This window comes from Lactuca saligna, chromosome 8 (genome assembly GCF_052625555.1).
Source record: "Lactuca saligna cultivar CGN05327 chromosome 8, ASM5262555v1, whole genome shotgun sequence".
Classification (NCBI taxonomy): Eukaryota; Viridiplantae; Streptophyta; class Magnoliopsida; order Asterales; family Asteraceae; genus Lactuca; species Lactuca saligna.
In genome coordinates this window covers 98,527,357-98,599,445 of record NC_136424.1, presented here as the reverse complement: position 1 = coordinate 98,599,445, position 72,089 = coordinate 98,527,357, and the positions used below count along the sequence as shown (strand labels likewise).

The 72,089-nt window shown below is 35.1% G+C and overlaps 4 protein-coding genes and 1 long non-coding RNA gene across 5 annotated transcripts; 3 read left to right on the top strand and 2 right to left on the bottom strand.

Moving 5' to 3' along the window:
- The first annotated feature begins 25,950 nt into the window (after positions 1 to 25,950).
- LOC145013349 (transcription factor bHLH35-like) lies at positions 25,951 to 32,333 on the top strand. The gene is made up of 5 exons (XM_078972144.1): positions 25,951 to 26,126; positions 26,211 to 26,376; positions 26,608 to 26,841; positions 26,926 to 27,096; positions 32,026 to 32,333. The coding sequence occupies exons 1-5, from the start codon at positions 26,062 to 26,064 to the stop codon at positions 32,113 to 32,115; spliced, it is 726 nt and encodes a 241-aa protein (XP_078828270.1). The 5' UTR covers positions 25,951 to 26,061; the 3' UTR covers positions 32,116 to 32,333.
- Positions 32,334 to 34,884: 2,551 nt separating this feature from the next.
- ATLIG4 (DNA ligase IV) lies at positions 34,885 to 41,181 on the bottom strand. Its single transcript, XM_078967697.1, has 26 exons — positions 40,750 to 41,181; positions 40,424 to 40,515; positions 40,260 to 40,345; positions 40,021 to 40,157; positions 39,695 to 39,769; positions 39,520 to 39,611; positions 39,351 to 39,422; positions 39,196 to 39,275; positions 39,066 to 39,110; positions 38,819 to 38,974; positions 38,662 to 38,737; positions 38,468 to 38,592; positions 38,336 to 38,370; positions 38,154 to 38,212; positions 37,957 to 38,040; positions 37,758 to 37,853; positions 37,638 to 37,686; positions 37,430 to 37,517; positions 37,130 to 37,318; positions 36,925 to 37,050; positions 36,750 to 36,849; positions 36,464 to 36,569; positions 36,249 to 36,379; positions 36,006 to 36,167; positions 35,747 to 35,899; positions 34,885 to 35,671 (listed from the first exon to the last, which is right to left on the bottom strand). The coding sequence occupies exons 1-26, from the start codon at positions 41,080 to 41,082 to the stop codon at positions 35,056 to 35,058; spliced, it is 3,363 nt and encodes a 1,120-aa protein (XP_078823823.1). The 5' UTR covers positions 41,083 to 41,181; the 3' UTR covers positions 34,885 to 35,055.
- Positions 41,182 to 47,816: 6,635 nt separating this feature from the next.
- Positions 47,817 to 52,862, top strand: LOC145009038 (uncharacterized). The gene is made up of 4 exons (XR_013663724.1): positions 47,817 to 47,986; positions 51,866 to 51,921; positions 52,354 to 52,407; positions 52,560 to 52,862. It is a non-coding gene; the product is annotated as an uncharacterized LOC145009038 (long non-coding RNA).
- Positions 52,863 to 54,297: 1,435 nt separating this feature from the next.
- On the top strand, positions 54,298 to 57,066 carry LOC145008692 (Pentatricopeptide repeat (PPR) superfamily protein). Its single transcript, XM_078967289.1, has one exon. It carries the CDS (start codon positions 55,100 to 55,102, stop codon positions 56,948 to 56,950), a length of 1,851 nt encoding a protein of 616 aa, XP_078823415.1. The 5' UTR covers positions 54,298 to 55,099; the 3' UTR covers positions 56,951 to 57,066.
- LOC145008693 (RNA-binding KH domain-containing protein PEPPER-like) lies at positions 57,004 to 59,209 on the bottom strand. The gene is made up of 6 exons (XM_078967290.1): positions 58,784 to 59,209; positions 58,341 to 58,587; positions 58,097 to 58,248; positions 57,764 to 58,015; positions 57,485 to 57,679; positions 57,004 to 57,354 (listed from the first exon to the last, which is right to left on the bottom strand). Exons 1-6 carry the CDS (start codon positions 59,105 to 59,107, stop codon positions 57,145 to 57,147), a joined length of 1,380 nt encoding a protein of 459 aa, XP_078823416.1. The 5' UTR covers positions 59,108 to 59,209; the 3' UTR covers positions 57,004 to 57,144.
- Between the last annotated feature and the right edge of the window lie 12,880 nt (positions 59,210 to 72,089).

The following is a 72,089-nucleotide window of genomic DNA, read 5'->3' as shown; positions in this document are numbered from 1 at the left end:
ATTTTCCCAGAAGATCTTCCAGGAATTCCACCGGAACGTCAAGTCGAATTCAGAATCGACTTAATCCCCGGAGCGACCCCAGTAGCAAAGTCACCATACCGTTTAGCTCCAGCCGAGATGCAGGAACTGTCCAGTCAATTGAACGAGCTGTTGAGCAAGGGATTCATCATACCAAGCTTCTCACCATGGGGAGCACCAGTCCTGTTCGTGAAAAAGAAGGACGGGTCTTTTCGTATGTGCATCGATTATCGAGAGCTAAAAAAACTGACAATCAAGAACCGATATCCCCTTCCACGCATAGACGATCTGTTCGACCAACTACAGGGAGCGAGCTACTTCTCAAAGATCGACCTAAGATCTGGTTATCACCAACTACGAGTACTGGAAGGAGACATCCCCAAAACGGCTTTCCGAACACGATATGGTCACTACGAGTTTGTAGTAATGCCCTTCGGATTGACAAACGCTCCAGCAGTGTTCATGGATTTGATGAACCAAGTATGTCGTCCCTTCCTAGACAAATTCGTGATCGTGTTCATAGATGATATACTCATCTATTCTAGAAGCCAGGAAGAACACGGCCAACATCTCCGCCAGATTTTGGAAACACTGAGGACAGAGAAACTGTATGCAAAATTTTCAAAGTGCGAATTTTGGATTCGGGAGGTGGATTTCCTAGGACACGTAGTAAGCGAGGAGGGAATACATGTGGATCCCTTGAAGATCAAGGCAATAGAGAGTTGGACGATTCCAAGAACCCGTACAGAGATCCGACAATTTTTGGGACTCGTCGGGTATTACCGAAGGTTCATACAAAATTTCTCCAAGATTGCCAAGCCACTCACCACACTAACTCAGAAGAATGTGACCTTCGACTGGGGAGAAAAACAAGACGCCGCATTTCAAACGCTAAAACGAGCATTATGTAGTGCGCCCATCCTAACCCTGCCAGAAGGGACGGAGGACTTCGTGGTCTATTGTGATGCATCAAACCAAGGACTCGGGTGTGTCCTGATGCAACGAGGGAAGGTCATCGCCTATGCCTCAAGACAACTAAAGACGCATGAAGTGAACCACACAATGCACGATCTTGAGCTAGGAGCAGTCGTCTTCGCTCTAAAGATATGGAGACACTACCTCTACGGCACGAAATGTACGATCTTCACTGACCATAAAAGCCTTCAACATATCCTCAACCAGAAAGAACTCAACATGATACAAAGACGGTGGGTAGAACTACTAAGTGATTACGAATGCGAAATTCGATATCACCCCGGAAAGGCTAATGTAGTGGCTGATGCACTCAGTCGGAAGGAGTACTCAGGTTGCCGAGTGAAGTCTCTAACTATGACGATCTATTCACACCTGTCCACGCAAATCAAGGAAGCCCAAATAGAAGCCTTGAAATCCGAAAATGTGGCAGGAGAAGCCTAAGAGAAATGGATAAGAACCTTGAAACCAAGAGCGACGGAGTTCGTTATTTCATGGATCGAATATGGACACCGAAGTTTGGTGGATTCAGAGAAATCGTCATGGACGAAGCCCATAAAACACGATACTCCATACATCCCGGCTCCGACAAGATGTATCTCGACCTCAAGAAGTTGTACTGGTGGCCGAACATGAAAGCCGAAATTGCTACCTACGTGAGTAAATGTCTGACGTGCGCTAAGGTCAAAATAGAATACCAAAAGCCTTCGGGTTTATTACAACAACCAGAAATACCCGAATGGAAGTGGGAGCGAATAACCATGGATTTCATAACCAAGTTACCCAAAACGACAAGCAGACTCGACACCATTTAGGTAATTGTCGATAGGTTAACTAAATCAGCACATTTCCTACGGATCAAAGAGACGGATAAATTGGAGAAGTTAACAAGGACATACCTCGGAGAAATTGTACGATTGCATGGTGTGCCCGTATCCATTATCTCGGACTGAGATAGTAGATTTACCACAAGGTTCTGGCAGTCGCTACAAAAAGTTTGGGGACAAGACTAGACATGAGTACCGCTTATCACCCACAAACCGACGGCTAGAGCGAGAGAACCATACAAACCCTGGAAGACATGCTGAGAGCTTGCGTAATCGATTTTGGCAAAGCATGGGACACACATCTACCCTTGGTCGAGTTCTCGTACAACAATAGCTACCACACCAGTATCAAAGCTGCCCCGTTCGAAGCCCTCTATGGCCACAAGTGTAGGTCACCTTTATGCTGGGCCGAAGTGGGGGACACACAACTAGCAAAAGGACAAGCAATTGACAACACACTCACTAGACCAGAAATCATAAGGGAAACTACGGAGAAGATTGTTCAAATTCAAGAACATCTAAAGGCATCAAGGGATAGACAAAAGAGTTATGCAGATAAGAGACGAAAACCCTTGGAATTCCAAGTTGGAGACCGTGTCCTACCAAAAGTCTCACCTTGGAAAGGATTAATACGCTTCAGAAAATGTGGGAAACTGAACCCCAGATACATCGGACCATTCGAGATCCTTGCCAGGATCGGTCCAGTGGCTTACAAACTTAGACTACCTCAGGAACTCCACAACGTACACCCTACCTTTCACGTATCAAACCTAAAGAAGTGCTTATCCGATGAGACCCTTGTCGTCCCTCTAGACGAAATTGCAATAAATGAAAACCTCCAATTTGTAGAGGAACCAGTAGAGATCATGGATCGGGAAGTCAAAAGGACTAAACAAAGCCGCATACCTATCGTAAAGGTCCGCTGGAACGCCAAGCGAGGACCTGAATACACCTGGGAATGAGAGGATCAGATGAAACAAAAGTACCCGCATCTTTTTCCTAAATTGTAAACTCTATCATAGATTAAATTTCGGGACGAAATTCCCTGAACAGGGGGATGATGTGACAACCCTATATTTCCAAAAGCATTGTAACGCTCACAAGTCAAATACAACTAAATTAACCTTGAAAATAAAGTGTTCAAATATCTAAGTTGGGATGCCTCAAATATTAGATAACCTGTCAAGGTTTCCGAAAACATAAAGAACGCTCAAAACCAGGTTATATTGAAGGAATTATAACCACTCGTATATTTACAACACGGCATTAAAACATTATCTGACGTAAAAAGTAAAATCTCAATAATGTGCATTTTAGCCTTAAGTATCTAAACAAAAATCATAGATCTCGTTGAAAGGTGAGCGTGCATAAAAAGATCGCCCAAATTGGACCTCGTAGGAAGAAGTTACAAATTTTCAAAGTTTCGTAACAATAGTAGAGGGCTAAAAACTCGAATTGAAGATCGAGTGTAAATTAGCTAACGCAATCTAAATGAGAGTTGAAGATCCCCACAATAGGATGACAGGCCAGATTATGGCCCGCGTACTAGACCCAGAGTCGAGTCCCATCGGCCTGCCCACTCTACGCTTAGCTAGCCAGGAGTCGTAATCCATGACGCATTGTTACGCCCTGCGTAACCGAGGTACGCCCCGCGTACTTCGGAGGTACGCGCCGCGTACAAAGGTTTCCATCCCTATAAATAGAAGGCATAAGCTCGAGTTTTTGCACACCATTCACAAGTCCTCGTTCATTCTCTCATACTTCTAAGCTCCAGAGACCCTCCCCTCACCTCGGTTTCCGCACTCGAACCCCCGATGAAAGATTTACGCTGCAGAGATCCCCGAAGAGCCCGACGACGCAATTATCCCCGATCGAAGTTCTACTTAACTCTAGCCTCTCTCTTCAAACTTAACGAGTGAGTTCATACCCCTACTTTTCAATTCTTTTTCATGTTTTTGGGGGGGGGGGGGAAATACAAGTACATTACACGTTAAAGTATCGTTTTATAAACATAAATGAAATTTCTATCTTCGAATATCGATACAAACAACTTATGTATATAAGCGCTATTATGTCATTAAGTTATTTCTAGTAAATGGAACATACTATCGGAAAAACTATAATGGGTATAGTTAACAAGTCAGTCCTACATTTTACATATACATCTCGAAAAACGAAACACTTTCAAAAGAAGTAAGGTCATTTCCTTGTAAATCTACTTATACTAGGCAATGTGAGATATTCAAACTTCAACGTACATTTTTGTATGCATTTCAAGTCCTGTATTATATACCATAATCTCTTGGAGGGAGAGCGTGATACTTGTGTATAGATCTATACGGGATTGACAATCCCGCACCTAAACTACTAGCTATAGTTAGACCGGCAGGTCTGGGGTGATAAATGTCATAACACTGCAACACCTGAAGAATGTTGTTACAGGCCGTCAGTGTCAATAGCATGGTTATAAAACTCACATAAAAGTATAAAACAAGATTGATTTACGAGATTCATATGTGCATTGCAGCTTTCTATATTAGTTTTCATACAAAGTTGTTTTTAATCATTCAAGTATAAAAGATACCAACACCTTCCAACTTTGGAAACTTTTTGAATCACTTACAAGAAAATATTGGATTTTCTGAAAACCTTGTTTACCAATTTACTACCAAAAAGGATATACTTTTCAACTCGAAACACTCATGAACTCACCAACTTAATTGTTGACACTTTTCAAAACCACTTGTATTTCTTAGGAAATCAGTGATACAGGTAACTACCAGCTTTTGGGAGAAGGAACACTAAGGATGTTGTTATTATTGAACATTTAACATCATATTGTAATATTCTTTTGATAACATGTATAACGCAACAATATACGTTTTCATTTTATATATACGATGGTTGTGTTACTTTCTTTACAATATTCAATTGTTGTGATACTACGTGAAGTCATCCACCCCCGAATGTTTCCGCCATTTTGGTTTGGGGGTGTGACATACATGGTTCTTTTATAGGTTTTGGTTATGTATGTAGTGGAATGATTAGGCTTAATGTAAATTTATCCTGGTTATGATAATTTTGTTTACATAGCTTCTTCTAGTTATAGAAATACTTTTGACAAATCTGATTTATGGCATGCTAGACTAAGACACATTCATTACAAAAGATTAAAAGACATGTCAAAAATGAGTTTAATTCCTGCTTTTGATATAAATTAAGGAAAATGTAAAACATGTATGTTAACTAAAATCAAAAGACAACTTTTCAAGGATGTTGTTAGGGAAAGCAAGGTGATGGAACTTATACATAGTGATTTATGTGATTTCCATGCAACACCTTCCCTTGGAAACAAAAAACTTGTTGTTACTTTTATTGATGGTGCATCTATATATTGTTATGCCTATTAGATACATTCAAAAGATGAAGCGTTGGTTGAATTTAAAGGTTATAAACAAGAGGTTGAACTTCATAAATATTAATCAATAAAAATTTATGTATCGATAAAGGTGGTGAGTATTACTATCCAGTTTATTTTGAATCAACTGGAATAATACATCAAACCACAACTCCTTGTTCACCACAGTAAAATGGTGTTGCTAAAAAGAAAAACAGGACTTTGAAAGAAATGGTTAATTCCATTTTGTCCTATTTAAGTGAAGGTTTCTAGTGTAAATCAATGTTGACAACATGTTATATTTTGAATAGAACTCTAAACAAAAGAAGTAAGAATACTCTTTATGAACTTTGGTATAAAAAGGTACCAAATTTGAGTTACCTCAAAGTTTGGAGCCGTAGAGCAATTGTAAGGCCCACTGAACCCGAACGGAAAACATTAGGTAAAAGAGGTATAGATTGTATATTCATTGGATATGTTGACCATTCCAAAGCTTATAGATTCTATGTTTTAGAATCTAATAACTCTATGTTTGTAAACAATGTTATAGAGTCTAGATATGTTATCTTTGATGAACAGAGATTTACATCTATTCTGAGACCAAGGAACATGATTCAACAATCTTCCAACAAGAGTACAACTCGATTTGAAGATGTTTCTGGTGGTATAATTTTTGTGCCAGAACCCAGAAGGAGTATTAGAGCTAGAAAAGCTAAATATTTTGGATTTGAATTTTAACTATACTTAGTTTAAGGAACAAGGGATGAGATTGTGTCTCAACATCAATATTGTTTTAATATTGAGGAGGATCCAAAGACTTTCAGTAAAGCTATGCCTTTTAGAGATGTTCATTTCTGGAAAGAGGCCATTCAGGATGAGATTGATTCTATCATGCATAACAATACTTAGGAGTTGTCTAATTTTCCTCTTGGTTGCAAGGCATTAGGATTTAAATGGATCCTAAAAAGGAACATGAAGGTGAATGGTTCGATTGATAATTATAAATCCAGATTGGTTATCCAAGGCTTTAGGCAGAAGGAAGGGATTGATTTCTTTGATACTTAGGCTCATGTTGCCAAAATTTCCACTATCAAATTAATGTTAGCCCTTGCAGCTATACATAATCTTGTGATTCACCAAATGAATGTGAAAACTGCATTCTTGAATGATGACTTGGATGATGAAATTCATATGAAACAACCTGAAGGGTATGTGATGCCAGGAAATGAACACAAAGTGTGCAAATTAAATAAATCATTATATAGTTTGAAACAAGCACCAAAACAATGGCATCAAAAGTTTGATGATGTTGTCTTGTCTAATGGTTTTGCATTAAACCAAGCTGACAAGTGTGTATTAATCAAATCTGATGCTTCTGGTAAAGGACTTATAATTTGTTTATATATGGATGATATGTTAATTTTTTGTACTAATTTGGAAGAAGTTAACAAAACCAAGAAATTCTTATCATTTAGTTTTGAAATGAAAGACATGGGGAGGCAGAGGTAATTTTTGGTATAAGAATTAAACAAGGAAACAATGGATTTCAATTTTTCAATCTCATTACATTGAGAGAATTTTAAAAGAGTTAATTTTGAGAATTGTTCTCCTGTTAGCACTCCTATTGATCCTAGTCTTAAGCTTCTACAAAATAAATGATCTCCAGTGTCTCAACTTGAGTACTCAAGAGCTATTGGTTGTCTCATGTAGGCCATAATTAACACTAGGCTTAATATAGCATATGTTGTAGGAAGGCTCAGTAGATATACTAGTAATCCTAGTTCACATCATTGGCAAGCTGTAAGTAGGGTATCTAAGTACTTAAAAGGAACCATGGATTATGGTTTAACTTATAGTAGATATCCTTTTGTTTTGGAAGTATATTCTGATGCCAGCTGGATTAACAACTTAGAGGACCATTCCTCTACAAGTGGTTGGGTGTTTCTTCTTGGAGGAGGAGCCATTTCTTGGGCATCCAAGAAACAGACATGTATTACCAACTCAACCATATAATATGAGTTTGTATCTTTATGTGTTGTTAGTAAAGAAGCTGGGTGGCTAAGGAATTTGATTTATGAAATTCCATTATGGCTCATACCGATATTTACCATTTCTATCAGATATGATAGTGTTGCAAACTTGGCTAAGGCTTATAGTCAAGTGTATAATGGGAAGTCTAGACATCTAGGTGTTATACATAGCATGATTCGTGAGCTCATCATGACTGGTGTGATACTTGTTGAGTTTGTGAGAACTCAGTTAAATTTAGCCGATCATCTAACCAAAGGGTTAGCAAGAGATCGTGTACACAAGGCGGCTGTAGGGATGTGTTTAAAGTTAATTTAAATTCTTTTATATTGAGATACCCAATACACATATAATGTAATATTAGATGTTGAATTAAATGTGGAAAACTTAATATTTATAGATTGGAACACATTATTGTCATCATCCCAAGATATGTGTTCAGTACTGTAAGTAAAGGTGGTTGAAATTTTATTTCTTAACAGTTCTTTGTAAAATTGCATTTGCAGGCACAAGAACTACCTATATAAGCATGAAGTTTAGCTGCTTCAAGAAATTGGCACTTGACTTTGATATGCTTATTGAAGGATGGGTCACAAGCTAGTAAAATGTAGTTTCAAGTTAAAATTTAAGAGAATGTAAACTGTGGTGCGTATTATCTTCATGTATTCACATAGATAGAAAAGGTTCAATCCTTAGTGACTCCCTGATATTCGAATATTGGAATGAATAAAATACTAATGTGAAATTCAATCGTTATGATATTTCATTTATGCATTAGTTTGTTGTCGTTATGTTTGGGTTTTTAAGTTAATCAAGATTACACTTAAATATGGGAGGTTTGTTGGTGAATTGTTTCACTAAGTGTATTTAAGTGTAATAGATTGACTTGTCGACCAAAATTAATCTTGTTGAATATTAAACAAGTAAGGAAGGTGTAGCGTACACACCTGTTTAAGTTTATTCTTGATTTTAAGGGCCAAATTAATTTCAGAATTGGTTTGAAGTCAGAAAAAATAGTTTCAGAATTAGTAAATGTTGGATCGAAACTGATTTCAGAGTACAGTTGATTTCAGACCAATACTGAGTTTGTAATTTGAAGTGATGTTAATGTCATTAGAGACGAATGAGATGTGATTGTGATCAAATGCGAATTTAACTCCGGAATACTGGATGTGAGTGCTCTTTTGCAACGATCGTATGTTGTTGTTCAATTACAATTGATCACAACTAGTTGTAATACAACATATTGGAACTTTTGCATCGAGTTGGATGGTAGTGTTCATTTTGCATCAGAATAATCATTGATGGTTCACATCAGTATGCCCCATATATGATCACATCGCAACGATTCATAGGAACAATTGCAACGAACTTGTTGTCATAACCATGAATCGTAACAAGCTTGCGTCAAAACACGTGTTGGTCAGTATTATATCGAACAGTTAAAATGATTGTTTTGTGTCAGTTTGACTAATTGGTGGATATTCATCAGTTAAATACATTGTCCAATGGTTAAAATCCCATTTTGTGTTAGTTTTTTAACGTTGCCATTGTCCTGTGATGGTTTTCAACCAATTGACAAATTCAAACATTTTTTTGGTAAAACTCAATATGGATGATACTTTACGTTGAAGAACTCAATGAACAAAACAAAACTTCTCATCCTCTTTCTTGTTCTCAAACTTCAGAGTATTATCCAATTGAGGATTTAGAAGTACCACCAAAATACTTCAATTTGAAAGTATAAATCACGATCTCAGAATTTCCAAGTGCTTTAATCCCAAATCACCAACATAAATAAAAACATATTTCTAACACATAATACTTTATGTGAATTATCCCACTATTAATAAATCATCATCAACAATAGACAAAAATGGTCACAAACTGATACATGAAATTGATATGTGCATTTTACGCACCTATTTTGCATGTCTAATTTCTATATTTTCATTGCATTTTACTTCATAATTCTTGCATTTAGTTAATTATTTGGGCACTTGCATGTTTTATTCAGAATGCCTGGTATTTCATTATTTTTGATTTATTTTATAGGAATTATGGAGCTTGGATCATGGAGCATGGAGCTTGGAACTTGGAGCTTGGAGCATTGGAGCATGAAGAGAAAATGGACCAGTCATGCCATGGAAGAAAACATGAAGACATAACCCGAGTCATTGCATATCATCCTAGCAAAGGACCACATTTGAAACACGGTTCATATCACACTGACACGGGTCGTGTTTGTCATTTTTCATCTATATATATGCAGCACGACTCGGTGTGAAGCTAGACTGAAGAAGGAGCCAACTATGAAGACTTATTGGACTTTTAACAAAAAGCACGGGCCATGCTAAAATCACATGGTCAGGAGACATGTCCACGCTAAAAACACATGTGGAAAAAGGCATGGCCATGCTAAAAATACATGGCCTTGAGTTAGGCATGTGAGTAGTTACTAAAAAAGAGGAAGTTGTCATTTTTCAACACATACGGTTTTTGGAGAAACAGAGGGTGATTTTTGGGAGAATTTTTGGAGCTCTTGAAGATTATTAATCATTGCAAACACTTTTGATTTCCATTTGGTAATCATTAAACATTTCAATTCTATCTTTATTCTTGTTTGATTTGTTCATAGCCATGTGTGGTTAAGAAACCCTTGTTTCTAGTTCTTATTAAATCATGTTGATTATTTGACTTGAAGCATGTGATTTGATGTTTGATTTATGATTCTATTCTAGTGATTATGTTTTTTGTTTAAACTAGAACCCTTGAATTTGTGTTTGATTGGCTACTTTCATGAATTGAATTTTTGTGTAGTTAGTTAAATTTCAGGGAACCTAAGTGTTCTATTAAGTTAATAATTGGTAACAAGCAATAGGTTTTCTTATTATAGAACATATATCACATGTTTTCACACTTCCGAGCGTATAAGAAGAAAAGAACATTGTTAGGAAGCTTACATAAAACTTAATGCAATTTTTTAATACAATTTAAGTGTATGTTGAGGTTGAATTAGTAAAGTTGGGTCTAGACAAAGAGCATGTTTTAGTTAGATAATTTGGCAAGCAAGAGGTATTAGAGCATGTTAATATCTTTCAATACCAATATAGAATAGTAATCATGAATTACATTAAATCATAATCAAGTTAAATGTCAACATTGAGAACTAGAACTGGAACCATTTCAAAAACCTGTTTACAAGTTTATTTCATTTTCTACATGTTCCCATAGTATATTGTTATTTTCATTACTAGACTTTTGCAAACAAAACCTTTTTTTGTGATTGATGTACCTTGTGCAAAGAGCTATAGACTGATTGTCATGTGCCTTTAAGGATCGACCTTGTTTGCCTTGCACTACTTTTTAGTGCATTAAAACAATGTATTTGAAGTCTATTGTACCCTTATCATTTGTTGGGTTTGACACGCCTAACAGAATTCCTTTAGCAACATATGAATGATGAAATATCTATGTTGGAGAAATAAGCCTTGTTGAGCCTTTAGAGACAAACTTCTAAAATTGATGGATGTTTTATTGTTAATTCGCCAAATAATTGGAAAACTATTGATTACAACAAAATATTGTGACAAGAAAATAAGGGCATGTCATGTCCCTAAAAGTGGCGGATCTGTCATTTGTTACGTCGTTTAAGTTAGTTGCAAGAATGATTATGTACGACAATAAAATATATCATTAATCTCCATATATGTAGCTAAAATTAAGTTTTGTTTGGATCTATGGTATTAGTCAATGAAGATTGGGGTAGGGGGATTTATAACACATAACAAAAAGAGCTAGATGATTTACTATTTGAAATAAATTAAAATTGATTAAAAGAGTTGTTTTGAGAAGCATTGTATAGATGATGAGCAAAGACTACTTGATTATGTCATTACTAGAGTGTTGAAAGAATGTATGTTTCACACTTGTTATATTTTACCTTTAATTATGACCACAATATGAAACACTTAGTGTCTTAAGGCTAAATGGTGAAATTTAGACTTAATATGTGAAGATAAATTTATATACCATTCATGTGGTTTATTAAAGGTCATAATATTAACCCATGTTAATTTTTTTTAAAGAATATAGTTATCGTGGTTGTTCTAAAAGTTTTATGATTGGTCCATAAACCACATGAAAAAATTGATATATATTTTTTAATTATTTTTCGTCTTTTTTTAATTAATTACAATTTAAAATAAAAGAAAATATATACCAAATTGTTTCGTCCTACTCTACTAAACCCTATAAAGTATTGTTTATATTCTTTTTCCTTTTTTAAAATATAATTTAGGTTAAAAGAAAAGGTATAAAAAAATAAAAAGAATATAATAATCATTTTTTATGGTACAAGTCCAATATGCAAGTTTTAGAAATCATGAAAAAAAAACAAAAAAACATTGTGAATTTGATAAACCTTAAGGACTATTTATATAATTTTGTCATATGAAAATGATAAGTTCAACCATGGTTGTCTTGGTTATTCTTTATCCCTTCCTCCTTACTTTATAGGTGATTAGGAGCATGATGTTGGACTTAATGTCTTGTATAGCTAAATGATAAATTTTGGACTTAAAGTTAAATGGTAAATTTCAACTTTATAAGTGATTAAATATTGCTTTAGGGACTATTTTTGTAACACTTGAATCCTAGAAAGTTTATCTTTTCCTTTGCATTATTTCATTAATCCATTTTAGTCTTTGTGTTGTACATGGGGCGTACCACATGGTACGCTTGGCTTACAAGCTGTAAAGCGAGTACACGAGGTGTACCACATGCTACCCTTAGCGTACTCATGCGAGGCGGGATTGGGACTCTGGACACGTATGCTGGGCATACATGTATGTATGTGCGGCGTACATGGGTCATTTAGAAACCCTAATTCTCGGGGTTGGACATTATATAAACATCATTATGGACCATGAAACCCTCATTTATCAGCCTCCTCTGTCCTCCTAGCCCTATAATCGAAACCATAAGCCTCTCTCGTGTATTTTGAGCTTATAGTGTTCATTTTGGTGTATTTTGATCCATTTTCAAGAAAGAGAAGATTGGTGCAAGGTGGTGGATCAAGGAAGAGCTTGTGGATCTGGATTATTTGCTATATTTCTAGTTAGTTTAAGGTATAAAGCTTTTATCTTGTTCTTTAGAAGCTTAGATCATCCTTGTTTAAGTTTTGGACCCTTCTTGGTCACATAGATGAGATTTAGTCGTTTGATACCACTCTAAGAGCTTAAAGTTGCTACACTTTGTGTTTCTATTGTCCTAGATTCATAAAGTTGACACCTTTGGGGCTTAGAATCCCTCATGCGTGAGTTTGAGTTCATTTAATGGAAGTAGAATGCTAAATTTCAATGTTGGGACTTTTTGGGGCATGCAACGTCACTAAGTCAATGACTTTATTGTTCTAGACACTTTTTGGGACTCACCTCTGTGGTTTGGACCTTTGGACATAACCATTAAGAGCTTAATGGAAAAGTTGGCTTACTGGATGATTATGTTGGGCGTATAAGTCAATACACGCAACATACAAGCCAAGTAGCAAGTATGCTTAGCGTACAGCTGAGTACGCCTCGCGTACTCAGTCTGTTGGGCTTCGCAGTTTATGGGATTCGGTTGGGCCGTTCCTTTGGACCTTAGCGGGCCATCTGAAATCAAGCATTGGGCTAAGATTTTGGGCTACAAATATTGTTGAGCTTTAGGGTAAGGTACATATAGTGTTTGGGCCCAATTCGGAAAATTGGGCCTTAAGTGGGCCTTGGAGTATCATTTGGTTTTGGGCCTTTTTGGTTTGTGAGTTTGGGATTTAGTCTTGGTTCAAACTAGGTCAGAGGCAAAATGGTCGTTTTACCCCAAGTGTGAATTATTGGATATGGATTGGAACCTAAGTGTTAATTGGGTGCTATTTTGCATTCTTAACTTGCGGATTCATCAGGACAGCATCTAGTGATTTTCAATGAGTTTCAGTAGTGAGGTGAGTTTCCTAACCGCTTATAGCGGGTCGAAGGCACCAATGCCAGCCGATGATTTGATATGTCAGAATACTCATTTTCTATGTGACGCTAGTATGTGTATGTTCTTGTATGCTTACTGGGCGGGGCCCAATGATTATCTTGTATGAAATTATTTAACATGATTTATATGTGGGTGGGGCCCATTATACTTATTGGGTGGGGCTCTTTATGCGAGTTAGGGCGGGGTCTATTATGTGTTTTATGTTTGGTATGCGGTATCTTGGGGAACTCAGTAAGCTTTGTGCTTACGGTTTTTAGTTTATGTTTTAGGTACTTCAGGTTCCAAAGGGAAGAGCTCGGGATGACTGCATCGCACACAACACATGGTTTCCCCTTTTGACATATTACTCTAATTGATATGGTGTTTGATACATTTATTTTCCTTTGGGATGTATAGATAATTTCGGATACTATTTTATTAAATTAAAAATGAAATTTTTGGATCGTATTTTTTGGATGTTACAAGTTGGTATCAGAGCCATGGTTTGAGGGATTTGGTAAAGTTTTTCAAAAATAAATATATTTAAAAAAAAGGGTTTTATAACATAAGACGGGGTGTGGTGTATGCAATCAGCCGAGCTCAAGTAAGTTTTCCCAAAATACTTATACAAGTTATATGTTATGCTTTAATCTGTGAATCTGTGAATCCCATGCTAGTTAGGGCTAAGGATCTACTCAAGTAAGTTTTCCCAAAATAACTCTTCTGCCGACTCTGCGCAGTCTGCAGTCTACGACGAACCTGCTGGATCAACTCTGTCGTCTTGAGCACCACTTCGGTGCTCCCAATGACACGTTGACCGACCTCGCCCCAACAAATCGGGGTCCTGCACTTCCTCCCGTACAGCATCTCGAATGGAGGGCGGTCAATACTCGCATGATAACTATTGTTATATGAAAATTCCGCTAACGGAAGATACATATCCCAATTGTCACCGAAATCTAGGACACATTCCCGGAGCATGTCCTCAAGAGTCTGGATCGTCCTCTCGCTCTGCCTGTCCGTCTGAGGGTGGAAAGCGGTGCTGAAATAGAGACGAGTACCCATCTCGTCATGAAACCACTTCCAGAATCTGGAAGTAAAACGGACATCTCGATCTAACACCACTGAAACACGCACCCCATGACGTGCCACAACCTCTTGCACATAAATATCGGCTAGCTATAAAATGAGCACTCTTTGTCAACCGATCCACTATAACCCAAATCGAATCCACTCCACGTGCGGTCCCGAGGAGCTTATGACAAAATCCATGGTGATGTATTCCCATTTCCACACTGGAATGTCTAATGGCTGCATCTTACCGTGAGGCCTTTGGTGCTTCGCCTTAACCTTCCTGCAGGTCAGGCACCTCTCCACATACTAGGCGACATCCTGCTTCATGCATGGCCACCAATAGTCGGGTTGAAGATCCCTATACATCTTCATAGCCCCTGGATGGATGGAAAATCGAGACTTATGAGCCTCGTCCATCACCACTTGCCGTACTCCGCCCCAGTACGGTACCCAAACTCTCCCATAAATGGTCAACAATCCTCGACTATCATAGTCGAAGGAAGCTACTCGGCCCACAATCCTCTCACACTTCTGCATTTCCTCCTTGAGGCCCTCGACCTGAGCCTCTCTGGTCTGCTCTAACAATGGAGTAATTACTATCATCCTCAAACATATGTCCCTGATCGGGGCAGCTGTCGCCTTACGGCTCAGGGCGTCGGCCACTACATTGGCCTTCCCTGGGTGATAAAGGATCTCACAATCATAATCCTTTACCACATCTAACCATCGACGATGCCTCATGTTAAGATTCGGCTGATCCATGAGATACCTCAGACTCTTATGATCCGTGTAGATGGTACAACAGACCCCATAAAGGTAATGCCTCCAAATCTTGAGAGCAAACACCACTGCCCCCAGCTTTAAATCATGCGTAGGATAATTAGCGTCGTAAGGTTTCAACTGTCTCGAGGCGTAAGCTATCACACGGCCTTGCTGCATCAACACTGCTCCCATACCTGTGATCGAAGCATCACATTAGACTACAAAATCCTCTACTCCCTCTGGCAGGGTAAGGATCGGTGCCTCATACAATCTCTACCTGAGGGTCTCGAATGCTGCATGCTGCTCAGGCCCCCAGCGAAACACCACCGACTTCTTAGTCAGTCGAGTGAGCGGTACAACTATCTTGGAGAAATCTTGGATAAATCTCCTGTAGTACCCTGCCAAACCTAGGAAGCTCTGAATCTCAGATGGAGACTTCGGGACCTCCCACTACATCACGACCTCTATCTTAGCCGGATCTACCTGAATACCCTTCCGATTGATGAGGTGCCCAAGGAACTGCACCTCGCGCAACCAGAACTCGCACTTGGAGAACTTTGCGAAAAGTCTCTCCCTCCTTAGAATCTCTAGCACCTCCGCCAGGTGCTCCTCATGCTGCTCCTGAGTCTTGGAATAAACCAAGATTTCATCAATGAATACTATCACCGACCGATCCAACAACGGCCGACAAACGCGGTTCCATGAATGTGGCTGGAGCATTGGTGAGCCCAAACAACATCACCACGAACTCATAATGACCATACCGGGTCCTGAAAGCAGTCTTCTGCACATCCTCATCCCTGACTCGCATCTGATGATACCCGAAGTGTAAATCGATCTTGGAAAACCAAGACGCGCCCTGCAGCTGATCAACCAAATCATCTATCCTTGGGAGTGGGTAATGGTTCTTCACCGTTACCTTATTCAACTCCCGATAATCTATAGGCATACGGTGTGACCCGTCCTTCTTCTTCATGAACAAAACCGGTGCTCCCTAGGGTGAACTGTTCGGCCTGATAAAACCCTTGTCTAGCAGCTCATGCAGTTGCGTAGACAACTCCTGCATCTCTGGGGGAGCCAACCGATACGGTGCCTTAGCTATCTGAGCCGCACCAGGGACCAGGTCAATCCTGAACTCGACCTGTCTCTCAGAAGGTATTCCAGGCAAATCCTCTGGAAATACATCCGGGTAGTCTCGCACTACCGGAACATCATCAACTATCGTCTTGCCCTACTACCGGGCATCTAAAACATAGGCAATATAGCCGGCGCAACCCTGCAGGAAATAGCGCCTCACTCTCGCTGCTGAACACAGAACTGGTCCGTACTATGGCCTCTCACCCTAAATCACTAACTCTCCCCCACTGGGATTATAAACCCTCACTAACTGCAGCTCACAATCTATCACCGCCCCATTGGGGCTCAGCCAATCCATGCCTACTATAACCTTATTCCCTCATAGGGGAATAGGGACCAAGTCCACCGGAAACTGCTCTTCAAATAACTGTAGAGAACATCCTTTATGTACTCTCGCCACCCTAATGGTCCTGTCAACTGCTATCTCAACTTTAAGTGGACAATCTAGCTCCCCTGGAGCTCTGCTAAATCCTTTGCTAAGCGTAAGAGAGACGAATGATCGGGTAGCCCCCGAATCAAACAATATTGTGGCTGAAATGACGTTCACTGAGAACGACCCTATACAAAAAACATAACATAAGAAACAATCAATAATAAATGCAGAGATAAGGGGAAAATACATACCCGTCACCACATCAGGAGTCGCTCGCGCCTCCTCTGCTGTCAGCTGAAAAGCCCTACTCTTTGCCAACGACGTCTCAACTCGGCCCTGACGGCCATCTGTAATCCTCAAAGTAGCAGGAGCAGGTGCTGACACCTTCCCTGCAACAGCTAAACTCGTACACTGGGACCTTTTATGTCCCCTCTGATTGCACTGGAAGCAAATTAGATCAGATGCCGCAATGACGGTAGTAGTGGTTGTACAATCTCTACTCATATGCCCAGTCCGACCGCACTTGTAGCGGCCAGAACTCCCTGCCTTGCACGCCCCGTCATGCAATCTACCACACTTAACACACCAACCATGGCTTTGTTGACTACTGGATCTGTGATCTAAAACCTTGGGCTTTTTCCCAAACTCCCTGAACCCGAAGCCTCCTCCGGCTTCCTTTTTCTCTCCATCTAAAGGTCAATCTCTCTCTCTCTCTCTCTCTCTCTCTCGCCTTAACAATCATGTCATCCAACGTTTTACAGCTGGACCGGCTCACAAACTGGCGGATGTCACTCCGCAGCATCTCATGATAACGAGCCTTCTTCATTTCCTCATCAGTCGCGTACTGAGGAACGAGAAGCGCCTTTCCCTAAACTTGGCGGTAATCTCTGCCACCGTCTCTGTAGTCTAGGTGAGGTCCTGAAACTTCCTGGCAAACTGTTGCACCTCAATAACCGGTGCGAACTCAGCTTTGAACTTGGCAGTAAAGTCAGCCCAGGTCATAGCATCCAAATATGTGTCATCTCCAATGATATGTCCGACCTCCTCCCACCAATCATGTACCCTGTCCTTCAGAAGACAGGACGCCAATCTGACCTTGTCCCCCTCGGGACATCTGCTCGTGCGGAAAGCGTTGGCCACATCTACCAACCATCTAGTACTCGCTATGGGGTCCCACGCCCCGTGATAATCTGGAGCTCTACATGCCCGGAACTCCCTGAACGTAAGTGTGCACGACCGCCTCATCACGAAACGTGCCTAGCCTCTCCTCCATCAACTCTAGTATACCCTCCTTGATCGAACCAAAGATCACTGGAGTCTGCTCAAGAATGATACGGGTCACTTCTGAGTGAAGAACTCTTTGGTCTTCTCATCTAGATGCTTGCCTCCCGAGCCTGACCCTGATCCCTCTACGGCACCTGAACTACCGGCTGCTGGCCTAGGTCGCAAAACCACCATTCTGAAAACATATCATGGCAAACATCAGTACACTGAAATATCTCAAGGGATCGCTGATACTACAAGCTTCCCGGTCTTATCTCAACCTTCCTTGATTCGAGTACGAATCCTCTGCTTTCAGTAGTACGGGCCCATACTATCTTCCACATCTATCCGTACTTTCCTCAAGAACCGCCTCAACTCCACCAAGTCACTCTAATGCTACTGACTTCTGCTACTCACATCCTAGGCTTGCCCTAGGGAAACCTTTGACTCCACCCAAAACCAGTCCTCAGCTGTTGAAGGCCTCCTGGCAATGCCAATTAGCCACCACTTGAATACCATCACATGCAATGAGGCTCGGATAATCCTTCGAGTACAAGACTCATCCCTACAACGGTTAGACTCAAATGAGAGTTGCGCAATAAGGTCAAATCCGGTACTCTAAAATTATCCAACCCTGACCACATGTAACGTGATGTATTCACCTAATGGCTAACTCCCATCACTCAGAGTCCCACTAAGCACAAAGCAAGCAGCATTCGGATAAAGGAAACATACTCATGCAAACTATTCTCAAGAAACTGTACTATCATACAATGCTAAGCTCATGCTATCAGACATAACCGACACAGGATATCCTACTACTGCTTACTCACTACTAGCATGCAATTCTCATCAAGACGAAACACATAAAGCAGGCACATAAGTCATCCTCCTAGATCCTTAGTCCTATACTAGCATGCTGTTCTACTGAAACTGAAACTGAAACTGGAACTAAAACTAGTAATCATTAACTTGTATCGGTAATTTGGGAGTACTTACTTAAGCTCGGCTGATCGCATGCACCACACCTTTTTCTCTTTATCAAAACTCTTTTTCTTTCTAAGTTCTTTTTTTAAAAAAAAAATCTTTTTCAAGAATGTTTTTCCTTTGAAAATCTTTTACCGTTTCCTTAGTTTGAGTTCAGACACACCCGAAAGTGTATCCGAATGCCTCAAACCAAGGCTCTGATACCAACTTGTAACATCCCAAAATACAACCCAAAAATTTTTGTTTAATCATTACTAAAATCATTAGATCAATACCATAGAATAAAACCCATACGTCAATGTATCAAAACCATAAAAAAGTATCACAAGAAAATTGTATCAAGACTGTATCAAATCATGTCAATGAAAGGCTAAATCAACTCCCAGGACAAAAACTGAAGTCGTGGTGTATGCGATGCCATCATCCCGAGCTCTTCCCTTTTCTTGCAGAAGTACCTGAAACCAAAACTGAAACTGTAAGCACGAAGCTTAGCGAGCTCCCCCAAACTACCACATACCATACAATAACATATAAACACATACTGGGACTTACCCGCTGCATCGGACCGAAGTCCAGAAACTGCATCGGACCGCTGTCCGGAACTAACTAGGGCCTTGCCCACTGCAGTGGACCGAAGCCCGAAAACTGCATCGGACCGCAGTCCGGAACTAACTAGGCCCTTGCCCGCTGCATCAGACCAAATCCCGAAAACTGCATCGTACCAAAGCCAGGAACTAACTGGGACCTTGTCCCCTGCATCAGACCGAAGTCCGGAACTAACTGCATCAGATCGAAATCCGGAACTGACTGGGACCTTGTCCCCTGCATCAGACCGAAGTCCGGAAACTGACTGAGCATAACATGGCATAGTAAACATATCAACTAGCATAAGCACATATACTGCATACTACATTGGACCGAAGTCCGGAACACATAATACAAAACATATTTGAATCACAAAGACATCAAGCAATCTAACTACTGCATCGGACCGAGGTCCGGAACTACTGCTAACTAAACGGGCCGATATTGTGGTCGTAGACCCGTTCCTACTGGAAGGAAGACTCACCTCGTAGTCTAGCTGTTGAATGAACTGCTGTGTAATCTGTCTGCTGCTGCTCCAGTTTCACCCCAGCTACAATTTCCATAAGTACACTCAATCAAATACTGATAACTATACTGAGGTTAAAATGACTATTTTACCCCTGGTCAAAGTCAACCTCTTGGTCAAAGTCAACATATAATTGACCTGACTCGTCGAGTTGGGCCACCAACTCGTCAAGTCTCTACTCTCATTTCTCAATTCTGCTCGCTACTACTCGTCGAGTTTGGCATAGAACTGACGAGTTCCTCTTTGATACAAACACTTAGTCAATCTGCATCTGACTCGCCGAGTTGTATGAACAACTCATCGAGTTCTCCTTCATCATATGAACACTCCAACTGGGACTCGTCGAGTTGTATGAACAACTCGTCGAGTCTGTTCTTGAGATATGAAGATTGCCTTGGACTAGCCGAGTCAGGGCATTGACTCGCCGAGTCCCTCCATGGATGAGTCCGATCTCCGACTCACTGAGTCCCCCTAAAACTCACTGGTTCCACTCGGCATAATACATAGAAGGGGAAAACTCGAGGACTCGCGACCCGACTCGCCGAGTCGGTTGCATGCAACTTCTATACAATCGATTTTGCTCAAAACCACTGCATAAAATTTATAGATCTGGGTTCCTAAGGCTTGTTTACCACGTAAACTTTCCAACTTTACATGTACATATGCATGAAAAGGGATTTAAAGGCTCAAAAGACACTTAAAAGAGTAGATCTAGGGCTTTCATGAAAAAATGGCTCCATAAAGGCAGTAGATATGGGCTCTTAAATCTCAAACCTAGCTAGATTTAAAGGCCATTCCACTCAATATGATCTCTATATTACAATCAAGCTAGGAAATGGATAAAGATGGCTTAAATGGGGTTTCTAAAAGAGAAATCATCATGGCAACAGAAAAGATCCAAAATATACCTCAATGGACTCTGGATTGAGTTCTAGATCCTTGCTTTTCTCCTTCTCCTTGGTCCTTCCTTCCTTCTCTTCTTCAAACTTCAAGGAAAAGCACACAAACACTCAAATCTCAAAGGGGAGGGTTAGGGTTTGTTAAAGGGTGCTCTGAGAGTGAAGGAGGCGAGTTTAGGGCTCATAACATGGTTTAAATAGGATCCAAACCCGTGGATCTAGGGTTTCTTCCAAACTGGTGGACTCGTCGATTCCATGGTATGGACTTGCGGAGTTGCCAACTTAAACGTGCTCAATATATCGACTCTACTCGGCGAGTCAGACCACCAACTCACCGAGTCCCAACTAAAAATGCAAAAATACTTAGATTAAAATACATACCAGGAACCAGGTGTTACAGTCATTTTACCCATAAGACAAGATTCGCATGCATCATCCGACCTTAGGTCAAATGATTCCAACACTCCATCGTTTTGGAGTTGGGCGATGCGTTTCTAGTTGATGTGTCCAAGACGACAATGGCCATTAGACGAATCAATTTGAAATATGTTATGACCTAAATTGTCTACACATGTCACGGTTTCATACACACCATCACAAGGTAAAGCTTCAAACAAAAAAAATATACCATTTTAAATGAATATCTAAATCCTTGTCTAAACAATGCATGAAAAAAGATAATGTTTCTTGTCATTTCTAATGAGTAGCAAAATTTTATTAAATCTAAACTAACATCATTACTAAGCACTAGAATATAAACTCCAATCTTGGTAACAGGTATATCACATATTCCCCATGATCAAGTTCATTCTACCGTGTTTCACCTCCTCACTTCTTCTTAGCCCCTGCAAATCAGAACAAATGTGACATCCACATCCTATATCAAGGACCCAAGAACGATAAGATGATGAGTTATTAGATGAAATAGTGTACTTGTAGAAGTTGGCTTCATCTTGTTATCTTTGACATCTTACAGATACTTCGGGCATCTTCGTTTCCAATGCCCCTTGTTGTTGCAGTAAAAACAAATAGCCTCTTACGGATCAGAAAAGGGTGGTTGATCAGAACTGGACTTTCCTTTAGGGCCACTACTGGATGTCCTTGCAGGAGACTTTCTCTTCCAGTTTTGCTTGGAAGGACCTTTCCTCCTTTTACCCTTTCCTTTATCAATGGCCAAAAAAGGGAGTACTAGCAGGAGTGGAGGCAATACTCTTTCCCTTCACACCTGCTTCAGCTGTCTGCAGAAGGTTGTGCAATTGAGCCAAGGTGGTCTCACTATTGTTCAAATGATACGTCAAGATGAACTGATCATAACAACATGGTAAGGAGTTCAAGACTATGTCAATAGCCAACTCCTCATTAGAGTGCACATTAATCCTAACAAGGCGCTCCATGCAACATTGCATTCGTTGCATGTGGCTACACTCCCTTGTTCATTTTGCATGCTATGAGGGACTTTACCACCTCATATTTTTCTTGATGAGATCTCTTATGGTACTTCTCCATAAGGTCATTTTTCATCTCATGCGGCTAGTAATCCTCATAGAATCACTGCAACTCAGGGGTCATCGTGGAGACCATGATGCAAATAACTTTTGTTGCATCATTGTAGTGCCTCTTGTAGGTGACTAATTCTTCAGGAATGGCCTTCTCTTCGTTAATATCAGTTAGTTCTTTCTCAATGACATATTCCTTGTCCTCAAAATCAAGGTCCATTTTGATTTTGTGCATTCATTCGTTGTAATTGGTGCCATCCAATGTCACCTTTGCGCAGATGTTCAATAATGAGAAGTTTTGATTGGAGGTGGAGGAACCAGAAGCATCATTTGGAGTAGACATCTGTAAAAGGAAGGTAGTTTTAGTTAGATAAGAATAATCTTTAATATAGTAACCCAAAAATGAAATATTAAGGCTAGGATCCAACTATATAATTCACAACTTAGAAAGGGATGTCGTAATCTAATTGTAAATTTTATAAAGGTATGTAAATGACGATTTACCAATTCCACCAATAGAAAACAAAATTTTAAAAGGAAATTGAGTTTTGATGAAATTCCTAGATCTTTGAGTTTCATTGAAACTATTTAATGGCATGTTTAATCTCAAATTATGATCTTCTATTTGTGACTGGGATACCAAGGATCATAAACAAGATGTGAATAACCATACAAATGTGCTTGGTAACCTCATTGTCCTTTATCATCTCAATTGACATGCTAGTAAACCACACACGCTCCACCAATAATGATAATTTATAAGATACCCATTACAACTCTTTATTAGTCCCTATTAGTGTGCTGGTTAACCACAAGCTCCACTAACGACTTATAAATTGCAATGTGTAATTTCATGGGTTAGAATACAAATTCACATATTTCCTTAAGTAACTAGATTTGAGATTTTAATAAAAAGGTTATAGTACTTTTTAATATCATTATACTTTTAGTGAGAATTAATTACCCTATCAAACCCAATTGACCAACGACCCTCCACTAATCAAGGAAGCAGTGGGTGAGAGTAGGCACTCATTCAACTACCATTTTATAGACAATTTCCTTATACCCTCCATATAGACTAGCTTCGTAAATGAGATGCACTAGAATTTCGACTGACTTAGTCTTATACATATATTAATTATTAAATTTTTTATTTTGCATATAGTATAAGGTGTATTTTAAAACTTTTCAAAATACTAGGTTTATAATTAAAATTCAAAAATTAATATCTAATTTAAATTTTAAAATAAACCAAATGATTTAATATTTATTTATTAATTAACAATTAAGTAAATATATTAAATCAAATAAGGATTAACTAATTAAATTAATCACATAATTTAATCCTAATCCTTACCCTTTAAATTTCTAAAAATATAAGGTTTAGGATTTATTCTAATTTTAATTATCCCTTTTTAGGCAAGTAAAATGATAATTATCATAATTTGTAAAACCCTAATAACCTATCAATTTTCGAAATTGCTTGGGGAGGAAGGTTAAGGTTTCAAAACCCTAACCCTAATTTTGAAACTTGGGGAGGAAAGTTAGGGTTTCAAAACCCTAACCCTAATTTCGAAATTTTAAGCCTTTTAAAGTTTAATTTTCATAAACCCTCATTTGATCAAATTCAACAATTATGGAAAATTCAATTGAAAACAAGCCAAATACTCTGATACCACTGATGAGTTTTAGGCATAACAAAACAAACTTAAAACTCTTACGTGTACATGCAACCTAAAACAAGATCTATGTTTTCTCTATCGAACTTATAACCATGAACATCAAAATAAGAACCCTAGAAACCCTATGTAGTTTTCGAAATTACAAAAAAAAAAAAGGTTTAGGGTTACATATATTTTAGTTGTTATAGCAAACAACCAGAGATCCCCTTTGAAAGATCTCTTGGAAACAAGCACCACAAGTATTGCACTTCTAATAGGATCACACCTAAGCTAGTAAGAGAAAGATTATGGAAAGTGGAGAGGAGAGGGCAAAATTTTGGCTATCTCTCTAAGAGTATGAGTGACTGAAATATAAAGGGATAGGGTCATTTATATAGTGGTACAATGAAGCCCTGGATAACCCTAATCTGAATCTAATAATAATATTTCAAATTGGTAACTATCCAGCTTCATATTTATCCACATGGGATATTCCAGTAACCTTAGAATATCGCTTCTAAAACCGTCCACCCTATACGTGGAAGGTTCTAGAGTGTTTTGTTAAACTACTGAATAATTACACTTTAGACCCTACACTTTTAATTAATTTTTTAATCCCAAAAGTAATTCCAATTAATTTCTGATTAATTATTAATTAAATAATACTATTATAGTTAATATATCATTCTTATAATATATTAACAAATTATTTACTTCAATTTATTATTCAAATAATAAATCAACATATCTCTCCAAAAATTATCATATCCAATTGCTATGTTTGAGGGCAACCCAAAATGATTGTGCTACTATCAATTCAAGTTTTATATCAATTATAGTTATGGGCTTAGACACCTAATTCAACAACATGTTGTTTGTTGGAGGTAAATAAGATGCCACCTGATGAAATCCATGATATAGGCGACCTGAATAAGAGTGTGGTGGTGAAAGAATAGGTGATTGGTGGTTGCATGTTTTTAGTGATGAGAGTAGGTCTATATGTTTAAAAATATTATTGAGAAAGGGAAATGGTGGTTGTGAGGGGTGGGAAGGTAATGGTTGGCGATAGGGATGAGCAAAAGGCCCGAACCGGCCCGAACCGGACCGGAACCGGGAACCGACTTCGGCCAAAATCAAGAACCGAACCGGCCCGGCGGTTCTATCGGTCCGGTTCTACCGGTTCCCGGTTCCTACCGGTTCTTGTCGTGTCTTCAAATGTTGGAACCGGTCCTTGAAAAATAACATCATACGGTTCCGGTTATATCGGTTCCGGTTCCTACCGGTTCCCGGTTCCAAAAATCTACAAAAATAACGTCCCGGTCCCGGCCCAACCGGTTCCATCGGGTTCCGGTTTCGGTTCCGGTTCCGGTACCGGTTCCCCGGTCCATTTGCTCATCCCTAGTTGGCGATCACACAGGTGGTGGTTATTGGCTGTAGTAGGTGATGTCAGTCATTTGTGAATGTTAGATTTTGGTGATGGTGGGGCTTATTATATTAATACATTATTTTATTTAATAATTAATAAAAAAGAAATATATATATATATATATATATATATATATATATATATATATATATATATAAAGGGCATTATAGTCTTTTTATGTTTATTAGGGACCAACAACAAAACAAAATCAAACAGCAAGGTCGGTCCAAATACAAACTAAAAGTTAGAAACCAAATGTGTAATTTTAACTAAACCACGAGGACGATTTCAGTAATTTGTTCTTTTTATTATTTTGAACATATCTCTAACAAAGTATATTTCTAACAGAGTCATCCATAAAGACCAATATTGTTATAACATTGTAATGTAAAAAATGTACCAAAGTTGATTTTTTCTCTATAGCACAGGGACCATTCATGTAATTTAGTATAAACTTTTTTAAACTTAATAATTTCACAAACTTTTCCAAAATTTCCGTATAAATAGCCTGTCTAGTGTCTATTGCCTCACACAAATAACATACTAGCATAGCATATAGCCTCCTGGAGTCGTGGTTCCCAAAAATCAGACCACAACAATCTCTCACTCTTTCACTATTCAAATTCTTCCATGGAAAACAATGGCGACAACAGAAGCTATTGGGAATCTTTACTCCAAACCGAAGATTATAATAGGTAATTTCAGTCTTCTTCTGCGTTTTCGATCTCTGATTATGATTCAATCTCTTCATCTGTTAACCAAATTCTATATATGTATAGCTGGGGCGGATTGGAAGAAACGCTTTCCAGTTACTACGACTCCAGCTCGCCGGACGGATCTCAGTCGGCGACCGCCTCCAAAAACATCGTCTCCGAGAGGAATCGGAGGAAGAAGCTCAATGATAGGCTTTTCGCTCTCAGAGCCGTGGTCCCTAAGATTAGTAAGGTGTGATCCTCCACACTTGATTAAATTATTTTAAATCTATAGTATATATGCTGCCTCCACTTACACGTTGTCTCTTTGAATTTAATAATCATTCGCCCCAAACTTAAAACCACGTAATTATATTTTTCGATTTCCATATAATGCATTTTTTTTCCAGTAGTTTCTACGTCTACTTTTTCGATTCTACAACAATCTTCATTCAATATGATCATAATTATTTCCATCTCATAGATGGATAAGGCGTCAATAATTAAAGATGCGATTGAATATATTCAAATATTACACGATCAAGAAAGAACAATCCAAACCGAATTGATCCAACTCGAGGCTCAAAAATTAGATTCCGAAAATTTGGATTTCGTTCAAGAAGCAGGGTTTATGCCAACGGAAAGATCAAATAGGAAAAGAGTTGTGCAAGCCTTGGATTCAAGTGGATCAAGATCATATCCCATTGAAGTCCTAGAAGTAAGTAATGATTTGATACATTTCGAATTGTTTTGATATTTTTTTGAATGATTGAAAAGAAACTAACTATGGTGGATTTGACAGTTAAGCGTGTCAGCTGTGGGAGAGAAGACGGTGTTGGTGAACTTAAAATGTAGCAAAAGAAGAGACACAATTGTGAAGCTTTGTCAAGTGTTTGAATCATTGAAGCTCAAGATTGTCACTGCTAATATGTCGGTTTTCTCTGAAATGCTTTTCAACACTCTCTTTATCCAGGTACCTATCTTTTTTTTTTTTGTTAAATATCATGCAAATATTTATTGTTTTCTTTTATATATATATATATATATATATATATATATATATATATATATATATATATATAACTCCTTGATCAAATTGTATATAACTCTATGTTTATGTATAAAAAACAAACTTCTTTTTTTTTTTTAAAAAAAAAAACTAATTTTGTTTTTTTATCTTTTTTCAATATTTAAGTTTTCTTTTATCCAAAAATTTTAATTTCTTGTCATCTATTAATTACATTAACATCGATTAAAAAAAACTTCGATCAATTCAGATTTACTGTAAATATTTCAATTTTAACATTCACAATGTGAATCTAACTTAGTATTTCAATTCTTTGATCATTCACAAATTAATTTAATGATATTTACATATGAATCGAAATATATTTTCATATAATTTTATATATTTTAACTTTTAGATTACTAGTAAATTAGTTTGTAAAATCAACAAATTGATTTATTCACATTATAAATCTGAACTATATATAAGTTAATTTTTAGAATTCAAAATGTGAATCTGACTTACTATTATTTACACTGTGAATCTAAGCAGATTCATAAAATATAAATTTGAACTGAAAATTCGTTTTAAGTTTGGGGCGAATGATTATTAAATTCAATATGGACAATGATATATTATGTTTTTTTCGATATAAAACATGACTTAAAAAAATTAAATGAAAAAAATAAAGTGAATTTTGTTATAATTCGGCACATGTATGTATGTCCATTGTAAAAGTCTACAACTTTTCATTTTGACATTGATCATTTTAAATTTCAACGTTTTATATTAGTTTTTTATTCCTTGATTAATAATAATGGTTATTAAATAAAGTGTATATATATATATATATATATATATATATATATATATATATATATATATATATATACGTTCAGGTTCATTTGAGACCATTCTAATTTTGTGAGACCAAATCTAAAAATAATGTTAAAATGCAAAATAAATGGAAAAATCCAAAAATTCTTTTTTTAAATATTATTTTCGGAACTTGAATTAACTAAAAAAATATAAAAAAATATTAAAAAAATAAAAAAAATTACGTTTTTTTTTTTTTTGAAAAATACGAGAAATATTCTAAATAGAATATTACACTGACATATTCTAAAAAATAATTTTAAAATGTAAAATAAATGGAAAAATCTAAAAATTCTTTTTTTAAATATTATTTTCGGAACTTGAATTAACTAAAAAAATTAAAAAAGAATAAAAAAAATCTATTTTTTTTAAATACGTGAAATATTCTAAATAGAATATTACACTGTACATATTCTAAAAATAATTTTAAAATGCAAAATAAATGGAAAAATCAAAAAATTCTTTTTTTAAATATTATTTTCGGAACATGAATTAAGTAAAAAAAATAAAAAAATAATAAAAAAATGCGTCTTACGGTCTCACAAAATATAGGTGGTCTCAAATGAACCTAACACTATATATATATATATATATATATATATATATATATATATATATATATATATATATATATATATATATATATATATATATATATATATATATATATATATATATATATATATATATCCAAAAAGAATTAGACATCCTTGCCCGTACTAAAGGTATTAATTATAGATTTACTTTTTTAAAGTCTTATTTATTCTCATTATATATTCGACATTTTCTTAAATATTATTTGAATAATTTAAGGTAGCACGCATTAAATAATACATGCTATGTTAGCTATTTTATCAATCTCAAATTTAATACGTCTTTCTTCGTCAGAGAACTTAATGTGAGAAACGTGCTTTATTTTTTAAACTATAAAGATAAGTATATTAATTGGAATAAAATAGAAAATTATTAAAATATATCAATATGGATTTGATTGCTTTAAACAATAATTGTAATAAAGTTATATTTTATGTAACAAGTAGTGGAAGGGATGCCAAAATTTCATCTTTGAGTTGGAAATGAGAGGCTTCATATTTGTTTAACCCAAAATTTAAGTCCATTGTGTACCGAATATATTAAAAAAAATCGTTTAGTCTGCAAAAGTATATTATTTTTCTATATAATCGGAAAAACAACATAACTAATATTTTAGATAACATGGTATTTTTTTTTCTTTTACCTCAAAAAAAAAAGTGACGAAGAAATCTCTACAATAATTTGGTAAAGTATAGTATCTTTCGATTTATTGGTTATCTTAAAGCGTGTAGCATTTCATTTTTTAAAGTTGTAGGAATGGTGTTAAATGGACCCACGTAAAAGGGTTCATTTCCTTTTATTCACTAAAAACAACCTATGAATCTAAATCAATCAATGATAATATACTATATAATATGATAATAAATTATATTATTTGGATTATTTATCATAGATCTTTTAATAAAACATTAGTAAAGGAAAGCTAATAAAATACTATTAATTTTATTTATTAACATCTTTTTTAAATTAATAATATAATATAGGAACTTATCAATATAATAAAAAATCCATATTTTATCTTTAAATAAGATAACATTTATTTTAACACCATTTTATATAACATTTAGTTTATGTCAGGAAAGAGTTAATTGCGATAAAAACAATATAATTCTATTTTATATCAACTTTTTAAATACATTTTTTTCAACAATTTAATTTGGAAAGTTATAAAGTTGTCAAAAAAAAAAAAAACATACGCTAGTTAAATAATCATTTTTAAAAGATTGAAAATCAATGTTTGGATATCTATGACATTTTTAATAAGTTAATTTGTTATTAACACAAATAAGTGGATTTATAACGTTGAATAACTTAATTTATTTAAAAATATATATTATACTTTAAGTTGGTTTATCAATAGAAAACTCATGTTATTATCCGATTGCCAAAGTAACTCTAGTACCAATGTTTTTAAAATTATAAATGTTAAAATCTTTGATTTAAAATTAAATTTTGATAATAAAAAAAAATTAAAATATAAATTATAAATATAAAAGTAAATCTAGACTCTCGATTTCATGTAATCAATTTTTAATACCAAAAGTATTAACATCATTATTTATCGTATTTAATAACATGATAAGAAAAACTTTAATTGTTATAATCTTTTTAGACATAAATAATAATAAAATAATTATCTGATAAACACAAAATGAAAAAAATATATATATTATAATATTATGATAAGATTGTTAAGATCACCATTGAATAAGTAAAGTGTTCATTATTGTTAGCCATCTTAATCATTGTTGTTCAAATATGAAATAATGAATGGATGAAAACAATTGAAATTAGGTGGTGTTTTAAAGATGATGAATACACTCGTTAGTCGTATAAGTTTGATTGGTAGAGAATATTATATCTTTATAAATATATTTTTTTTAAATACATACTATTACTTTAACATTTAGGAAAAAAAAAAAAAAAAAAAAAAAAAAAAAAAGTTTTTATAATCAGATATCTGGTGCATTTAAAACACTTCAAAAAATCATTATAAAGATTAGTATGTATTAGCATGTGTAGCTCAAAAACGTCAAAATAATGAAATAAAATGGAGATATATATATATATATATATATATATATATATATATATATATATATATATATATATATATATATATATATATATATATATATATATATATATATATATATATATATATATATTATTGTTGGCTATGAATTTAAGTTGATATTAAAAAAAGTGGAAACAAATATATTGATAGATTCGAAGTTGTCGTTTTGTTTGTTTTCCTTTCTTGGCTTTTTGTTGGTTCTCTTCATGTTGACTGGTCAGGGTGTTGTCTAAAGTCGCTATAACCCATATTTTTATAATTAATTTAATCAATATTAACAAAAACCAAAAAAAAAAAAGTAAATAAAAAAATCCCCACATACTTTGTACGAGGTTAATAAAAATTAGTGAAATCGCAGGCTATAAATGATTAAAAAAAAAAAAAAGGGAAAGTGATTATCTTAATATTACAATAATAATAAGAAGAATCAAAGAGTTAAAAATATCGAAGCTCCGAAAAATCTGGGAGGAGAGTTGTCTTAAGAAATAAATAACTAGATACGTTATCAAATTTGATATATTTTTTTTAATTATATAATTTTATGAAAATATTTGTTTATTAGATTTTTATTCTTAGTATCATATGAATGATATTTTCTTATAAAGTAACATCCATTAAATACAACAACATGTTATCTATTTTGTCAGATCTTAAATTAAATACGTCTTTCTTCTTCAGAGAATCATGCTTCATTTTTTAAACAATAAAGATAAGTATATACAGTAAATTGGAAGAAAATAGAAATATAATATATCAACATGATTACTTGAAATAATAATAATCGTAATAGATGTAACCATATTTGATTATTGAATTCGGTAGTTATTGTGCTTACGTATACATAATCTTTTACAAATTTGTTTACAGTGTTATAAATATGGATTCTTTTATAGTCATGTACAAATGTATTTAAAAAAAAAAATGACGAGTATCTTAGATTTACCTCCAAACGGATTTATTAACTATGAAAATCTCTATTAAATAATTTGAAAGTATATATGTTATTGCTCTTCTCTTATATAATTATATATTAATGTGTATATATATATAATTAAATCCGGGAAAGCGATTATTCCAGTTTATTGTTTTATTATCCATTATTGTTTAGTATAATATAAATTATAATAATTAGTAAACGTTCAAAGTGACTATGACCTATATTTGTTTTTTAAATATTTTTAACCAATAATATAAATGAAAAACACATTGTTTTTTTGACAAATATTCAAATCTGACGGAGCCTCTTGACTTTATTCCACCTTAGATCATGTATTTTGACTTTATACACCTTAATTTTGGTCATATATATAATAAGTATATAATTTTTACATATATACCTTGTGTAACAGGCCGATGAGGAAGAGACAGATTTTCTGAAAATACAGATAGAGACAGCAATATATGCTTTAAATGGTTCTCAAAGTCCGATGAGTATGTGAAATCATAAATCTACTACAATTACCACAGGGTGTGTTGTAAATTTATGACAGATGTAACATATCATAATATACTATATTTATTTTTCTATACATACAAGAATGATTTATGTTAGGTTTTGATGGTAGCTATCATACTTATTCTGTTTTTTTTTTTCCTTACAATTGAGTGCTTACTTTGTTTCTTACCTACGGCTTTTTTGTATGTTTCTTTTTCTTCATATCGAAACATTGTAATGGCTGTTTTTTAGTTTTTCTCATACCCAAGAAGGTGGAAAAATAAACACACGAATAAGACAAGGAAGTTTGAGTGGAAACCCACGAAGGGACTAATATTAATCTTGAATTCCCACAATGTCAAAGGGAGTACAAAAAAAAACTATTAACTCGCCAGAGAGAGAAAAAAAACAGTTCAATCACAAACAACTAAAGTAACAGTGAAAGAAATTTTTATATAAACGTAGCGTGTAAACGAGTAAGAAGTTGTGTCGTAATCTTTTTTTGGATGACAAAATTAATTCATTTAAAAGCAACATCCATAGATCTTTAGGTCACAACCTGTTGCACGCTAGTGAAGAGCTCCACAACATCTAATAGATACAAAGAAATCAAAAGTATCAAATACAAAAGATATAAACATATGTAGATTTTTTGTACACGTTTTTTCATGTTATGCTACTTTGCATGATGCAGTTTGTAAAGCAGTTTGCTCCACAATAAAAAATGAAAATTCCACTCTCCAAACCCACAAGAGGGGAAACCACTGTTAAATCCACACATGCATGCTTCCCTTCAACTCATCCAAAAACTAAAACATTAGTTCGTCTAATTGTTGATCTTCCTTCCAATGAATCAGTCAGAAAGTTCATAGGACTTCAAGCATACCTTGCGACAAACAGGGCATGTCTCATCAAACAAAAATAAAAGGATCATGAGGCGTTACTTTAGGATAGCACAATATTCCACTGGTGATATAGGCTGGCCAAAATCGTCAGTATGATACCATAAGAAAATCCTAAGCATGTGGTGCCCTTAGATATTCAAAAACTGCTTTATGTCTGTCTAATTGTCATGTCAAAGTGAACTTTTATGTATTGGATAATTTTACAAAAATATGATAAAAGAATCAAAATAAAAAGGACATCTAATGGCTTTAATCATACTCTAAATTCCTAATAGTTAGGTAGGAAACATTTAAGACCGTGTAACAATCTAATAACTTCCTAATATTTAGTAATTAATTGTGTGACACATATATTATATAATTAAAAAAACTAAAAAGTAAAAAGTAAATATAAATGTCAAAATATTTAATAACTTGGAAATTTTAAATTTAAAAGATAAGTTCATTAATGAAATTGACATCCATTTATTGTAATTATTACATTAAAATATTATGTGGAATTTAATAAAATAGAAAAACTCATAAAATGATATGTGGAAAAAAAAATCAAAATAACCACAAAATGATATTTGGCAAAATTAAATATGAGTATGACAAGTGTCAAAAAAATATTCATTTATTAGAAAGAATTTTCGGAATTCACATAAAATAATAAACATGCAAAAGCAATAAAAAATGTTGCATAAATATGAAAAGTACATACAAATTATATGTAGCAAAACTTAACACAACAACAATAGAATAGTTTGTATTATGACATCAGCATATTGTCATGCAACATAAAGGTACCAAATTTGATTATTGAATTCACTAGTTATTGTGATCATCTGTATAGTCTTTTACAAATACAAGTTTGTTTTTATCTTTTACAAAACAAGTTTTTGAAAAACGAGTTTTGTATAGTTATACATGATACATTCATAGTTGTCAAGCAATCACCACACTAACAATAACTGAATATATACATATATATATATATATATATATATATATATATATATATATATATATATATATATATATATATATATATATATATTCCTTACACGTATCAAATTCATTTCAAGAGTTATCTTTTTAGTACTAACTTAGATTGTGTTTGGTTGTATAAATTGTTTTTAGTTTTTTTGGAAAAGTTTTTGAAGTATACATTGAAAAAAAAATTCAAAAAAACAAAACATTGGTTAAAACTTTTGAATTTTCATTTTTCGTTTTAAAAAATTAAAAAAACATGTTTTGTTGTGTATTCTATCATTTTTCCTTTCCAGTTTCTGTTATCTTAATTAAATAGGGTTTAAATTATTTTGGCTCCTAGAAGCTGTCTTGGACCCTATCCCTTCTAAAAATCCAAAGAAATAAATATAGCAATTAAGGGTAGTTAAGATATGATCATATCCGATAAACAACGTCAACAATATGAAGATCCGGCCACGATTGACATTATGGGAAATCGGATGACATATTAATGGAAAACCAATCATATATTCATATGGCAATTTGGAAGGAAACACGTAGCATGAGCTAGGGTACAAGTTGCAATAATGAACAGAATCACGTGCACCTAAGTCCCATCCATGTGGAGTCTTATGTGGACCCTCAAAATAGATATATCAACTTCAAGGGGGGACTTTTACTGCTGCACATGTGGTCATGTGGAGCTTTATGTCCAAGTGGATAATGACTAATGAGCAAATGCCCTCCATTTGGGCCCAATCCCGAAGTTAACAAATCAAACATATTTTTGTTCAAAGTCCAACAAAATTCATCAAGCTGGCCCAGGCCCAATGCACCTACAAGATACTAAAAGAAATTGGGTTATTGCTTTGAGAAAAGATATAGCTTAAAAACGGCTAGGGAAAGACGAAAAGTTAGGGAAACTATTTAGCAACATTTGATTAGATAAAAGCACAGATTTCAGTCATGTTGCAAGATAAAACTTTAAAGAAGAAAGCTACACATAACACACACACATATATATATATATATATATATATATATATAATAGCAACAGGAAAACACACAAGGATGGTTTATTGTTTCTAGTCTTTTAGCAAATCCATTGCCAACTCCTTGTAACTAACTTTCTTCTTCTTGGAAGGCCCAGGATTAGAATCCAGATTATGATGGATTTCTCTCTTGGGTATCGGTGGATCCATGATTGGACTTTCTATGGTTTTTGGTTCAAGGCTTGGAATCATGTCTAATAACATGGCTTCAAGAGGGTCTGGGCCCACCATTACTTCCAATTTATCACGTTTCTTATCCATAACATCATCATCATTTACATTAACATCTTTTACCAAAGCTTCTGAATCTTCAACAATGGCATCTTGCGTTTCATGTTTTTGCTCAGTCTCTTGTTCATTTAAAGAAGCCGAAACCTTGTCTTCTTCTTCTTCTTCTTCTGATATGTATTCGTGTATTTTGCGCGCCTTGTTTCCGGATCTTACCCTTGTTCTTGGAGGCTTGACACCTGTCTTTTTCCTAGTACTACTTGTTTTTGTTTTTGTTTGTCTTCCTCTTTTGTTGACTGATGCAGCCGCCTTTTCTTGTCTTTTTCTGTCTTCTTTATCTGAAGCTGATGCTTCTACACCAACTGTGTTTTTCTTCTCCTCTTTATCTTCTTTCTTCAATCTCAACAACCTTTCATTTTCACTGCAATTAATTTACAAAGTTTCAACAGGTTAAACAGTTTATCAATATTCAACAAGAAGGAATATTTAAACTTACTCAGATGAAGTTGATTCCATTAAACCACTTGGCTTCATAATATATTCATCCTCTTGAAGCATTTCATCTTTCTCAAAACACTCTTCTAGCCATTCACAATCAACCATATGCACACTTTCATCCCTTAAAAGACACCTCTCTGATGCTGAGAAACTACACAAACAATATCAAAAGATTAAAAAACATAAAAACACATTATATATATATATATATATATATATATATATATATATATATTAAATAAAATAATTTGATTTACCTTCTTGCTATAGTATCAAACTCAACTTTAAATCCTGGTAAAGACATCACCACTAAATGAGTAGCATTTGAAATATAATTGCTGATTTTGGCACCACAAAAGGAAACTTGAAGCTTCATTCTTTTCATTGTTAGTTTAAGTAAATCTTCCCAATCCAAACTCCTTCATGTAAAAATAAATAATATGTTAGAAAAGTTTTTGATAAAAAAAACAATTTTAAAAAAAAAAAAAAGAGGAGCTTACAGAGAGTTTTCTGGTATATAGAAATACATACAGCACCCATTGAAACGTGACCATTTATCAAGAGGACAATATTTCTTCTTATAATGATCTATGGCTTTAGAATCTTTGGATCTTTTTATATTATTCAAAAGCTGGAGAACCATAAATTAAAGAAATGTAGAATATAAAATTTAAAAACAAAGCAAGTAGGATGCTATGATTTTGTTTCTGATTACCTGTTTCAGATCTTTAATGTCAATATCCATGAAATACGAGTCTGAAAATTCATCAATCTCTTCCTGTAGCTTCTTCTTTGAAGACTCAGAAATGACCAGGAAATACCTGTTATACCCCCGAAACAATAAATCAAACTGAAAACACAAGAGGGCATACATACATATATATATATATATATATATATATATATATATATATATATATATATATATATATAGATATATATATAGACACACACAGAGAGAGAGAGAGAGAGAGAGAGAGAGAGGGTAAAGTGGTAATTACTTGGGCTGTAAAGGGACAAGTTTCTTCAGTGAACAACAATCAAGAAGCCATGAGTAGTGGATAACATCACCATGACGTTTTGCAGCTTGAAACTTAATACCTTGAAGAAAAAAATAAATAAAACATGTGAATCTTTTGAGCAAAGAAAAGGGAGGAGAATAGAGTAAAAGGACACCTCTAGTTTCTGCAGCGATACAGTGAGTAACCGAATTATTCAAATTCATTGAAAAAGTGCCACCATTTTCTGCAACCATTTTGTGAAGTGAATCCAAGGAATGTGTTGAAGGGACATTTGCAAAGTCTATAAACTTCAGTTTAGGAAATACTAAGTATAGTTTTATTATTAAATATAAAGGAAAGGATGGAAAGTGGAAGGATACAGAACATCATATTTGAGAATATTAAGGTTTGTCCTTTGACTTGAGAAACATCAGTTTGAAGGAGATGAGAAGGAACCACAGAGCCACTCTTCTTCTTCTTTTCTCCAACTCTTGATTTTGATGTTTTCGGTTGATTTCCTCCTCCCCATTGTGTTGTATGATTGCTAGAATGCACCAATTCCACAAAAGCTGCAAAAATAACAATAGCAATTGCAGTTTTATATTTTTTTTAGTTAGTGTATAAGTATAAACATCATACTTTTTATATGTATGTAAAATATGAAGTAACAAACTACTTACATTCCACATCAAGGCATTCATGCCAAGGTTTATCATCCCTCACTTTATCTATACGAGGAAATCTCAAGCTATATGGAGCAGCAAAAACCTGAACAAAAAATTTAATTTATATATATATATATATATATATATATATATATATATATATATATATAATAATTAAAAAAAAATTCATCATTTTCAAAAATGTAAAATTCCAACACTACACCTCAGAACGAATTGTACGGATGTCACTAGTGATGGAAAGTATGATTGACCTGTGGAAAGACAAAAATGTTGAGAAATATTCAATTTTTTTTTAAATAATTATGGGAAAAGATATACTAACTTTTCAGGACTATCAATCCAGACATCTGGTCTTTCTTTTGTGTTATTTGTGACCTTATAATAGCTAGGAGGACCCTTCTTTGGGTATTCGTTTTTCCTGAAAGTAATATTTTTTATTAAGAAAACTAATAATTAAAATAACTATTCTTATTTATCAGATTAAAACTCTATCATATATTATATTATTATTTATATTATACCTGAAAAAAGGCTTTAGTTTATTTACAACCTCATCAAGCTCCTTATCAGATAGCCCAGTACCCACTCTGCAGAAGGAAACAAACCTGCAAATAAATAATATTTTAATCAAAATTTCAATTATTAATAATATATATATATATATATATATATATATATAAATTTTTAATTAAATTAATGATCTAGAAACAAAATTTACCGCCTAGGGTAGGTGTCTTTCACTGGGCGTTCTGCTAGGCCCATCAAAAATTGAGCTACCTGCAATTTTAGAGTAATATATATATATATATATATATATATATATATATATATATATATATATATATATATATATATATATAAAATACAAGATAATAAGATAAATTTATGATGAGTCCTCACCTGTCCACCACGGCGACCTGACCCATAATATCCACCTAGAAAACAGATACTTTAGATTTATATAATCACAAATTTAAATTTTTAAAACAAATAAACATTTTGAAAATGAAAAAAAAATAAATAAATAAATACCTATAATTAGAACATCCAAATCAGATCCAGCTCTAACATATTCAGGTTTTAATTTCATCCACTTGCCACTTCGATCACTAGGCTCCCATTTGGACCCAAGGTCTTTCAAAACAATTCCTTCATCTCTATATTTTTAAAATTAATATTATAATGAATATTATTAGAGTTTATTATATGAAATTAAGAGCATTAACCTGTTCTCAGTGGTTCTTTTAAAAAACGTCTCAACATCATCAACAGTATGAGCAACACGTGACCAACATGGTTCCCCTGAAATTTCCATTTATTCATTACAATTTACAAAATGCTAAATATTTTTTTGTTTTTTAAAAATAAACATTTATTATTTACCACCAGTTGTATGAGCATTAAGACCACCATCAGGAACCAAAATCTCCAAACTACCCTTGATTGGCTTCACAACTTTTTTCAAAAGTTGATGGCGTTCTTTTAAACTTTGATGTATAACACTTGTGTCCCCATCATATAAAATATCAAATGCAACATCTACAAATTTCCAAAATCAAGGTTTTAACATATATATATATATTTTTTAAATAAATAAATAAATATACATATTAGCTTATGAAAAGGATACAGCATAACTGTCGTTCACTAGTGAATCCCTCTCTTGCAGCTTTGGCTGCAGAAAATAAAAAAGTCAAAATTAGTCAAACATGAAACATTAGGAAAGTATATAGGGATTATGATGAAATATTTTTCAAAACCTATTTCTTGATTTGAACCAAAATCAGCAAAACGATCAGTTGATGTGTCCCAAACTAACATTTCTCCATCAAGTATACACCTGAAAAAAGATGAATAATTACAAGACAAGTTTAAAATCTAATTGAAAAAAAAACCATAATTTTTATATTTTTACCTGTCAACAAGAACATTCTGGATAATAATGTCGGACATTCCATGGATATATTCAGGATGATCAAGAAAATTCCTGCAACATCAAGAAAATTTGTATTGTTTATTTTTTATTTTTTTTAACAAAGAAAAATACATGGTGGATAATTATTTAGATTTGAAGATGTATTTACCTTGAAAAAAAGTGTATATCTTTTCCATTTTTATGGATTTGGATGCGATCACCATCAAATTTGCACTCAATCACAACTTCTTTTCCATGAAGCTGTAAATTATTTGAAGAAAAAATATTACTAAAATAATTTTCAGAAGAATGAGATCTTTTATTAAATAAAAAAAAGTGTATACCTTTTTCCATGCACTAGCTGCATTAGCAACTCTTAAAGCCAATTGAGGGCGTACAGCTTTTCCAACCTCTATATCCTGCAAACATAAATCCCATTTTAATAAATTAAATAAAAAATGTCCAAATGAACTTAAATTTTGTTTCTTTTTGAATAAATGTAACTATTATGACTATTTACTTTGAGAAAAGAATGGTAACAAGTAAAAGCTTTACTTCAACCCCTCCCAACAGTTATTTATTATACAAATTACTTTTGTTTATTTTTCTTAATTGACATAAAAAAAAAAATCTTAAATGATAAATAAGGATATAAATTATATATATATACCTGACGTTTGTGGCGTTGATTTCGATCTCTCAACCTTTCACAAACTAATTTTAGGTCACATGTGACATTGAACAAGTCTTCAGCATCAGGGTGAAATTCATGAAAGATGCTTTTCTCACTGATTCCCAACTTGAGATCTTTATAGGAAATTGGAATAAAGAGGTTTAAATAATACTACATAGAAGTAAACTAAATATCCATCTCTAAAAACAGTTATTGATGATAAATAAGTACAAAACCTTTAAGGATAATCATAACAATCCACTTCATTTCTTGTGCATTTGTTTTCTTGATCAGATCAGAGAGAATGGAAATCTTTTCTGCTCTGTGGTAACAGATAAATACTAATTATTTTGATTATTACAGATGGGGGTATTCTGGTAAATAGATGACACAGGCATACCTATTTTCACTTGATGCTAATCGATCAAGCAACTCATTTAACTCTTTAATTGTTAGTCCTCCAGAAATCATTCCCTGCCTTCTTTGAAGAACCTGTTCAGACCCATACATAAGGATCCTTCAAATTTCGTGAGTTTGAGGTAGAAATATTTCATGAGTTTGAGGTAGAAAAGGACTCAAATTTCGGAAGATTGTTAACTAATGCTACAAGCAAACAATCAATCTAGTATAGAAAACGCCGGGTTCATAAATTCATGTTTTTTTTTTCTTGGAAGAGGGTAACTCAACGCAAAATAAAAGAAAGAAATTTCAGTAAGTTTAGTAAACCTCAGAAGCGACGAGTGAGAAATTGCCGGCATTAACACCAGTTTTGGCACCGCCTTTACGCCAATTGATGAGGCGAAGAGCATCTGGAGATTCTCTGGACATTCCGAGGGCATCGATGATACAAGTAGCCAGCACCGACTCCTTCAAACCGTAAGATCCTCGCTCTCTGTCGAGACTGGGAAGGATTAATCTCACAGCGGCGAAGTAATCGACGGGTTTACAATACGTGTCGAGGAATTTTCGAAACTTGGATCGCTTTTTTGTTGAAGATTTGGACTTCTGAATCCAGTTGAAAAGACTGCACATCACGCTGAACTTCGTCTCCCCTGACATTTTTGATCGAAAAGGGTTTTGTGTGTGTAAACAATGTGTTTGTGTCTGAAATATTTCGAATTTTGAGGTTTATATACCCGATCGATCGATTGAAGCAAACTTCCCATAGAAGTTTTGTTTTTTATTTCGTTTTATCCGGGGAAAATGATTATGGAGGTAACTAATTGTTTCAATTTCTCATTTGGTCTCTTATTTTTTTTTTATTCAATATACCATCAAATTTGTTGTTTGCGTTCATTATAACCTTTTTGACCGACTTTTGACCTGTGATAGTCGGTCAAAAGGTTATGATGAACGCAAACAACAAGTTCGATGGTATATTGAGTACAAAAAAAAAGGAAAGTGACAAAATGAGAATAAATGCAACAGTTGATTACCCTTTTGATTCATTTTTTCTTTTACTCATTTACAGCAAATATCACGTCATCTTCTGTTGATATTAATGATTTTATGAGATTCATTATTGCTTATCTTTAAAACATAACCAACAAAAGAACATTATTCATACATATACAACTTTGTAATGCACTTGAATATTTATTAGGGGAATCTTGACTAAGCAGGTGCATTTCATGACTACATTTACATTAATTTCCAATCAAATGATTTATCGTATCATGGATTCTAGACAAGTCTACAAACGAGTGGAATCATAAGTTCTGTGATTTTTGAGTTTGTTTAGCTTTAAGATCGAATTCATGGGATAAGATACAACATCAATATGTACAATATCATGCAGTTTTTACAGACACATCCCCATAATATACCTTAAGGCAAACGTTTATCCTGATAAATATACATCTCATACACAGTCATATCCTTTTGCAGAAAGGTGTTGATAGCTAACCACAGTAAACATAGCATAGACCATGTTTTAACGAAGTTACCCCTTCGAAACGTTCTTTATATACGTTATGGCTAAAGAAGGTTGCAGTCTTTTATAATTTTACAACTTTAATTTCATTTAATTTTTCGGGGAAAATGATTCAGGAGTGTAACTAACTATTGAGTTTGCTTTCATTTGGTCCCCTTCCTTTTTTATACTCAATATACCATCGAACTTGTTGTTTGTGTTTACCATAACCCTTTGACCGACTATCACAAGTCAAAAGTCGGTCAAAAGGGTTATAGTGAACACAAACAACAAAAGGCGGTCAAAAGGGTTATGGTGAACACAAATAACAAGTCCGATGGTATATTGAGTACAAAAAAATAGACCAAATGAAAATAAATGTAACAGTTAGTTACCCTCAAGAGTCATTTTCCCTTTTATTTATGTCTCACATAAACTTTGAATGTCCCATCTTTAATCTTCGTCTCCATATCTATATCTATACTCATGGCCGAAAGGTGCTGCTGAACAGGCCCGTAACTTTATATGGCCCAAAATTTTAGATGTTTTATATAGAGGCCAAAAAAATCATGAATCAAAATCTGAGTCTACAATAAGAATGTAATAAAAAAACTGTTTGTTTTTTTTTTAATTTACAAGATGTTAAAAGATAATTGATATTTTTAAAACAAAAAAGACTTTTGAGAAACATATTAATAAACAAAATTTACCAATTTTCATACAAGAACAAATTTTAACAATTTTCATTGTATTATTGAGCAATAAAAATAAATAGCTTCATTAAAAATAAACGTTCATATGGACTAATTCACAATTACATACGAGTAATTGGCGAATCGGTTAAAAATAGACGAGTACATGGCTAACAGATTCAAAATTACAAGAATTTTTGCAATTGCAAAATACCAATTACACATGGATTCAAACAATTTGGCAACTTTCAAAACATGAAACTATTCAAAATTTAGCATAAGGGAAATTATCATCATAACCACTAATCAGTATTATAATTACATGAATTATGAAATTGAAAAAGTACACATCATAAATTTGAAATCGAAACTGAGAACTTCTTTCTGGTTTCTAACTGAAAATTTCAGCACATAATCAAACTCATATAAGTTAGAGTCCTATCCTGAAGCAAACCCTAAATCTGGAATCAGAAGAATAGGAGAATAAATGTGAAATCAAAGATGCATATTTCGAACAAAACTTATATATTTCGAACAAAACGGGAATAAAAAATAGGACAATAGGATAATAGAACAAATAAATACCTCCTTAATTGAAGATTTCGAACCGAACTCTAGGTCCGAAGTCTCCAACCTTGAACAATCGACCTCCAACTTAATCAATATAGTGATAAAATATACTAAAAATAAGAATTGGGAATCAGAAATACGAGATTGATAACTTAATTCAAACTCCAACTCATACAAAATCGCCAAATTCGGAATCATATATAAGAGAATAAGAGAAATCATAATAGAAATTAGTTTTAAAACCAATCGTTGCCTAGAGAATAAGAGAAATCCCCAAAGAAACCCTAATTTTAATCCTAACCTTCATGTGATCCCGAATTATATTTGTAATTTTTGCGGGTTTTGGGGAACACATGAAGTCAGGATATAACAAATTTCAGAGAACCCTAGAAAAAAACTAATTTCAAAGAGCCAATTTCACAAAAATAATAATAAAAAAAAAATTGATTTCTAATCCTATAAGAGAACGAATTTCAGAGAAAACATTTCATACCTGCTCAGAAGATGGTGAATTTGTCCAGCGGACTGGGGGAGACGTTGTTGATGGTTGTTGACACCGGGGAAGACGTCGATGATGACGATAGTAATTGACGGGCGTTTTTTGGCTCACATATGGCTGCTCAAGAGATTCGTTCCATGGAGGAGAAGAAAGATGTTTTTGGAGTTAGAGGGAGTATTTGACGATGTGATGTGAAAAAAAAAAAAAAGAATTGAAAAAGCATGTTTTGTTTTTCATTTAACTCTACTAAGGATGCACAGACATAAGTCCAAGTTCGTCCCATGAAGACCTCATGCAAATGATTTTATGCATGCAGACTTCCGTAAAACAAACACACTACAAGCCCTTATGTGTGTGTGTGGTCTGTGGGGTGCAGACAAAAGAGGTTACGCAAATCTACAAACAAAAAACAAACAATCATTTAGTTGTCGCATATGGTGTGTTGATGACTCAAGACACAAAACAAGAAGGGAAACTGGAACCGAAGGCGCTCTCCTTTCTCGGTTATAGTGTCATACATAAAAAAACTATGATAGAACTTAATCGATTGGCATCCCTACAAAGGTCTCAATATTACCAGCTTCAAAAATCAAAATTCCACATTCCTCCAAGGCTTGAAATCAAAAATCTGAACTCATTGGCACTCTCATAATCCCGTTTACCAAAGAAATCGATTCGGCTTTAGGTAACAACCTTTAGACCAGAAGTAATTTACAAATCTCAAATCTTATTTTATTTTAGATTAGGGTAACGACCTTATAGATTTTGTGATTCTACATTAAACGGGAACCATCATACTCCCTGGGAACATCCTAGGATAAAAGAAGAAGAAATATAAAAAGGAATAAAGATCAAAGGTTCAGATTGGTAAATATTAAAGTAAAACTTCTTTAAACACAGAAGGCATGCGATGAACTATGATTGAAAAAAATAGAAAAATATATCATATACTTAACCAAGGTGAGTGGTTTATTCAAAAGTAGAAAAAAAAATATATAATATGGTGAGTGGTTTGTTCATATATGAAGATAAACAAGGAAAATATCTGATAAAATCCTAATATTTTGGATCAGTTTACGATTTAATCTCAACTTTTATTTTTGAACAAGAAAATGTTTGATTAATTTATATTTTCCCAATTTAACGAAACAATCCTTATTTTTTTTAACAAAAAATAAAAAGTTATCGTATAAAATTAGATAATCGAAACTATTCTGTTCAAAAACAAATTTTGAAATTATACCGTAAACTGACCCAAAATATTGGGACTTGATCGGAGATTTCCCGATAAACAATTATTATGTTTAAAAGATAGAGTAAATTATACGAATAGTCCTTTAGCTTTATAATTTTTTTTTCAAAAATAATCCTTATGAAAAAAAAAATCTTGAGATGGTCATTGCATGCAAATCTGTTAGATGGATTTGTTAATTTTAAAGAATTTTGGATAAGGACTATTTATGTTATTTTGTAAAAATTGGTTAAGGACTATTTATGAAATTTTATATAAGGATCATTTGAAATATTACAATTTTAGTCTTTTACTTTTCTTTTTATATTTTCGGCTTTCTTTTTTCACAACTTTGTTATTATATGTTTTTTAAAAATTCAATTAATTTTTATTGTCAAGATTTTATCTAAAATATTTAATTACTATACATAATTAAATATTTTCGTTTTCTATTTTTTATCTAAAAATATTTAAAGCGTAAAAACATCATATTATTACTTTTTAATATTTATGATGTAATTTTTAAGATTTATCTTCATTTATCTTATACAAATATATTTACTTTTTTGAAAGAAAAAAAATGATGTGTTATTATAAAAATACGTTTATATAGAAAAATAGTATGTTGCTATTTTATTTTAAAAATATAAGTATGTGGTTTTGAGTTAAAGATAAAAATATATTTCAGTTTTGATTTCATAATATAAGTACAAGGCATTCACAGTTCAACATGCCGATCACTCGAAAGGCGTTTGTTTTTCATTGCTTTGAACCGACAGTCGAAGTCCCTTCACCCCATCCTCAGGTGGACCGTGAACTGATTGATTTTTACCTCAAGTTCGGTCAGCCTTAGTATCTGACCTGGAGTGCCTAGAAGATTACAACGGTCAAGGTGCTGAAATCTTCTCCTGCAGGGAAATACATTAATGTCTCGTTCAAAATAAGTCGAGGTTCAGACAACTCGGTTTCTATTATTTCCCTGGCAGACCTTCCCAATTTGAATCCTCATGATTGGATCCTTCTATTCAATCTCCTGCTTACCAATGCGAAGGAGTGTGAGCCGATTTTGGGCATTTGAAGAGAATGTTGGCATCCTATATCCATGAAGTTGCAAAGATGGATCAGGAAATTGCTAATGTTCTAAGGACGAAACCGACGGTGAAGCCTACTGCTAAACCAGGAGATGTCAACAAAATGACTCTCGGTCAAATCGATTCTGCTTACCTTACGGTTATGTTTACAAGGGCCAAAGGTGAAAGATTTTTGTTTACTCTTGTGGACAAACACTTATTCTCTACTGACTGCCTAGAACACATCATCAACATCATTCATCGGTGCAAGGCGAATTCAGAGTCAGATAAGAAGAACTTCACAGATATGCTCTGGTGGTACATTACTTTTAGACAAATTCTTTTGGCCATTATACCGGGTGTGTTCAAGACTGTGAAGAAGTTGGTGATAGCTCAACCGAACTGAGCTCTTGGCTCCATGGACGCAAAGGGTGAGATTGTGGGATTATTGTGTCGTGTCATGGGCTGATATTTTGTATAAACTGGATTGGGCCTGTCCATCCGTGATTTACTAGGGTTACGTAGTATATATAGTGCATGCATGTATGCATTAAAAAAATGATCTTAACTGTTATCTTTATTATCGTTTGTAACCCTAAACACCTTCACAGTAGAAGTTCTTAATCGAGCTCTTATGAGGTGTGAAAGTTTTAATCATTCGACAACGTTTGAGCCATACTTGTGTTTTTTGTATTATTGTTTTATTTTCTGTTTAGAATCTATCGATCCTACTAGAATTTATATCATCAACTTGAGAAACATCAGTTTGAAGAATATGAGAAGGAACCACAGAGCCACTCTTCTTCTTCTCTCCAACTCTTGATTTTGATATTTTCTGTTTATTTTCTTGTTGATTTCTTTCCCATTGTGTTGTATGAATCCTAGAATGCACCAATTCCACAAAAGCTGCAACAATAACAACATCATACTTTTATATATTGGAAAAAATTGTTATAATTGGGTAGATTTTTCAAAGTACATAATTATATTATGTAAAAAATGAAGGAATAATTAACCAACTTACATTCCACATTAAGGCATCTATACGAGGAAATCTCAAGCTATATGGAGCAACAAAAAAAATCATCTTTTTACATATCAATCAATCTCTACAGTTTAAAATAATGCAAAATTCAAAAACTACACCTCAGAACGAATTGTAGGATGTCACCGTTTACAAAACAAGTTTATGCTTCAAGCTTGAGGTAGAAAAAGACTCATAATATTTCGGAAAATTTAATTGGCAAATTAAATTATTTATGAATCAGTCGGGTTGTTTGTTTACCTTTTTTATGAATCAATCGGGTTGTTTGTTTACCTCTTAACTGGCAAATTAAGAGGCATAGTCCGTTAGCATGTTATTTTGTATCTCTTAATATTTCATATTTCAGAGAGATGGGTTGAAAAAGAAAAAGAGGCGTGCGTTCCTATTTTGCCCTACGTGACTTCCTTCTTCTCTTTTCTATCTCCTACGCCGACCTAGGGATGAGCATATGGACCGGGGAACCGGCCGGAACCGGAACCCGATGGAACCGGTCGGGCCGGGACCGAGACATTATTTTTGTGGATTTTTGGAACCGGGAACCGGTAGGAACCGGAACCGATATAACCGGAACCGGCAAAAACCGGAACCGTATGATGCTATTTTTCAAGGACCGGTTCCAACATTTGAAGACAGGACAAGAACCGGTAGGAACCGGAACCGGTAGAACCGCTCGGCCGGTTCGGTTCTTAATTTTGGCCGAAGCCGGTTCCCGGTTCCGGTCCGGTTCGGGCCGGTTCCGACCGGTTCGGTTCTTTTGCTCATGCCTACGCCGACCCCTTTTTCCATCACAACACACTCCGATTACCTGCAATCTTTTGCCGCCATACTCTCCAACTCCATCAATCGATGCCATCGCTGACCTTCGGATCTCCGGCGCCATCCTCCTATATCTCCGGTGCCAGCCTCCCACACCTACGACGCCATTGTCGCACATCAGCTTTCAGGTATGTATCGTTCTTTATTTTTTTCCTTTGTTCTCTCCCCAAATACTATGAAATCGACGATTTCAGGGTGAAATCAATGTTTTCTTGCTGAAATCAATAATGAATCTGTAATTGTTGCTGACATTTGGTGATTTTTTTGCTGAAATCTCCATTGTCAAATGTGTTGTTCACACTAATTGCTCCATTGTTCTAGTTTACTCAAATTGTTTTCAGGTAGCATATTTTGATTTAGAATGACACTAAATTGACATAAAGATTGATGATTTCAATTTGGAATTGAGGATTTTTAATTACATATCCTTTGAGCAGAGATGGAAAATGCAATATCAGGGCTGTTTTGGTCATTTTTTTTTCCTGAAATACCTTTTCAAATAGTTTTCAGGTAGCATGTTTTGATTTAGAATGACACTAAATTGACATAAAGATTGATGATTTCAATTTGGAATTGAGGAATTTTGATTACATATCCTTTGAGAAGAGATGGAAAATGCAATATGAGGGTTGTTTTGGTCATTTTTTCCTGAACTACCTTTTGTTGATGTATTTATGTTGGAATCTGATGTGGTAATGTATGGACATGAAAATCTGATCTGATGTTTTTTTTTTTCTAAAATCACAGTTCATATCATATGTGCTGATGTGCTAAAAATCTGATGTGCATGTAGAATTTTATTTGGATTTCAATATAGTTTCTAGGATTTGAAAATATTCATGTTTGATTTTGATTTGTGCTCATTTTGATGTATGTTCAATTTGGATTTTATATGATATTTATGTTTTTTTAATAATTATTAAGAAATTGTTTCGGTTTCTATTCAAAGTAATTATAGTGTTATTGTATGAATAATTAACCAACTTACATTCCACATCATGGCATCTATACGAGGAAATCTCAAGCTATATGGAGCAACAAAAAAAATGCAAAATTCCAAAACTACAACTTAAAACGAATTGTACGAAAAGTATGATTGAAAACAAATAATTAATATAACAAGTCTTATTTATCAGATTAAAATTTATCATATATTATACTATACCTGAAAAAAGGCTTTAATTTATTTACAACCTCATCAAGCTCCATATCAGATAGCATGCAAACAAATCATATTTTATTCAAAACTTCAATTATTAGAATTTTAATTAAATTAGTGATAATAAGATACAAAATTTATGGCCTTAGGATAGGTGTCTTTGGTTGGGCGTTCTGCTAGGCCCATCAAAAATTGAGCTACCTGAAGCTATGATTTTTACGTTGGTTATGTAAAGTTTCTATATGTAAATTTGATATTGATTTTGAAACTCCCTGTGTATAAATAAAGGGATGCTCTTATTAAAGAACACTATTTCATTACAATTCTTTCTTCATCTTTCTTTTCTCGCATGTTGGTTATTTTTTCTTTTGATGTACCGAAAATGTTCATTGAAGTTTTTTTTATTGTTCTTGGTGTTTGTTGGAGCTTATTAAAAACCCTTTTCTGGCTTCTGGTGGTTACTAGGTCTTTTCTTTATTCGGATTCCACGCACAAACATCGTGGTGTTTTTTTGTACGCCGTTCTAATTTCAGTTGTGTTTTATTAAATTTCGGCTTGTAGGTTGTAGGTTGTGAATGTTTATGGAAACTTTGATTATGATTTTGTGATTTCATAGGATGTTATGTGAACTGCTTGAGCTGATTTTAATAGAAATATATGAGAGACATTTAGTGATTATTAAATTAATAATGATTTATTTATCTTCAGTCCACAAGGTTCCTAAGGAAGGATTTCATGGGAATGACTCTGAAAATTAGGATGTGGAAGGCTCTTAAGTTGCTCAAGGAATATTGTTTGTAGAAATGCCTAAGAGAAAGTAATATTCTGAATTTGGTTGGTTTTCTCAAGAAAGAATCATAGAATTGTGTACATGATCCACTTATCTTTGTTTTCCCTTTTAAATTGGTTTAGACATTAACATTATTATTTCATAAAACTGCAAAATTGGTCCCTGTGGTATTCAAAAATCTTTGGATAGGGTCCAAAAAGTTTCAAACTTGCATGGAAGGTCCAAAATCAAAACGTATCCGTGATTTAGGTCCAAAAAACTTGAAAAGACGATTATGCCCTTTTATTTTCTTTTTTGTATTTTTTATAATTATTTTAGTCCCATTTTAATTAAAAATAAAGAAAAAAGAAAAAAAATATATCCCTCATCCTACCCACCCCGTTCTCTCTCTCTCTCTCTCTCTCTCTCTCTCTCTCTCTCTCTCTCTCTCTCTCTCTCTCTCTCTCTCTCTCTCTCTCTCTCTCTCTCAGTGACAACTCCTGAACTTCATCTTGTTCATGAACTACTGAGTTGTTTTTGTTAGGTTTCATTATCTTTCAAGAACACTTGATGAATCACATGGTTAGAGTCATACACCATGACAAATTTCATTATCACTATCTGATTCTTCTCTCACAGCTTTCGTCTATGTCCACATCACAAACCCAAACCCTAATTCACTGATTTCCTCCACCGCCACCATTAAATCGACGACATCGCAGCTTCCCTAGCTCCATCTTCAGTGATTAAATTGACAACCATTTTATGATTTTACTTCAACTTCTGGATTTTATTTGGGATTCAACTTCATCAGTAAAAACCAAGGCGATGAATCAACTCAGCCAACACAACTCTATCGATCTGTGGCGGAGAAGAGAAGAGGTCGGCGAAGGTGGAGAAGAAGAAATCGACGAAGGCGAAGGTGGAAGTGGAGGCAGAGACGGGCGAAGATGAAGATTTGTGGTGGGGTAAGTATATCATTGTTCTCGTTTTCTTTACCGTACCCACTGGCAACTGCAATACATAAATCATGCAGAGAGGAAGAAGAAGACCACTTTTCTCGTTTTCTTTACACTCAAACCTGTAAAATCAGATTCAGAGTAAGAGCTGAGCATATCATTTTTTTTTTTCTTTTGGATTCTAACCTGCAACAGCAACTGTGAGAGAAAGAGACCTGAAATTATAAGCATTACTTGTAAGGAGAGGTAGGCTAGATTAGAATGTACAGATCGATCCATCCCAATTGTACAAAGTTGTGATATATCAAATAGCTCGAAAGAGAGAGTTATAGATTTGAATTTGTTGATTGAGAGAGAGAGAGAGAGAGAGAGAGAGAGAGAGAGAGAGAGAGAGAGAGAGAGAGAGAGAGAGATTTTCTTTATTTTTTTAGTTAAAACAATATTAAAATAATTATAAAAAATGCAAAAAATAAAATAAAAGGGCATAATCATCTTTTCAAGTTTTTTTGGACCTAAATCACGGAAACGTTTTGATTTTGAACCTTCCATGCAAGTTGGAAACTTTTTGGACCCTATCCAAAGATTTTTGAATACCACATGGACCAATTTTGCAGGTTTGTCTTTTCTATAATTTGCACAAGGTTTGGATTGATGGACAAATATGCCCCTACTGAATTCCCCTACATCCAACACAAATGACAATTCTTTGTACTGCTTGTATCCTAAGTATCTTCTATTACCAATCACTATTCATTAACAAAAACAATAATCTTCTAAAGTATACCATTTTGCAAATAATAAATTTGTACATTACTATGCTAAAGTACTCGCCTTTATTTTCTTGGCTTTGTGATTAAATGGTCTTCCAATCGGTAACTGTATGGTATCTCTTCCTTTAGCATTTATTTGAAAAATATGACTTGTTTGATCATGATGCAAAATAAAGTTATGATTGAATTCAATGTATCATTCCAAAACAAATCATAAGTTTTGGTACAAAGCTTTTTATTGGTTGTGAAAGTTTTGATACCTAAGCTTTATACATATTAGTACATTTGCAAGAACTATTTTTAATTTCACTTATTTTCATTTGTGCAACCGTAATGCACATTCTTTGCAGGGTTCTATATACGCGTATGAATTAACCAGTTGTAAATCTGTTGATTGTGTAAACAGGTATGTCACTCTCTCTCTTTCTGTTTATGATTCAACTATTTATTTGTGTATCAATTTATCAAAATGCTTCTTTTAGTGAGTATGAATGTGAACAATAAGTTAGAGTTTAATTTACATTGTGGTATCTATCTCCCTTGGTTGTGAGATATCTATACTAGGATAATTTTCTTGACTTCCAAGATGGTGTGGGCCATAGGATTAGTGGAAACTTTCTGTACTTTTTTATTTTCATTTTGCTTCTCCCTTTTAAGATATGATTTATGAAAAATGAGGTTGGGTCTCTAATGAGGTCACTAACATTCTAATTTGTGGAATAGGTTTTTTTTTTTTTTTTGATTTGGTAAATAACCGAAGAAAACACATTTTTAGATTTCATATACATACCCTTAGGTATAACCGACATAATCGTGTATATAAATCATCTTTATGTAGAAAAAATGTGACTTTAAAGGAAAGGGACCTCTCCTGTAGATCACTATCAATAAGGTGAATTGCTTTTGATTCATGATTATGTTTATTTTCATAACTGTGATTAATTAAAGTTATAACTCCCAAGTGGCCAAGTGTATATGTAATTTAAACTTCTTAATGAATCTTTTACTCATGTTTTTTGGATTTTTGTTTTTGCCATGAGAAAGTATATCTTTTTAGTCGTGCAACTATTTCCGAAACTCCACATCAGCAAAAAGGGGGATAAGAAACTCGGAAGAAGAAGAAGGGAGGGTTGGGCCTTAGGCCAACATGCACTCCTTATTATAAGGAGTTTGGAACAAATACTTCTACTTATCAATTAGAAATTTATAAGTTTCTTATAATATTTGTTTTTGTTTTTATGTTAATTTCATGCTTTACAATGATATTCCCTTTTTTATATCAATTTTGTGATAATTGCTAATAATTTGTAAATTAAAAAAAAAAAAAAAGTTATAACTTTTGTCAAACGAAGTTCAAAGTAAATTTATTTAGGTTGATTTTATCTCATGGTTTAAATTAATACATCATATATCACATATATCTTGAACTTGAACCCGAAATATTTATAACAAAAACAAAGTTTGAATTAAATTCGATTAACTTTACTTTACTACATAGTAGGTGGTATATTTATGTTTCTCATCTAAAGTTACATTTATCTTTTAATGGTGTTTCTAACTGATTTATAAAATCATTTAATATCACACCCTTAGAGGTTTTATCTTTTTATCTTTTTAATTTTTTCTGTTTTTAATTTAATTTTATTTAATTGTGTTTTTGTCAATTGCTATTATTTTTATTTTATTGTCTTTTAATGTTTTTTTTTTCAATCATATGTTGTTTCTATGGGTAAATTTGTCATTGTACAATGCATGGTAACAATTTACATAATGATGATATGGAACAAAGTATTAACCGTCCACCAGAAAGTATGATACTATAAAATAAAGTAAAATCGATTTATAGTTTTTACATCGATCAACCCGACCACCAGACGATATAAGTACAAAAAATAATAAATTTAATAGTACAATGCTATACTTGGAACAAATAAAAGTACGATGTTATACAAGAAGAAAATAAAATCAATCTTTTTTTATTATATCGGTTAACCGTCTATCGGACAGGTATAACACTAGTTATTTTATGTTAGCGACTGTTTATTAGCAATTCATAGATTGCTAAAAGGTAGAAATTGGGAGTGTTATAGTAAGTCTTTCTATATTGTATATGTTATTCAATGAAGTTCGCCCCTTCTCTTATAAAATCAATAAATATTTTATGGGTTTGAACTTTTAAATAAAACTGTAACTCACCGTTTAAAAAAGAGAAAATTTGTGAAATAACCAAAAAGAATAAAGAGTATGAGAAAAATGATCAAAAATTTTTGTTTTTCGAAAAATGACATTGACTTCCGCAGAGAGCAGCTCTGTGGAAGTTCTTATCTTCTGAGAAATGGATTTTGCTCTGAGGAAATGACGTGCCATGGAAAAAAAAGACAAAAAAATTTATGGTTCCGTGGAGAGTGCATTGGTTCCGTAGAGATGCTCTCTGCGGATCCGTTCTTCAAAGTCCGAGGAAATGTTCTTCACAAAAAAATTTATGAATAACATTTCCTCAGAGGAGTACCTCTGAAGAATAGATCCGCAGAGAGCATCTCTGCGGAACCATGAAACTTTTTTGTCTTTTTCCCATTACATGTCATGTTCTCATAGCAAAATCTATTCCTTAAAAGATAAGAATTTTCGTAGAGCTCCTCTCTGCTGATGTCATGATCATTTTTCAAAAAAACAAAAAATTTTGATCATTTTTCTCAAGCCCACCCTCTTTTTTGTCATTTTACAAAAACAAGTTTATGCTTCAAGCTTGAGGTAGAAAAGGACTCGTATTATATTTCGGAAAATTTAATGAACGCTACAAGTAATCTGAGTATTTATGTTTAAATCAAAACCATGAATATTTTTCTTGGAAGAGGGTCGGTCAATCTATGCAAAATAAAGAGAAAAACTTAATTTTAGTAAACCTCGGAAGCACGAGCAAGAAGTTGCCGGCATTCCTTAAGGTCTCTGACACGGTTCTTTTTTATCTATCCACTGAATTTTACAATTATGCCCCTTTTTAGATTTACAAAAGAGAGAAAAACCCAAACATTTATTTCCAAACACAGGAGGCTCCTTCTTCCTTCTTGGGGTTTGTTTGCAGAAAATACATTAATCAATTTGAAACTTTGTAAAATAACCCTTTGAAACTTTTTTATTGTTTTGTAAATCAGTTCTTCCATTTAACTCACTCCCCCTGCACCTACCTACCTACAAGTGATGTCATCAATGGTGTTTATGGAGTAAAAGGTTATTTGGTTAAAATCTCACACCAACGCCACCATTATAAATCTCTAAAGCATCTTCGCTAATCAGCTCCGACGAAATCTCTGAACAACACCACCACAACAAAAGCCCAAAATAGATAAAAGACAAGGGTTGAAGGCGAAGGAGCTTTCCCGGGTTTGTTTGTGTGCATCGTCGGCGATTTTTATCATCATATTCACCGTCATCGTCTTTTTCAATGGAACAAGGATGACTAACAATGAAGTCATCAGGGGCAATTTTTTCAATTAACTGTAGATGGATAAAAATAATTGCCCATTCCTTAACGCCAATTTAAGATCTCACGGATGAAATCAAGCTCAATTGCGTGTAGATTTTAAATGTCCAAAACGATCCTCAAAACTGGACTGACCAATTTCCTTCCCAAATTTTCATCCCTCCCCCCAATCCCAAACATCACATCATGCATTACATCCCTCCAATCATGTGCCGATCAGACCAACTTACAGGAAGGAAAGAAACTCCATTCCTACATGCTCATCAATGGCTTCCTCAGCTCCCCACGCGCTATCACCAGCCTCATCAACATGTACTCCAAATGCAACTCCATCTCAGATGCCTTTCTGGTTTTTACTTCCTCGTCTAACTCCCAACTCAACGTTTTTGCTTACAACGCAATCATTGCCGGATTTATCCACAATGAGATGCCAGAACCCGCGTTACAGGTTTATAAAAAAATGCGAGTGGCAGGTGTTTCGATGGATAAATACACGTTCCCTTGTGTGGTCAAGGCATTATCGAGTTGTGGCGATGTTGCTGGTTTGAAGATTGCTCACGGGTTGGTCTTTAAATTCGGGGTGGATCATGATCTGTTTGTGGGCAGTGCTGTAGTCGATGTGTACTTTAAACTTGGGTTAATGGAGGATGCACACAAAGTGTTCGATGAAATGCCTGACAGAGATGTTGTCCTATGGAACGCCATGATTAATAGGTACGCACAAATTGGTGAATACAATAGCGCATTGGAGTGTTTACATAGACTTCGCACAGGAGGGAATGTACCTAGTAGTTTCACTGTAACTGGGATATTATCGGTGCTCACAATGAAAGGGGACCTTGACAATGGGAAGTCCATCCATGGATTTGCAACCAAGATGGGTTACTCTTCAGGCATTGCAGTTTGTAATGCCCTAATCGACATGTATGGAAAATGCAAATCCTTTCTCGATGCTCTTGATATCTTTGAAGGAATGGAGATTAAAGATATATATTCATGGAATTCAATAATCGGTGTTCATCAACAATCCAGTGATCATGAAGAAACACTAAATCTTTTCAGGCGAATGTTACACGATCGTACTTTTTGTCCTGATTTAGTCACTTTCACAACTGTCCTCCCTGCATGCTCTCATTTAGCAGCATTAAGACATGGTAAGCAGATTCATGGGTACATGATAACAAAGAATTCAGGGAAAGAAGATGATACTCGCATCAACAACGCCCTCATGGACATGTATGGAAAATGTGGAAGTATGGAAGAAGCCCAAATGATTTTCAACCACATGGATGGTAAAGATTCGGCTTCTTGGAACATCATAATCAATAGTTATGCAATGCACGGGTTTGGCCACGAGGCATTAGACATGTTTCATAAAATGTGTGAAACAGATTTGAAACCCGACGAGGTGACATTCGTCGGGGTTCTTTCAGCCTGCTGTCATGCAGGCCTACTGAATCAAGGGCGAGAATTTCTCGCCCAAATGGAGCTGAAATACAAGATAGTGCCGACAGTCGAGCACTATACCTGTGTAATCGACATGCTTGGTCGAGCAGGACTGCTCGACCAAGCATACGAACTGCTATCCGCCATGCCCGTCAGACCAAACTCAATCGTCTGGCGAGCATTTCTAGCAGCATGCCACCTCCATGGAGATGCAAAACTTGCAGAAATTGCTGCGAGAAATGTTATTAATCTTGAACCGGAGCATTGTGGGAGCTATGTTTTGATGTCTAATGTGTATGGTACAATGGGTAGATATGAGGAGGTGTCTGATGTGAGATTTAATATGAGACAACAAAATGTGAAGAAAACACCAGGGTGTAGTTGGATTGAGTTTGGAGATGGGGTGCATGTTTTTGGGAGTCGTGATCGAGTCCATTTTGATGAAGAATTAATTTATAGCGAGCTTGGTTCGTTGTATGCGACCATGGGTCTATGCAAGGCGGCTTGAAATTGTGCAAACAAGTCGAACCATTTGTTTTTTTTTTTTTTTCAAATTCGTAGTTTGAAGAATATGCAACGCACTTTACTTTTTACTAGAAATAAAACATGATGAAGTTGATTGAAGCTTTTTATAGAATAGTACATTTGAGATAGGTTTGAATAAAAGAAAGCTTCAATTATGTATGAGTATTGTTACATTTTTCACAGCCTGTAACTAGTATATCCTCCTCCTCCTCCACCTAAACTGGAGGATGGGTAGCCAGCAGCATATGATTGGCCACCAATACCATAAGTTGATGGTGGTTGGTATGATGAATTCCCAATTTGTGAGTAGGAAGACCTCAAACTTGACTCCAACTTTGCAAAGCTGCTGATGCTTGGAATTGATTCCTTATGCCCATTCACACATTCCTGAAAAAAAAAAAAAAAAAGATGACTCATTCCATTAATCCATTCTACCCAACTTGCCATAATACACACAAACACGCATATTTCTACATATACTGATATACATATATATTATGATTTATAGAAAGGAAACCTGAATGAGCTGCTGAGCTGTCTGAACTTGAGATGATGTCCCTTTTATTTCGACTGTAATTTCATCGGGTAAACCTCTACTCTCTTGCACAGTAAGAATGGCACCACTTGTCCTACGAATATATGCAATATTTGTTCCCCCAACTCCAATAATATCTTCAGCATAAGCTAATGGTATTTGCATTGTTTGAGCTATCTGATTTAGTGATTTACATAACCTTATTAATGTAGAAAAAAAGAGAAGAAGGAACCCTAATTTCTTGAAGAGATGATTGCTGACCTGAGTTACAATAGGGCCACCAGTTCGAGCAATTGCAGGAGAATGTGTTGAAGGTAGGCCAGGGTCACGTCCATACAAGGAAAGCCCATGGGAAGAAAGATGTGATTCTCTTTGGGGTTCACGATCAAGAAACAGAGTCTCTCTCCTCATTGGAAGAGAAAAATCACTACCAATTCCAGTAGTTTGCATCATGGGCTTCTCAGCCCATGTTTCCACTTGTTGGCTTTCTTGTGTCACTGCTGCTACATTATTCTGTAAAAGTCTCCATTATTCACATAAACAATGCTGTTATAGTTTCAAGATATAGGTAAGTCAAATGGTGATCTCACTTACAGTCTTCTCAAACAAAGGAAGAACACTACGATCTACCAAAAACCTCCTTAAATGTCCCACCACAGCTTCTAAAGCTTTCAGGACTTTTACAGCTTCTCCCTGAATATCCACGATCCTCTCTTCTGAATTCGCAGATATAGCTGACACTTCATCTGGCAAAAGAACATTTTTTTTTCAGAAATGAAAAAGATTGAATTTCGTTGAGTTGCGAATTTGAAAGAGTGAATTCATTCATTATTCATACCACCAGAGAGCACACGCACTTGACAACCACTGCTCTCCTGGATTGACTTGATTGATGATCCTTGCTTTCCGATCAGACTGATGGCTTGCATTGATGGAACCAATAATCGGATTGAACAAAATGGTACGGATGCTATACTTTCACCTTCGTTCTCTGGAAATCCGTTGATTCGTTTAAATACTCTTATTACAGCATCCATGGCAGGTGAGAGAGGTGCCTCTGTTTCTTCTTTGCCAGAGATTAAGACCTGATGAGGTAACCACAAGTATTACGGCTAACTACGTTTATATCTCGCATACAGAAAGTAAAACTTGCGTAATTATGAACCCTAAATTAGTGTAGGGCTTCTCGAATTTTATAAAGGTGAAAGAACGCTTGAATTAAATGAAAAGATTCGAGATTTACAGGTTGAAACTGAAGAGAAGAATTTGGAAACAACTTACAATGCGATCAGGGGTACCAACAGGGGCGTCGAGTACGCGAATTCGAGCTTTGGTGTCTTCGCACATCTTTTTGATTATATCTCCTTTCCGTCCAATTATACTCCCAACCTTGAGCACCGGCACAATGAGCCGAAAAACGCAGTCCCCAGGCCATCCAGGCCACTTCTTCTCCTCAGCTAAAGCCGAATCAGTAGCCAGGGGATTTTTATCTGCCGGCTCCGTGTCGGTTCCCAGAGCCGCTTCTACGATGGTGGTGGCAGATTCCGTCTCTGATTTTGACGCTCCAGTGACGGTGCCATTGACTGAGGGTATGGTAGAAGCCATTAATGTGCGTTTGAGCAGGCTAGGGTTTTTATGGACGAAGGGTTTGTTTGACGAAGAGGGGATCTGGAAATAAAAGTACTTCGACGCTTAAGTGAGGTCTTACATATGGGATCTGTAACCAAATGTATGCGACTATGCTCCTTTCAGAAGCCAAATTACTTTCTTGCCCCTTCTTATTTTTAGTTATGCCGAAATAATCATATGTATTATTTGCATTAGTAAAATAGGGTAAAAAAAAACTATATTTTCAAAATTTCAGTTTAGCCATCAATTTTTAATAAACTTTGAAAAAACCATAATTTTATAGTAAAACATTATTTTCCTAAAGTTCGGTTTAATCATCAATTTATAAATTGATTAGTTATTTTAGCACAAAATGAAATTTTATGGTTTTTTCAGCACAAATGCAGGTTAGAAAGGTGGTAATAAAACATTTACCTAAAATTGGATAGTTTTTTAGCACATAAAAATTAGATGGTTAAATCAGAAAAAATGATAAAATATAATTGTTTCTTTTATTATTAACCCTTAAGTAAAATCAACAAAATTAGAACATGTACTTTAATTTTACACATCTATTTAATTTTTATATTTGTTACATCAACAATTAATATATGATATTATCATTATTATTTCTGAAGTATACGTCCTAAAATGATAATTTAATAAATATGAACCATAAATTAAAATTTATTTCCAATTATAGACTTTTTAAATCCCTTTAGAGAAATGTTATAAAAAATAGGAATTATCCATATAGTATGCATTTATCTTGAGAAGGCATATCGGGGATGGTGAGCAATGTGAGGAAGGTCTTCGCCCTTTTAGGTGTATGGGTTGTTTCGGAGTCGAGACAATAATAGATTGACTGCAATCTGAGCGGCACCACCCACTCTACCCTACCACCTACAGGTGGGCGTCCATCTATAACACCTCGTTTATTTAATAAATAAATAAATTAATGAATGTATACTAGTGCTAAAATCAATAATTATATATCAAGGGTTGGTCTCGAGGAGTTAACTGTCACAGTTTTAGAAGTCGGGGGTTTAAAGTGTAATTTAGTAAAGATTTTTAGAAGACATGGGGTGTTTGGTAAGTATTGGGACTTATTATGAAAAGATTTATGGAAGTAGGGCTAAGGAGTAAATTCTGGACTTCATTTGAAAATAATTGTAGATGGAGGGGCTATTTGGTAAAATGTTGGACTTCATTTGAAGAGATTTTAGATGGTTGGGGTTAAAAGGGTAACTTATGGTCTCATTTTGAAAGAAAATAGGGAAGGAGGGGCTGATTCTGTTATTATGGAAATAAGTTTGGAGAGGCACCGGGTATTTAAAACATGTAAACCCTAACCCTAATGCATAACCCCAGCTGTCACCTTCACCTCCCACTCCCTTCGGCTCCGCCACCTTATGCCCCATCCTTCCTCCGTAGCCGCATAGCAACCATGTAGATAGAAACTGGTGAAGCCAATCGTCGTACGTAGCATGTAGAGGGGGAAGAACCACATGGTCAGTCGAATGAGCATCGTGGAAGAGCTGATGCCGTTGTTGGAATCGTGGAAACGCCAGAAGCGCTGTCGCTCTCGGACATTCCCTCTCTTCCCCTATTCTGTTTCGTTTTCAGCCATGTCGTCGGTGTTGCTAGAGTTGTCGGACGTCGCCACTCACAGAACCTTCGTTTCATTGCTCCGGTCAACATCTACTACCCCGAAGGAGGTTGCAGTTTGATTTTCAGTTGCTGGGTCGCGAGTATGTGTGAATTGTGAGATTTGTTGTTCGTTGTGTAAGTGAGTCTCGGCCAGAAAATCAAGAGGAAACGCTACCACCACTGTGAGGTGGTGGTTATCATCGTAAAAACCACCGTTAACTACTTTTGTTGTCGCCATCTAGTCCAATCACCACCGCCGTGCACCACCATGTGGGTGGTTGTGTCCATCTTGCAAATAGAAGTGTGTGTGTGTGTGTGGTTGTATTTCCATTGTTAGTGTGTGTTGTGTGTGTTTTGTCTAGCCGGAAAACCAAGAGAGCCACCGCCACCATGTGTCATCGCCGTCCACAACAAGGGTGGTTGTGTATGTGTGTTATGCTAGTTAGTGTGTGTGTGTGTGTGTTTAGTTTTGGATTAAAGCATTGTAATTGTAATTAGCAAAAAGAATAATGAAAAGAATCATAACCACCACCGTGAACCACCATTGACCACCACTACCCGAGGTGGTAATGGGTGGTGTCCGACTAGTGAAACCCTATTGGGCTACTATTGGGTTGGAAACCTTAATTGGGGTTTGCAAAACCCTAATGTCATGAAACCCTAATTTTAGGGATTGATCGGGACCGCATGAGAATTAATTAATAAACTTAAAATATTAATTAATAATTATTGGTAAACTAACCTAAGGCAATATTTGACTTAAGGGATTAAGTCCTTTATGGGTTAAGTAAGAAACACTTAACCCTAATCGTCATTTCATGTGGGAACCCTAATTTCACTTGGGCCTTGAGTTGGGCCTTTCTATTGGACTTTGGTGATTGGATTATTAATGGGCTTTCTAAGAATAAGTAACTGGACTAAATAATTGTATGGGTTTTAGGATAAGGCCCATGTGAGAGTCTTGGATCGAATTTGGAAAAATTGGGTCATAGATGGGCCATAATTGGGCCTTTATGATTATGTGATATTGGGCCATGGGAATACCAAGAGTTTGGACTAGAATAATTGGATGGGCCTTTTGGAAAAACCTTGTAGGGGTTTGGGCCTAATTTGGAAAATTGGGCCATATGTTGAGCTTTAGTCCATTAGTTAATTATTGGGCCTTTGGAGTGTGAGTTGGACCTTGGGCTTGGAACCCAATTATTAATTGGGTGTTGTTTGATGTTGACAGCTCGGGAATCTGTCAACCAACAGCTGAAGTTTTATCCGCGGGATTTCAGCAGTGTGAGGTGAGTTTTCCTCACTATACTCAAGGGTCTAAGGCACCAAGGTCGACCCTTTTGGATTGGTATCCTGATATGTTGTATGCCCGAGTATTGTATGATCCGTTATATCAGTATCCTGGTAGATGGGATGTTATATGATGTTATGATCCGTTAGATCAATATCATGGTAAATAGTATGTTATATGTTGATATGATCTGTTCAGATCGGTATCCTGGTAGATAGGATGTGCTATGTTGTTATGATATGTTAGATTGGTTTGTTTGTCTATAGACTGTTATGTGATTAGCTTATATATGTGCACATGTTTGATTAGTGGTTGAGGCTTATCTGCTTTGTGCGAGAGCTAAAAAACCTGGGCATTCCAACCCGATGGTTGTGGGCTGTGAGTATTCCATCATGATGATGATTGGACTCGTAGTATGTGGGCATTCCAACCTGATGGTTATGGGCTGAGGGTATTCCATCTCGAGGATGATTGGACCTGTTTTATACATATTGGCATTCCAACCAGGGATATTCCATCCGGATGGATGACTGGAACTGGAGGTTGATTAGGCATGGGGTATTCTAACCTGATGGTTGATTGGACCCATAGTATGATGTTTGTGATTATATGTGTATTGTTGTGTATGAGTATTTTGGGGGAACTCACTAAGCTTTGTGCTTACGATTTCAGTTTATTATTTCAGGTACTTCAGATGACTCGACAAGGCGAAGGCGTGACTGTACACATCGTGTTGTTTTAGACTTATGGTTTCTTGGATACTCTGATTTTAAACTATTTTGAAAACATTTTGTAATAATTAATGGCTTTTGGATGTTTGAAAAAGTTTTAAATTGACTTGATTTTTATGGGTGTTACAAGTTAGTATAAGAGCCTTGGTTTGAGTGAATTGGAGGAACACTCGTGTGAATCCAACCTCAAATCAAGGAAAATATTTTCAAAATGATTTTCAAATGGTTTTCAAAATAATAATGGAGGATGCAAGTGTACGATCAGCCGGAGCCAGTAAGTAGACCCCAAAATACCCTACAGTTATTTGATATTGTGAAGTGTTAGAACAACATGCTAGTACTAGGCTAGGGATCTTCAGGAATTGCATGATAGAATTGCGTGATTGTATGATGCCTGATAGGATAGAGTTTTTCCTTATATGAAATTGACATCATTACTATAGTTGCTCAGTGTATGCATCATAAGTTATACATAATTAAGATCTTATATCCTGAGAATATTTGGTTTAGCTTTATTTCCTGTTCCTTGTTTGGTTGTGGGCTTAGAGTAGGACCGAGTATTCGAATGTCTATGGGGTCCAGCGTTATGTATGGCTAGCATATACGAATGTAGCATGGTTGGTGGAAGTTTCATGGGTGGGTTGTGTGAGGCCGGGAGGCCAGTTATGAGATATTTAGCATTCCTCTAGGAGTGAAGATTGAGCGCTCGCTATGATTATGTAAATTGTCAGGGCGTTGTGATGATATTGAGACAAATATGGGTAGGTGTGGAAGGTAGTATGGGCTCGTACTACTAAAAACACAGGACCTATACGCGTAGTAAGGAAGTCACAACCCCTAGGGTTAGGTTGGGAGTTGGTCCCCTGTCATTATATGGATTATTAGAGATCTTTCTGGTATCTTACCAAAATGGTGGTTATGAGACATCTTGAGACTGGATCCAGGTTAGGATCGGGAGTTGGCAGCCAGGATAGGCCAACGTTGTCAGAGGACCGTGTCAGTGAGATCATCCGGTAGGAGGTGATTGGGGTTGTCCGGGGACATTCCAAAGATGTTTGGGTCTATTAAGACCGTCATGGTTGAGTATTTCGACGAGCACTATGCAACCATTGCCAATATGGTTGCCGTAGCAGCTACATCATCTGTAGCGACGATAGGGGGAGGAGTTGGTTGAGCTTTCCAGTACCGGGACTTGTTACTGGGACACATTCTGATGAGCAAAGGGCTATAATTACTTGGGATCGGGGAGATGTTTTGTACTCGTTACATTACGCGGGTTGAGCAGAAGAGGCTAGCACAGGAGTTTCTGGATTTGAGGCTTTGGTGGTTTTGCTTGAGGCCGGAATGCGAGTCATGGGGACTCCGGAAGGGGGTGATGATTATTTTCAGCTGGAGTTTTGCAGCTGGAGTGATGACTCAAGTTACGCTTGAGATTCGTGAGTTTCACATCATTCTCTACCTATACTCTCAAATTAACGTGCCAGTTAACCACACGGGCTCTATCAACAAGTTATAAAGAGAATGTGAAACTTTTATGGATAACATAAGATTCACATTAAATATATTGTGAATTAACCTTGCAAAATCGCATGGTCCCCGACTCAAGTTATGCTTGAGATTCACGTGTTCCATATTACTCTCAACTATATTATAATTTGATGTGTTGGTTAACCACACGAGTTCCACCAACAGAATATAAAGAATATGTGCAATTTTCATGGATAATATAAACTCACATTCTATTAATAAAATGAGATTTTGTTTTATACTTGTATTCAGAATACTTTTAGATTGACCATTATCACTATCAAACCCTTTCGGTAACTCCATTCTCAAAATGCAATAGGGTGGTGAGGGTGTGATGCGGGCCCTAGTGTGGAGGATCGGGCCCTTGCGTTCCTAGAGGCCCACGATCGTGTGACTAAAGGGGCTTCACGGAAATAGCCATAACTTTGGCTACGAATCTCCGTTTCGGGCCTACGACCAGTCAAATCGAAGCTTGGAGCAAGGAGCACGTCTAGATAAGTTCCCGAAGGGGACTTACCCATTTTTGAGTCTAGAAATCGCTTTCTAAATGGAGTTATGAACCATTTTGTTATTTTCCTTAATTTTTGGGTTTTGTTTTTGGGTTTGTATTTGGCCCATGGACTTTTAGGGTTTCATTTTAATTTTTGCTTCTTATTTAACTGTTTTTGATGTAATTTGGACGGTCGATCATCAATTTTATGAACTTTCGATTTTCTCCCAAATTCTGTGTGTTAATCCAGATTTGAAGCCAATCCCACGGTATTCGTAGAATCAACGTGGTTTTGAAGAGATTGTCCTGGCTATTCTTTTAGAATCAACAGGTTCATTCTTGTTTATCTTTGTGTTGTTTTTTGCGTTGCATCAGGGTGGTAAGTGCGAAGAATATTAAAAACCGACCTCATTAGGAATCATAAAGACCTCCTTAAACCCCTACATCAAAACAGGTGAGCCTAGTCATGGTAAGACTTACAATGTCAATACTTAAAACATACGAGGGTGCATGTTGTAACTTTCTTATACATACAATGGACACAGTTCTAATATATATAAATATAAGGGGTTAAATTTAAAACTTTTTGAATTTAGTTGTCTATTATTAGTTCTAAGTAATTGCGATGACGCAATGTAATAATTAATTAAATCATGAGGGTTTAATATTCAAATTTATAAATCCCTTTTATAAATAATATTAAATATTTAAATTCACTATTTAAATAAATAAATATATATTCGAATTCAAATAAACACATTTAAATAATATTTGTCAATTTTCTAGATTTAAAACATTTTCAATTTGGTATTTATCCATATTTGATAAAACCCTAATTTGAACATCTATCTCCATATATCTACGTGTGTTGTATCTCCCATGTATATCATAGCGAAGAAATTCCCATACCAAGCCAAGCTTTTACACTTGTTAAGTTAGAATATAGTTTCCTATGAATCGTTATCTATGTACAATACAAGGGTGACTACAGTGCTTCCACTAGAATTGACATATATATGGTTTATCTATGTTTCTCGAAATTCAAACTCCTTGAACTTTCTCATTGAAGCAAAGATTCCAATTACTCCTACTAGCTTTGACATATATATGGCTTATCATTATTTTTCGAAATTTAAACTCTTTGAACTTTCTCATTGAAATAATCATCCCACTTGCGAGATGTTTATTTCAGTCCATAAATGAACTTATTAATCCTACACATCCTTCACAACCTTTCTTGGTTTGATTATGTGTTTGTTCCTATCCATGCTTTCTACTTGAAGATCCAGTTATACCTAATGGTGAAGGCCACGTGCTTGATCTACCAAGTTTTCACACACATAGACTTAATCTCACTCTCCATTTCCTCTTTCCATGTCGTAGCTTTTTGGGCCTACCATAGCTTCCGATAGCTGGTACTGGTACACTCTAATTGCTCCATAGCAGTGACTCATTTACCTCAATAATATAAACTCTTATATAACTAGGCGTATGACATCCTCTATCATATCTATAAGGAAGAAGTGGAAATATGTCAGTTTCCTTAATAGCTCTTTCAATTCCAAATTGAATTCTTTGTATAACTTTAGGCTCTTCGTTGGTTGACTCTTGAATCTTATCAAGAGTAATGTGACTCCCACTAGCCCTTATGGAAATCAACTGCCTCTCTTGGAAGACTAACCTTCGAGCACCATACACTTTGTTCTTAGAAGGATTGTTAAACAATTATCCAAAATTATTGATGGGTTCTCCAATGAGATAACACATCTCTATTCTAATTTCTAGATTGTTGAGCGCTTTAAGACGAGCATAAGCCTCATAATCATAGACTTCCATATGTGGTAGTGAATACTAAATCCCACTTCACATACCATAGAGTGTTTCATGAACCTACTTAGTTGGTACAAGACCAAAGGAATTCTCGTAACACTATTCATGGTATAATCGATCCATGAATTGTTAGTATGCATAATTCGACTCATCTAGTACAAAATCAATGAATGATTTGTTTCTTTATCCAACTAACACTCCTATTGGAAGTGTTCAGGGCGGAGATAGCTTGCGAAACTCTTTCACAATTACTTAGATGATCGATAAGATTTTGGACTGAGATGCTCACTATGATTGTCTCATCATATTGCCCAATTGATTCTTAACTTCGCTTTATGAGAGATCTAAACACCTAAAAGGTTCTAGACTCACGTTCATACGAAGTTTTTCTCACCATGTATTGTGGTTAATCTGAATGGTCCATTAGTGCAAACTAATTCCAACAAATATTCTCATCACCCAGTGATGTATTCATCATCTATCTTGATAAACAAGATTTGCATTTATCATAAGACTCGGGGTCAAATGATATCCAAGATCTGATCCAACTGGATATTTGGTAATGCATTTTTCATTTATGTGTCCAAGAATATGATTCCATAAATACATTTCACCCAAACCTTTAGATCTATTTGAATAAGTACTTATTATGGTCAATCTGAATGATCTATTAGTTGAACCAACATCAACAAATATTCATAATAGTACATCTTATTCAAATATTCGAATCAACTTTGAACTATTGTTATTATACTAGGTCCATTGATTTCATGACTTTCTTTTAACATGTTAGATTACTCTACATTTAAATAAGTCAGAACTATCTCATGAATCACAGTATAAACAATTCCAACTATAATACCATGAACCAAACATTTGGAAAAGAGTTGTCTTTTGATCCCATGAATAGTAGCAAGGGCTCGGTATTCACGATCAAATTATGTTCTCCATGTTTCAGTCTTCTTACTTCATTTTAGTCACTATACGTTCTTGAAAATGTCACAGTCCTTAGTAAAACACTCAAGGATTGGAACTAATGTTCCAATGGCACTATAGATCCATATATTTGATTGAACACCAAACATGGGAGAGCTAGTTATCTTTTTATCCTTTGGAAAGTAGAAAGGGCTCGTGATCCATGATCAAACTTCTTCATGTTTGTAACGCCTCGTTCTAAAATTAATTATTTATGGATTCCCGAAATCAAGAGTAAGGTTGTTTCAGTCTTTTATGGGCAATGGGTTTTCATTCGAGAAGGTTTCGGACCAGGGTATATTGCTAGAAGCGTAGGGCTTCTCGCCACCTTTCCATGGACATAAAGTTTGTCGGGAACGGATCTAGAATAAAGGAGTTATGATAATTTGAAGATATTGGAAACTATGGACCTTATGGAGAAAAAGTGATGAGAAAGGGGCATGCATGCTTTTGGGACACGCGTGGCTATGCCTAGCGTAAGTTGGGTTATGCCCAGCATAATAGAGTAATTGGTCGCGGGTGCAAGGGTGCGTACGCCCAGCGTACGCTAAAGATCATTAAACCCTAATTTGGGTTGAGCCACTATATATAGAACATAATGGCTTGAACCCTAGCCCCCATATCAACCTCCTTATCATTAGAAAAACCCTAGATAGCCGTCCATCTCCATTATTCAGTGTGTTTGGCCTTGTGGAGCTTAGTTTGGCAAAGGAAAGCTTAGAAGAAGAAATAAGAGGTTGGCAAAGGAGGAAACTTTGTGGCTGGAGCTTGTAGATCTAAGATAGCATCACCTTTTGCAACTATTTGGAGGTATAAAGTTCACAACTTTCCTTGTAGAAACATAAATCTAGTTTTTGTGAGCTTTGGGATCTTTTTAGGTCCAAAGATTTGACCTTTATGGTGTAACTTCGTCCTAAATCCTGGGATTGCCACCCTTAGAGCTAAAAATGTCCCATGAGCAGTAAAGTCTTGATTTTTATGGTTCTATTTAGCCCATGCATGAGATCTAGTCCCCTTTTATGGATGTAGAAGATCACTTTGGAAGTTTGAGTTGGTTTGAGCCATATAAAGTCACCAAGTTAGTGACTTTATGGTTTAAGGCGTAAAATAAGACTTGGATCTGAGTTGGTAGCTTCTGAATCGAGATATTTAACTCTTAATAGAAAAAGGACTTAACATGGGGATTACGTTGAGTGTAATTACAGGTACGCCCATCGTACTCACCTTTTTGCACGTACGCTTAGCGTACATGGGGGGTACGCCCCGCGTAATCTGTCTGTATGGATCATGAGTTTTTGGGAGTGGTTTGGGGCATGTTTGGGTATTTGGGCCTTTGTGGGCCCTCAGAAATCATATTATATGGGTCAAGGAATATAATTTTGGCTTTGGGTGAGGCCCATTAAAGGATTGGGCCCAATGTAGCAAATTGGGCCATTAGTGGGTCACTAGTGGGTTGAGAAGCTTACCTAGTGTTGGGCCTTTCATTTTATGGGGTTTGGGCCTTAGCCATGGACCATATTTGGGTTAAGGGTAAAATGGTCAATTTACCCTTAGAAGGATATTATTTTGGGCTAAGTGTTATTGTGGCGTTGATAGTTCGGGGAGCTAGAGGAGCATCGGTGCGGGGATTATCAGATAGCAGTCAGAAGGGTAGCAGCAGTGTTTTAGCAGTTCAAGGTGAGTTATCCTCACTGTACCAAGGGTCAAAGGCACCAAGACCGGCCCTTTGAATTGTTATTTGAGTAATTACTGATATGATATGTTGGTTTGGTATTCTGCTAGAAAGGATGATTATATGCTAGTATGGTTGATTAGATTGGCATCCTGGTAGACTGGATGTGGTTATGCTTAGTGACCTGTAGCTGGTTGGATTGTCTGTGTGCTGGTAAGAGATTACCTATGAGATGTGTGCATGTTTGAATAGTTGTAGAGGGTATTCCATCCCGGTAGGATGATATGGCCCTATTATGTTGTTTCAGTAGACTGTTATGTGATTATTTGATAAATGCACATGTTTGCTAGTATGTGGGCATTCCAACCTGGTGGTTGTTGGTTAGGAGTATTCCATCCTGGTAGGATGATTGGACTCGTAGTATGATGGCATTCCAACCCGATGGTTGTAGGCCTGGGGTATTCCATCCCGATGGATGATTGGACCCATAGTAGTTATTGTATGTATAAGTGTGTGGGCATTCCAACTCGATGGTTGTGGGCCGAGAGTATTCCATCTCGAGGATGACTGGACTCGTAGTATTTTGGCATTCCAACCCGATGGTTGAGGGCTTGGGGTATTCCAACCCGACGGTTGATTGGACCCATATTATGTTGTTTATTGATGTATGTGTATGGTTATGTGTGTATGGGTGTTTTGGAGGAACTCACTAAGCTTTCGAGCTTACGGTTTCAGTTTATTGTTTCAGGTACATCAGGTATCATGGCAAGGCAAAGGCGTGATCGTACCGCTCATCATAATTCATGATTTTGTGATTTGGTTTTGGGGATACTCTAATGTTTAAAACTGTTTTGAAAACAAGTTGTATTAACTTAATGGTTTTTGAATGGATTGAAATATTTTAAATTGGTTGGAAATTTTTGGTTGTTACAATGTATATTTTGGGAATGTATGCTTTCTTAGTCCTTTCTTCTTCTAGAAATGAATTGCTATCATAAATTGTATCAGAATAAGCCTTCCTATGTCCTTGGCATTTGGGTCTAGATTAGGTATACCAACACCAATCGCCTTTTAACCCATGGGCAATTGAATTTCTTCTTCTTGACACTTCTATTCATGATAGTAAAAATATGAGAGTGTTTTGAATTATGAGTTTTTATGATTGGTCATGTTAGTTTCAAAAGGAAACCTTAATATGCTACACAACTCCTTCATGGTCATTCCAAGCTGTTCATATCAAAATCAGAGTGAACTGATTATATGTACATGTTAGCTAGTCGACTAACCCTAGTCAAATCCTGACTCATTCAATATGCCAGTTTACAACATACATTTGATAATCTCTTTCTAACAATATAGAATGCAATGTTTGAAGTAACCTAGAAAGAGCTTTATCAAAGGCATGATCTTTCTTTTCGTTTATGAGAACTATTCCCAAACTACGAATTTGACAAGATTGATCATCCTCATGGCTAATCCTTTCAAAGGGTTTATAGCAGTAGATTTTAGTGGATAAGGTTATAGACATCATTCAATATCAAATTCCATTATAGTTTGTTTTACTTATCCTTAATTACCCTAAATAAAAATATTTTAGAAGGATAGGATCCATATTTGGCTTGATGATGTGTAAATGGATGTCGTAAACAAATGATAAAGCTATTTAGGTAGGCAAAGCCCCTTTCCAATTTCGATCACTACAAAATTCCTAGATCTTTGAGATTCATTGACTATCAATAACATGTTAATCTCGGATTACGTTCATCTTAAAATCAATGATAGGGTCGCCGCAGATCATTGAACAGATGGTGAATCGACCATACAAAATCACATGGTATCCGACTCAAGTTACGCTTGAGATTCGCGAGTTCCACATCATTAATTCTCTACCTATAATCTCAAATTGACGTGCCAATTAACCACACGAGCTCCATCAACAAGCTATAAAGAGAATGTGAAACTTTTATGGATAACATAAGATTCACATTAAATAGATTGTGAATTAACCTTGCAAAATCGCATGGTCCCCGACTCAAGTTACGATTGAGATTCACGAGTTCCATATTATTCTCAACTATACTCTAGATTGATGTGTCGGTTAACCACACGAGCTCCACCAACAGAATATACAGAATATGTGCAATTTTCATGGATAATATAAACTCACATTCTATTAATAAAACGGGATCTTGTTTTATACTTCTATTTATAATACTTTTAGATTGACCATTAGCACTATCAAACCCTTTCGGTAACTCCATTCTCAAAATGCAATAGGACGGTGAGGGTGCTAAGCGCGAAGCATATTAAAAACTGACCTCATTAGGCATCATAAAGACCTCCTTAAACCCCTACATCAGAATGGGTGAGCATAGTCATGGTAAGACTGACAATGTCAATACTTAAAACATACGAGGATGCATGTTGTAACTTTCTTATACATATAATATACACAATTCTAACATATACATACATACATATATATATATATATATATATATATATATATATATATATATATATATATATATATAAGGGGTTAAATTTAAAATATTATAAATTTAGTTGTCTATTATTAATTCTAATTAATCGCGATGACGCAATGTAATAATTAATAAATAATGAGGGTTTAATATTCAAATTTATAAATCTCTATTATAAATAATATTAAATATTTCAATTCACAATTTAAATAAATAAATAAATATTCAAATTCAAATAAACACATTTAAATAATATTTATCAGTTTTCCAGATTTAAAAGAGTTTAAATTTGGTATTTATCCATATTTGATAAAGCTTCTAATTTGAACA

Coding starts and splice junctions, on each gene's coding strand:
- LOC145013349 (XM_078972144.1), top strand. CDS start 26,062: ATGGAAAACAATGGCGACAACAGAAGCTATTGGGAATCTTTACTCCAA. Junction 26,377..26,607: donor TGGTCCCTAAGATTAGTAAG/GTGTGATCCTCC, acceptor TCCATCTCATAG/ATGGATAAGGCGTCAATAAT. Junction 26,842..26,925: donor ATCCCATTGAAGTCCTAGAA/GTAAGTAATGAT, acceptor TGGATTTGACAG/TTAAGCGTGTCAGCTGTGGG.
- ATLIG4 (XM_078967697.1), bottom strand. CDS start 41,082: ATGTCAGGGGAGACGAAGTTCAGCGTGATGTGCAGTCTTTTCAACTGG. Junction 40,346..40,423: donor TTAGCATCAAGTGAAAATAG/GTATGCCTGTGT, acceptor CTGTTACCACAG/AGCAGAAAAGATTTCCATTC. Junction 38,213..38,335: donor CAGGTCGCCGTGGTGGACAG/GTGAGGACTCAT, acceptor CTAAAATTGCAG/GTAGCTCAATTTTTGATGGG.
- LOC145008692 (XM_078967289.1), top strand. CDS start 55,100: ATGTCCAAAACGATCCTCAAAACTGGACTGACCAATTTCCTTCCCAAA.
- LOC145008693 (XM_078967290.1), bottom strand. CDS start 59,107: ATGGCTTCTACCATACCCTCAGTCAATGGCACCGTCACTGGAGCGTCA. Junction 58,588..58,783: donor TTGGTACCCCTGATCGCATT/GTAAGTTGTTTC, acceptor TTACCTCATCAG/GTCTTAATCTCTGGCAAAGA. Junction 58,249..58,340: donor AGTGCGTGTGCTCTCTGGTG/GTATGAATAATG, acceptor TTCTTTTGCCAG/ATGAAGTGTCAGCTATATCT.